This window comes from Podarcis melisellensis (genome assembly GCF_964234715.1).
Source record: "Podarcis melisellensis genome assembly, chromosome: 10".
Taxonomy (NCBI): domain Eukaryota; kingdom Metazoa; phylum Chordata; class Lepidosauria; order Squamata; family Lacertidae; genus Podarcis; species Podarcis melisellensis.
The window spans coordinates 15,664,389-15,736,477 of record NC_138542.1 but is presented as its reverse complement, the minus strand read 5'-3'; positions in this window follow the sequence as shown (position 1 = coordinate 15,736,477).

Sequence of the window (72,089 nt, the reverse complement as noted above, 5' to 3'; positions counted from 1 at the left end):
CAAGTGCAGATATGTAGAATATCAGGCTGTGGGAGAAAATGCAAAATACTGTTCCTTTGAAAAGGGCAAAGACTGGATTTTAACAAGCCTCATATCCACTGGGAAAGGATTGAAATTGGAGGTGATTTTCGTTCTTTGGACAAAGGCAGTAGATGAAAAAGTACTGTCTCTAAAGCAGAGGGCTTGGTGAATTATCTCTAGTTTGACGGAGTGAGTCAGTGAATAGTGATGGCTCTCTGCACTCACACATAGGGGGGGGTTATACTTTAGTGTGCATGAATGAAAGCTCATGAGAGCTTTGAACTAGATTCACCACCTCCGAAACACCCCCGTTCTCCTGGCATAATGAGCTTATATACCTAAAATCACAAAATATGGCAATGCCAAGCTGACTTAAGTTTTTGTTTCTATTTGTTTGTTTTGTTTTTTACTGCTACCTATTAATAAATTTCCAGTAGTGATGTATGGAAGTGAGAGCTGGACGATAAAGAAGGCTGATCGCCGAAGAATTGACGCTTTTGAATTATGGCGCTGGAGGAGACTCTTGAGAGTCCCGTGGACTGCAAGAAGATCAAACCGATCCATTCTGAAGGAAATCAGCCCTGAGTGCTCACTGGAAGGACAGATCCTGAAGCTGAGGCTCCAATACTTTGGCCACCTCATGAGAAGAGAAGACTCCCTGGAAAAGACCCTGATGTTGGGAAAGATGGAGGGCACAAGGAGAAGGGGACGACAGAGGACGAGATGGTTAGACAGTGTTCTCGAAGCTACCAGCATGAGTTTGACCAAACTGCGGGAGGCAGTGGAAGACAGGAGTGCCTGGCGTGCTCTGGTCCATGCGGTCACGAAGAGTCGGACACGACTAAACGACTAAACAACAACAACATTAATAATTTTATTGTTTATTTAACATAATTGTTGCAAAATATAAGCAAAATATTGCACATACATACATATATATATTTCAAATAAGCACATATATATGAAAAAAGGAACAAAAGAGAGAAAAATAAGAAAAGAAAAAAGAAGAAAAAAATAGAGAAAAAAAGAAGAAAAGTTGGAAGAATTTCTCCCAAGTTTATTCTACAAATATCTCAATATGAAAATAATAATAAAATTTCATTGATTGACTTCCATCGCTTACACTGCACTTCCTATATACATTTTAAGCAAGATTGTATCTGTTATTCCGTATTTCCGCCATACAATCTCACACAATATTCTAATCAATAAGTTTTCTAAATCTCTCATAAATCTATTCTAAATGCAAATAATACCTTACATTTAATCCTTGTCTACATAAATACTCATTTAAGCATTTCCATTGTTTCTGGATTATTTTTGGGGGGTTTTATCTTATCAAATCAGTCAACTTTGCTAATTCCAAGTATTCACATAATTTATTCAACCATTCTTCTTTGGTTGGAATATAATTTCCTTTCCAACTATTGGCTATCAACATTCCCGCTGCTGTTGTCGCGTATAAGAAAATATTAATTTTGTCATTTAGGATGTTTCCATTCAACATTTTTCTTTCTAGAATCCTCCCATCCAAACAATGTAGCGTCACCCTTTTTATATATAGTTCAGGAGGGACGAGCTACTTTTTGTTTTGTTTTTAAGAAGGAAAATAAAGATCTAAGAACAGATCGGATGACTTTGTTATACGCCACACTGGGAACAATTCTTAGCTCACTTCTGGGTGGCGGTTAATAATTTTCTCTGATGTCTCATTGGGGGAGATCGGCACCTGAAAAACTAAACGAGCTCCTTCTTCCATTTATCTGAGCAAGCCTGGGAGGCTGAAAGCATTTGTTCTTGCTACCCCTCTGCTAGTAATGAAAAAATATAGACGTGAATTTCACAGAGAGCTCCAGAAATGATCACCGGCGCACACAGCTGCTTAATTGCCTAGCTATTAATGTGAAATATTAGTCTAATAGCTCTTCTTGTGATAGAGAATCTTGACATAAGCTGAAATGAACTCTTTTAAAATGAGCAACAATTGCTTGGAAATAGCTCCCCTAAATGGAATGGATAAATAAGCCAGTACAGTGGTACCTTGGTTCTCAAACGCTTTGGTTCCCAAACGCTGAAAACCAGGAAGTAAGCGTTCCAGTTTTTGAACGTTTTTCGGAAGCTGAACATCTGATGCGGTTGTCAGCTATTGTTTCCTGGGCGCCTGCACCAATCAGAAGCCACACCTTGGTTTTTGAACATTTTGGAAGTCAAACACAGATTAAGTTTGGCGCCTTTGTCTGCTTCTGGAGAGGGGTTTGGGTAAGTTGGCCTTCAGGTCAACTTCCAGATCTGTGATGTTACAGGACTTAATGTTGCAACCAGTAATTACAGTCATACCTCGAGTTGAATGTGCTTCGGGTTGAGCGCATTCAAGTTGTGCTCTGCGGCAACGTGGAAGAAACGGAGCACATTACTTCCGGGTTTCGCCACTCGTGCATGCGCAGATGCTCAAAATGACATCACGCGCATGCGCGGTAGCGACGAAACACGACCCGCACATGCGCAGACGCGCCGTCGTGTCTTGCATTCCATTCAGGATGCGAACGGGGCTCCGGAACGGATCCCGTTCACATTCCGAGTTACCACTGTATCTGACTATAGGTCAACTTAACATCTTAACGCTATTGTGATAGTGATGTTAAGTATTGCTACCATAAAAATTTAAGATTGATGTGTGTGCTTGCGTTGGAATCTGCGAATATTACCTGAGTTATTTATTTTCTCTGCAGGAGAGGCAGTAACACTTGCCAGCTTTTCCCTCCACTACAATTCAGCCAAGAAGTTTACATTTTCAAAAAACATCCACTACAGTACTATGAACTTCTGAAACCACACACCTTTAAAACGGGATTTGATGCTGTACTGTATGTTTTTATGTGAAATTTATTTTATTTTAATGTCACGATGTCCGCTGGAGGCTTGGTACTGATTTGCTACTGCTGGAAGACAACGAGTCTCCGAGTGAGAATTCTGCACTGTTCATTCCTATTCTTTGGTTTAATGCCTAAGGCAATTGGGTGTGGTTTGTTGCTGAGCAAGAGACTTGAGGGTTCATTGGTGCCAATATGTGATTATCACAGCTTGCAGCTTGTCAAATTCCCATCGAATCTCAATGTTTTTATGTTTTTAAGCTTTGGTAGGAACAAGATCCAAGTGGCAAGCAACCAGGCTGCTAGATACATGAACTGCTCAGCTATCCTGTAAAACCAGCAGTGCAACGGGATAAAATATTCTATGTGATGTTCAAGCGCTTTACGTCTCTCAAGAAAGCAATGAGACAATTCTCCACTCAACGCTTCTAAAAAACGTTTCCACTGCAGTATTGAGCGACGTATAATCAGCTGGTCTTATGCTGGGTGTTTCCAGCGACATCACTGATGATAAGATACACAAATCCTCTTCCTGCATTTTCTTGCAGTTGGGTGAAATTTTGTACTCTACAAAATTGTATTTTTCTCTCACATTTCTGAAAGGGTTTCCCTCCGCGGCAGCCGTCCAGTGCAAAAGTGCTCCTGTGGCCTTTAGAACAAACAGTAGAAAAAAGGCAACAAGTGTGCCAATGTTCTTGTAATAATAATAATAATAATAATAATAATAATAATAATAATAATAATAATTTATTTATAGCCCACCCATCTGGCTGGGTTTCCTCAGCCACTCTGGGTGGCTCCCAATAGAATTAAAAGCACAATAAAACATCAGATATTAAAAACTTCACTAAACACGGCTGCCTATCCACGTAGCAATTTCATTTTTTGTCGTTTCTCTTCTTAAGTTTAGATGCCTGCGTGTGGTTTATTTTTTTGCTCTAAGCTCCACCTCTCCAGACCTGTGGGAAACACATCTCAGTGAAAACCAGGGGTAGCCAATATGGTTCTGTTCAGATATCATTGGACTGAAACTCCCACCATTTCTCCCCCCCCTCCATAATTTTTATTAAATTTTCTATTTTATATTTTAGAATATTCATTTAGACAACCTTAAAATATCAAGGACTTCCCTTCTTCTCTTTCCATTGTTCATTTTGCATAACATAAATCCCTGCATATTTTATACAAAACTGAATCATTCACTTTTCCATCATTACATAATTTATCTTGATGCTGCCTGTGTTTTCAAATATACACAATTTCCCTCCATATATTCAATAAACATTTCCCAATCCTCTTTAAACGTACGTTCTACTTGTTCTTTTATTCTATATGTTAGGTCCGCAAGCTGCACTTATTCCATCAGTTTAAATTGCCATTTCTTCTTTAGCTGGGACTTTGCTCATTTTCCATTTTGGGGCCTCCAAAACATGAGCCACAGTAGTGGCATACATAAATAACCTTTTTTGGCACCGGCAAATTTCCTATCCCTGAATTTCCCTTCTTCAGCAATGCTGCCCGTGGCAACCAGAGTAAGATCAGGAAATACATGAGTGATATGTAACAAAAACCAGTTGCATAGTCTGGATGAGTTTCAGTCTGGAAAAGCCTCTGGCCTCTGCAATATTGCAGCCAACCACTTGAGGGCAGTAAATGCACGAATAAACCAGCTTCGATTCTAAAATCTTAATGGACAAAGCAGAAATAACAGAAATTTCACCAGGGTTAGTAGAACCTGTAATATTAGGAATTAGAAGCAGCTGTAGTTTCCCATTATTCATTAGGATTTTTCTTTTCTTTTTAAAGAAACCACGAAGCAGCAGAACACAAACATACCTACTTAGGAGACACAACAAAGAAGTTATCCATCGCTGTTGTTCCAAGAGATGCTGAACCATCAGAGAGAAGCAAAAGCCCTTTGTTTGGAAGAAAATTGCGAAGGCCCGAACTGTAAATCTGTTTCCTTTGAAAACCTCGGCAATTTAATCAATTTCTTTTCAAATGAACTTGATGCTGTTTTGTACCATTGATTGCTTCTAATTTATATGCAGGCAAATAATCGTTTCAGCAAGGAAAGTCCCCCCCCCCCAATTTATTTCTTTCAGAACTTTTTGACACAGAGAGAAAATCCGAAGTTTTGTAATTGAGTTGCCTAAACAGAAAACTCTTGCCGTCCTGGAAAAAAAAAATGAACTGGACTCCAGTGCTAAGAGACGTTTCTCTGAGGTCATGTTGACACAGTGACTTCAATTTAACAAGCCATTAAAATGCTTTCATGTGTTCTGAGACCGGTGTTAAAAGCCTGGTTCTGACTGAAGTGGCAAACCTTTGTCTGGGATGTATCACTTTGTCTGGGAATGTTTTTCATCCAGAGATTCTCTCTATGTAGAAAACTAGATATCCGAGAGAAACGTTCTAGTAGAATACAATTCTTTTCTCCAGTATCTACTGGTATTTTTTGGTGGAGGGGAATGATTTGTGTGGAGAAGATTTTCATTATATGCTCTCATTTTATGCTCTGCTCTCAACCTGAAGTTCTTGTTAAAGGGTATTGGGAATTGTAGCTCAGTGTGTGTGAACCACAATTCTCAGGATTTGGGTGGGGGGAGAAAAGCTCTTTAAAGATCCTTAATGAATGATGTGACTTTGGGCCAAAAGTGAGATGGGAACTGTAAAGGATCTTTCTGGAATTTGAGCTGCAAGAGTTTCTCTGTTCATGGGTGTAGCCAGGAGCGGCAGCTGCCCCCCCAATCGAGTAAACCAATAAAAATGCTTAACTAAAAGTAGAAATAAACAGAATATTTGAAATGGAAATGTCCAAAGCTGAACTATGACACATCATGTGGAAGGAGAAAAAAACTCAGCAAAAAGCAGTTAAAAGAGCTGAACATAGAAGACTTGGTAAAAGAGGTGGGAATCTGTTACTCTGCCAAAAAAGATGACCTTGTACCATAGACCTGTCATTCAGTACCTTGTGGGGAGTAAAGACCTGGCTGAGGTCCACAATTAGAGGGGAGCATTTCAATGGGATATGCTTATTGAGGTGGAATCAACACGCTTTTTAAACAAACGTTTTGAAAAATACATTGAATTTGGCATAGCTCACTGTCGCCACCTAGTGTCACACTTGTACATTGCACATTGAAAACGTTTCATTTGCAGCTGTGTAGCGGTGTCCTGAGTGCACACAGGAAAGCTGCATTGGGGGGGAAAGGAGAAATTTGAGAAGGAAGTGCCGAAAAGGTTTTCAGCAAATCGAAGAAAACTTGTTTCAGTTTTGATTTTTTAAAAATAAGATGAAACTGGTGTGTTCTTTGGAATTTTGCAAGTTAACCACATGAAAGGTGCTCCCTGATGTTAATTTTTCATTTGACGTCCTAGTTTTCAAATGAGTGAAGATTTTGACGGATTTTTCCTGAGCACCTGGGGGCGGAAGAAAGTAATTTAAAACAACTGTGGTTGAGATATTTCATTCCAAATCTGCTAGACAGAACCAGGCAGAGGACGATGGCAGGTCTTGCCACCCCCAACATAAATCCTGGCTACGCCTATGTCTCTATTAATTCCATAGAGGGGAAGAGCAGACCTTCCAAGTGTCCCTGTTTTCTAGGGACAGTCCTGGATTTACAGAAGCTGACCCAATTTTTAATTTGATTCTGGAATGTCCTGCTTTCCCATAGGTCATTCCTATTTCCAACGGAGAAATGTTGGAGGGCATGGAATTATCCAACCCCCGAGCCATCTGAAGGCAGTTCTGTATAGGTAAGTTTTTAAATGTTTGATTATGTTTTTAAATGTTTGATTACGGTATGTTTTTATAATGTTGGAAGCTGCCCAGAGGGGCTGGAGCAACCCAGTCATATGGGTGGGATATGAATAGTGAAATTGTTATTATGGAATAGGACATCCCTATTTTCCTCGGCCATGATCTTCTTTTTTTGATGTTGAGCTGCAAACCATATTTTGTGCTCTCCTCTTTCACCCTCATTAAGATCATGGCCACTGGTCCCATCACTTCCTGGCAAATAGAAGGGGAAGAAATGGAGGCAGTGAGAGATTTTACTTTCTTGGGCTCCATGATCACTGCAGATGGTGACATCAGTCATGAAATTAAAAGACGCCTGCTTCTTGGGAGGAAAGCAATGACAAACCTAGACAGCATCTTAAAAAGCAAAGACATCACCTTTCCGACAAAGGTCTGTATAGTTAAAGCTATGGTTTTCCCAGTAGTGATATATGGAAGTGAGAGCTGGACCATAAAGAAGGCTGATCGCCAAAGAATTGACGCTTTTGGATTATGGTGCTGGAGGAGACTCTTGAGAGTCCCATGGACTGCAAGAAGATCAAACCAATCCATTCTGAAGGAAATCAGCCCTGAGTGCTCACTGGAAGGACAGATCGTGAAGCTGAGACTCCAATACTTTGGCCACCTCATGAGAAGAGAAGACTCCCTGGAAAAGACCCTGATGTTGGGAAAGATGGAGGGCACAAGGAGAAGGGGACGACAGAGGACGAGATGGTTGGATAGTGTTCTCGAAGCTACCAGCATGAGTTTGACTAAACTGTGGGAGGCAGTGGAAGACAGAAGTGCCTGGCGTGCTCTGGTCCATGGGGTCACGAAGAGTCGGACACGACTTAATGACTAAACAACAACAATTTTCCTCAGAGAAATGTTGAAGGGTGTGGAATAGCTTGGGGTTTTTTTTTATCTTCATGGAGAACTGCCTGCTCTGTGGAACGAATGTACACACCTATCTATGCAGGAGTTATGTGTGCACAGAGACAAACACGTGATTATTAGTCAAAATAATGGGCTTCCTTTGCCAAAATGGATGCCTTGCTTGCTTTTTTGTATTAGTAGTAGCATAAAGAAGACCAAATATATGCCAGTAAACAGCTCGTGGCGATTCAAGGAGGACACCTTCATTGTTTTCCAAATGTCTCGTTCAGTCTGTCAGATCTGATGACTGTTGACTGGACACTTCCAAGCCGTTTTGCTATGTTATTTATTTTTATTTGTTCCCCCGAGAGATCCTCAAACATTCTAAATTTGATTTAAGGAAGTTTCCAGGAGCAAATTGAACATGCTGCAGAGAGCAGTTTGGTTTCATGGTCAATACGCAGACAATAAAGTACAATAAAGGTAAAGTAATTCCATTTTGTGACACTATCCTTGTGTGTTTACGTTTCAGATGGATTTTAATACTCCTGTCACCACTTCAAAAGGGTTTTAGGTACCCTTTTTATGGTGGAGTCCATAAAATTGTTTGTTGCATCTAACTCTTCTCTAAAATAGGAATGTAAAATAGGCACACCTAAAATTTTACCCAGACGTGATTCTGCTGCATAATTGTGAGAGGCTGCCTTGTTGGACCAAAGTAAAGAATTGCATGCTGGAACCTATGACTTCAGATGTTTAAACCCAGTGCAATTTTTCTAGAAAAAGAGGTGCTGGAACTTTCCAGTTTGCTTATAATGACAATGGCACCTGTCTGAGAGGTGCCAGAACTGAGTTCTGGCTGGAAAAACCCCCTGGTTAAACCCAAATATTAGAAAGAGGAGCAGCAAGATTAGTTCTGAGTGCTCTGGAGCACAGCATGAGACTTCCTCAACGGTGACATTGCAAAACAAAACCTAACCAAATCACACTGGCCAAGATGCAAAGCCCAGCTAGTTCCCCTAGGCAACTCTTCAAAGAAAAGAGGAGTTTCCTCTCTCCTTTAGGTAGGCTTCTGGAATGAGGTGAGGGATTCTTCATGGACACAGCTAGTATAGTGGTCCCTTGGTTCTCAAACTTAATCCGTTCCGGAAGCCCGTTCCAAAACCAAAGTGTTCCAAAACCAAGGTGTGCTGTCTCATAGAAAGTAATGCAAAACGGATTAATCCGTTCCAGACTTTTAAAAACAACCCCTAAAACAGCAATTTAACATGAATTTTGCTCTCTAACGAGACAATTGATCCATAAAATGAAAGCAATAATCAATGCAGTGGTATCTCTGGTTACGTACTTAATTCATACTTAATTCTGGAGGTCTGTTCTTAACCTGAAACTGTTCTTAACCTGAAGCACCACTTTAGCTAATGGGGCCTCCTGCTGCTGCTGCACTGCCGCACGATTTCTGTTCTCATCCTGAAGCAAAGTTCTTAACCCAAGGTACTATTTCTGGGTTAGTGGAGTGTAACCTGAAGCGTATTTAACCTGAGGTACCACTGTACCGTACTATAAAATAAATAAGGCAGTATTGTAGATGATAAAAATTAAAATTAATTTTTTTCCTTACTTGCACTGATGATAGTCATTATTTGTATGGGGGGCTTTTATCCATTTCCGCAGTCACACAATCAATCAATCAATCAATCAATCAATCAGTAGTTGAACTGGGTTCCATACAGTCACAAAAACAAATGAACCGAAAAAAACAAAAACGCAAAATAAATAGCAAAACCAAAAGCAGCAAATGCAGTGGTTCCTTGGTTTTCAAACTTAAGTCCGTTTGTTCGAAAACCAAGGCACAGCTTCTGATTGGTGCAGGCACCCCGGAAACTAGCTGACAACCGCATCAGACGTTTGGCTTCTGAAAAACTTTCAAAAACCGGAACACTTACTTCCGGGTTTTTGGCGTTTGGGAACCAAGGCGTTTGGGAACCAAGGTACCACTGTAATTGCAATTCATTTCTTCTTAATTTCTCCCTTTCCTTTAAATCAAAGATGGGGAATGTATGACCCACTACACAGGGCGACTAAAGCAGTTTCTGTGGCAAAACCAGCCCAAACCCTGATTGAAATGGATCCCAGCTTGAATAGTACACTCTTTCAGTGTGATGGAGCAACAGTCCTTTGAGGACCCTGTTAAGAAGTTCTGCACTTCTATTTGAAACTGAATTCTGCCTTGTTTAACAGTATGAAATGTGTGTGGCTCTAAAGAAATCCCTGCTTAGTTCAACATTTGCAGTATACGGATTAGAAAAGAAAGGAAAATGGGGGGGAATTATTCCTTTTGTACAAAGAGCTGGTCTAGATTCTCAAATAGCTGCGAGAGGCACACCGCTGCCGTGTTAGTTATTCCGCGCCGAACACTCGGTATAAGGTGTGCTAATCAAAAGGAGCTTGAGAGCTTCTCAACCCTCAGCAGAGTTGAAGATGGAGGCAGATAAGTGCAGAGTCTGAGGCTGCAGGATGTGTCAGAAATAAAGATCTGCAGGAATGGGTTGCCGGGAGATGGGAAATCCTATGTACACCACGAGATTCCTGGACATTTCAGGGTAATGATCAACTGCACGGCAAACACTCCTTGAGTCCAAATGCTTGCAAAGCAATAAATGAGATTTGCTCAACAATCCCCTTGCCCACACAACACTGTGGAAGCGGACAAATGGGCTGTAATTCGAACAGCTTTGCCAATCTTTATCTTTCCTGTTGGACGTGAACATAAAACTTTGTGATTCGAGGACCCGATCCCCGCTTGGGGAATGAAGACACGTGGACACAGTATATTAGGTTAATGAGGAAGAAAAAGGCCACAACTTTATTGATTACAGCATGTGAGAAGGTATTGGCTTAGGCATTGGACCGCAGAAAATTGGACTCCACCCACTTGGAGAGGGGTGAGTCTGATGAGGGGTTAACCACCAGTAGGGGGAGCCTGTTGATGCTATAAGCTCTCCCCTGATGTCACCGAGGGTCGTGCCATGGCCCCCCACCACACAGGGCGTTGGACAGGATCCACGACCACCGGATTCCTTTAACGGAATACTCATAAGTGAAGGGGTAGGCAATGGCCCTTCCATACACCAACAACACATTCCAATGCCTAACTGCCAAATACCAAGAAAGTTGTGAGGATTGCTACGAGGTAGGTGAAAAAAACCAAGAGGCTGGTGCCAATTTGCCAATTGGAAAAAAACTCCTACCAGGCCCCCTGGGCAACCTGGGTGACCAACCATGGGTCCATAGCAAGGTCCAGCGAGAAGCTACGCCCTACAGGGAGTGGTGGGTGGGTGACTCATGGAAAATCAGGAGCGCAATGGCGGGGAGAGCTGGTGCGGCCGCATTTGAGCGGCTAGACCACGCCCCCGCGGTGTCACCCGATTGGGTGCCCAACTGGGAGGCGTGGCGCGTCAGCGATGATGACAGGGCAGGGGGCAGGACGCCCCCTGCGTGACGCGGAAATCGTCTCCCGCTCACAATCCCTCCCCTCCGGAAGGAGGAGAGGCTATCTCTAACCAGGTCTGTGATGGAAATCAACAGCTCTTTGGTTCCTCTTTTCCAGGGTGCAATCATTGAAATGCATGATGTCCACAAAGAGAGACCCCTGTCTCCAAAGGGTGTGTCTTCCCTTAGGAAGGACCATAGCTCAGTGGCGGATCAGTGTAAACCATACCGGACAAGAGGGTCCAATGGTCTGTCTCGGTTCAAGGCACCTTCCTGGGACTCAGCTATGCAGCTGCAAATATAATGTTTTAAGTGCATTAAACAAATGTGACACTAGATGGCGATGGTGAGTTAATGGCAAATTCAGTATGGAAGTGAGAGCTGGACCATAAAGAAGGCTGATCGCCGAAGAATTGATGCTTTTGAATTATGGTGCTGGAGGAGACTCTGGAGAGTCCCATGGACTGCAAGAAGATCAAACCTCTCCATTCTGAAGGAAATCAGACCTGAGTGCTCACTGGAAGGACAGATCCTGAAGCTGAGGCTCCAATACTTTGGCCACCGCATGAGAAGAGAAGACTCCCTGGAAAAGACCCTGATGTTGGGAAAGATGGAGGGCACAGGGAAAAGGGGACGACAGAGGACGAGATGGTTAGACAGTGTTCTCGAAGCTACCAGCATGAGTTTGACCAAACTGTGGGAGGCAGTGGAAGACAGAAGTGCCTGGTGTGCTCTGGTCCAGGGGGTCATGAAGAGTCAGACACGACTAAACGACTAAACAACAACAACATTTCAAAGCCTTTTTGAAAAGCATTTTCACAGTGTTTTATGTATGCATGTATATGTCTAGATTCAGCCCCAGATTCCTAAATCCTCCTCCTCCAATGAGAAACGGTTACAGCATTAGTCTAGAAAAGGGGATAAGACAGAGGTCTATTCAAATGATGTATGGCGTTAGGAAAGTGGATAAGGGGTATGTTTTTCTATTAGAACTTGGGGTCTAATGATGTGGGAGATTCGGGAAGGGCAGAATGAAATGCTTCTTTATAAGAATAATATAATAATTTATTATTTATACTCCACCCATCTGGCTGGATTTCCCCAGCCACTCTGGGCAGCTTCCAACAAGAGATTAAAAATACATTAAAACATCAGTCATTAAAAACATCCCTAAACAGGGCTGCCTTCAGATCTCTTCTAAACGTCAGATAGATGTTTTTATTTCTTTGACATCTGACGGGAGGGTGTTCCAAAGGGCGGGTGCCACTACCAAGAAGGCCCTCTGCCTGGTCCCCTGTAACTTCACTTCTTGCAGTGAGGGAACCTCCAGAAGGCCCTTGGCACTGGACCTCAGTGTCTGGGTTGAACGATGGGGGTGGAGATGCTCCTTCAGGTATACTGGGCCAAGGCCGTTGAGGGCTTTGAAGGTCAGCACCAAGACTTTGAATTGTGCTTGGAAACGTGTTGGGAACCAACATTGGTCTTTCGGGACTGGTGTCATATGGTCTCGGCGGCCACTCCCAGTCTAGCTGTCGCATTCTGGATTGTTGTAGTTTCCAGGTCACCTTCAAAGGTAGCCCCACACAGAGCTCATTGCAGTAGTCCAAGCGGGAGATAACCAGAGCATGGACCACTCTTGTGAGACAGTCCACAGGCAGGTAGGGTCTCAGCCTGAGTACCAGATGGAGCTGGTAGACAGAATTGACCTGCGCCTCCATGGACACAGCACCTAGATATCCTACAGGATTTGCTGACACAAGACGTGGGGACAACCACCAACCTGGATTGCTTTAAAAGGAGATGAGGCAATTTCAGGGTGCACAAGGGGCCACCAATGACTTATTGAGTCAGGGTTGGCTTAATGGATCGGAGGCGTTAGGCCTCTGAAGACCACTTGCTCGTAGACAACTATGGCACCCATACCCTGCATGCTGGCTTTCCCAGAGACATCTGCTTGGCCACAGCAGGAAGCAGGATGCAAGGCTAGGTAGAGATTGGGTCTGATCCATCAGGGCTCTTTTTATATGTGTGATGTTCTAGGTTCAATTTCTGCAGTTGCCTGGCCATGTACCTTGGGGGAAAAATATTGGTGCAAAACCAGGAGGAGGGGAGGGGGAAGAGAGAAATGGCCCCATAATATAGGCATGGAAGCATGGGAACGGTTGTGGAATATGGATATAAAATTTACAGCATGTCATGGTCTAAAAGAAAATTATATGAAAATGATATATCGATGGTACTTAACACCCAGTAAATTGGCAAAAAATGCATAAATCCAAATAAGTGTTGGAAATGTAAAGAGAAAGAAGGTTCTTTTTATCATTTGTGGTGGTCTTGTAGTAAGGTTAAAGCTTACTAGGAAATGAGGTACAATGAGTTGAAAAAGATGTTTAAAATAATGTTTGTAAAAAACAACAACAAAAATTAGAAGCTTTCCTTTTGGGAATTATAGGGACAGAACTACCCAAACTGTATAGAAATTGATTTATGTATTTGACTACAGCAGCAAGAATGTTACTTGCCCCAAAATGGAAAGAAGCAAAAATCCCAGCAAAAGAAGAATGGATGCAAAAATCTATGGAATATGCAGAAATGGCGGAACTTACCAGAAGAATAAGAAATCAAGACATCAATCTTTTTATAAAAGAATAGAAATGGTTTATGGAATATTTACAGATAAATTGTAAACAGATAAGAACATTGGCAGGATTATTGTAATAACCAGTAGTTTTATAAGAGTATATATTTTAAGTAGATGAACAAATGAGCAAATGAAGTTAATTTGGATATGCAGAAGATGTTAAAAATAAATTGAAGGAACCGCAGAAAGAGGGGGAAGGAAGTCACGTTTTGAAGTGTTAAAATGGTTGTAAAATGAATAAATATGAAAAGCATAACTTAAAAGAAAGGAAGAGAGAAATGGCCCTCCTCTTTTTCTTTTATTTTAAGCAGGAATTCTGTGTTTTTTATTTTTTTTTAAAAAAGATGTTTATTAAGATTTTATAAACAGGAAAAAGTTACAGAATAGAAAAGAGAAAAAAATAAAAATAGAAAAAATACAAAAATACAAATGAAAAATACAAAATACATAAAAAATAAGTGATAAGTAGAAAAACACAATTAAAAAACAAATCAATCTTTTCATGTCTTAAGGTTCATTTACTTATTTTCCTGACCTCCTCACACCTCCCTTTTTTGTATTCCAGTTTACATGGTAATTCAGCAAATCCTTACCCTCTTTGTTTTTATCTTAATTTTATATCATAACATGTTGAACTTCATATTTTCATCTAACTATCAATTCATTTTTACATATTCTTTTAACTTTGTTGCTAAGGCCATCTCATTTCAATCCTACATCATTTTAACATTCATTAATTTTACAGTGTTTCTGCAGATAGTCTTTGAATTTCTTCCAATCTTCTTCCACCAACTCTTCTCCCTGGTCTCTCTTCCAATAAATTTTATTAATTTTCATCCAGTTGTACATTTTAACCCGAATACAACAAATTGTGTCTGTTTTGAACTTCCTTCATCGTCTCTGACAGTCATCCATTTTTATATCTTTAATACGCATTCCCTTTTTTAATATTGCCATTATTCCTCCTTAGTCCCATTATTTTTAATAAACAATACTTATTTGATTTTTTACAGTGCCTCTTGAAATCCCACTAACATTGTGTTTATACCACATATGTTTTTCAGATAATCCACCAATTTTCCCCAGTCCTTGATGAACTTTCGGTCTTTAGTATATCTGATTTTCCCAGTTAATTTGTCCAATTCTGCGTAGTCTAACTCTTCTCCCTGGTCTCGGATTCTGCCAGTCATTTCCGCCAATTCCATGTAGTCTATCACTTTCAGAATTCTGTGTTTTTTCTTGCTGCCCTAGAAGTCTGAAATTCAGCGAAACCCACAAGACACTCTCCCTTCTTGTCCCTACATCAGGCAGAAGTTGCCTCCACTCCCCTACCCCTTTTGAACCTAAGTCCAAAAGTTTGTATTTGGGGGGGAATGGGAGGAAGGTTTTTGAATGACCTTCATAAACACATTGTCTGTCTCCACAACCTTGGCGCTGCCTTCGGGAAAGGAGTATGGCCTCTTCTCCATCCTTCTGCCAGCCAGCAGTCGTCCCCCCCACTTTTTGACAGATGTCAAACATGATACAAGAGATCAAGAGAAACAAATCAGCATGAAGCTGGCCTAACTAAGACTCTGTTCCTACTTGTCTCCTAATTGCATATGTAAATCAGTCTCTCTCGCTGAAATCAATAGCCAAACTCCCATTGGTTTCAAAGATCAGGAGCTCTGTGAAAAGAGGCGCATTCAGCTTGCAAAACAATGCAGCGGCGGAAATTATGATCTCCCTTTGTTGTGTCTTTCTCCGGCAACCAGATATTTCAGTCAAAGTGACCTTTATTTTCTATTGACTCCCAAAAAGCCGAGCAACAAAGCAAACACGCGCTGCCAGAAATAGGAGCCATAACTTAGCGCAAGTGCGAGCTGTAGGAAAGAAAAGGCCCAGATGTTTCTGTAGCTGTGCTTTCTGATCTTGAGCAGGTGGCAATCGGCAGGTCCTCATTGATCCCACAGCGGAAAAGGCCAACGGGAGGAGGCAGCTGGTAACCGGGTTGCAAGGCTGTGCTCGATATGCTTCTTCACAAGAGCGAAAATGTACAGCAGATGAGAGACTGCTCTGTGCCTTGTTCTTATCTCTGGAACGTCCATGCAGGCACCTCTGGGAAATCAATGGACAGATGCGGGGGACAGGTCAGGTGGTTGTTGTCACATGACTCTTTGGCACTCAGAACCACACAAAACTTGCTGCCTCCACAGCCAAGGTCCTACAGGCGTTTAGTTTTCTAGGCACCATCTTGATAGGTCTCCTCCATACTCATGCAAGGGACTTACCCCACAGATTTCTTTATATTCTGCCAAAAGGTACTTCCACCTGGCCTTATATGACCAACTCAGTTGCGGCAGCTCTCAGGTGGGCGCCATTGCCATTATAAGGGAACAAGAGAGTTCTGGCACCTGTTTTTCTAGAAAAATAGCACTGGATCATCTTCTCCAGGGTCAGTACCCATGTTTCAATTCAGTCTCCATTATTGGCATAAACAATCCATGAGACACGGGTGGCTCTGTGGTCTAAATCACTGAGCCCCTTGGGCTTGCTGATCAGAAGGTTGGCGGTTTGATTCACCATGATGGAGCTAGTGCAAGTAGACAAATAGGTAGCTGGAATGTAAAGGCCATTTCCGTGCACTCTGGTTTCCATCACAGAAGTGAGTGTTCCGGTTTTTGAACGATTTTCAGAAGCCGAACCGAAGGTTTTGGAAGTTCAACGGACTTCCAGAATGGATTCCGTTCAACTTCAAAGGTACGACTGTACTGGTCAACTGCTGATTGGAAGGTCAGTGGTTTGAATCCCCGTGACAGGGTGAGCTTCCTTTGCTCTATCCCAGTTCCTGCTAACCTAGCAGTTCGAAAGCATACCAGTGTGAGTAGATAAATAGGTACCACTCTGGCGGGAAGGCAAACAGCGTTTTCGTGCGCTCTGGTTTCTGTCAGGGTGTTCCATTGTGCCAGAAGCAGTTTAGTCCTGCTGGCCACATGTCCTGGAAAGCTGTCTGTGGACAAACACCAGTTCCCGCAGCATGAAAAGCGAGAGGAGCCCATAGTCGCCTTTGACTGGACTTAACTGACCAGGGGTCCTTTACCTACCCCCCATTCAATCTCCATTATTGGCATAAACAATCCAGTGCCCATGTAAGGATTTACATTGGTTATAGTTCTTTCTTTTGATATACTGGAATGTTGCTGAACTCAGGGAAGGCAGAGGGAAACATGTTAACTGTAATTCGTGGATTAAGGCTCCTGGAAGACATGGGAAAGTCTAATTCAGTCACGAGATAGTGAGCTCAGAGCTTGGTGGGGAGTTGCCAATTAAATTTTTTATTGAGTTTCATAATTTTTAACAAATCAGTATTGAATTGTTTCACTTTTAATGCAAATTTATAAAGCTGGCTCCTCACCCTTCTTCCAAGGTGTTTCCAATATTTCCCTGCATCATATTATAGATTTTAATATAATTTACACTTCAATCCTTTAAAATAATGTAATGATTTAATATTTCATCTTAAATCGTTTAACCTTTCTCAGTTTACTTCGGCTGCCCATAAAACAATTCCTGCTTGCATATTTATAAACTGGATTTGGGTTCAAATCCAACATATTTTCTATGAAAGCTGTAAGAAGACGATGGGCTGTGTACAACTCAGGTATGCTCAAAGCTGACCTATTAATGGACCTACATTAGCCATGCCCATTCCTTTCAATGGGTGTGCTCTGATTGAGACTACCACAGACTGCTCCACTGCTGCTACCACCATGAGTAATACTGTGACTTAGACTCCCACCCCTAGTACTAGAGCTACTTTTATACTTTTCAGTCTGAATTTCCAGGTTCCTCATCCTTGATGGTTTCCAGTAAAGGGCCGGTGGGCAGCGAGAAGCATTGATCTCCGTTTCAGATCAATAGGGAGTAAGCTTGCATCTTGTGAAATGTTTCAGCTATACCACTGTGATCAGAGCTCAGAAAGGAAGTTTTCAAACAGCTGCAGTCCTAATTACTTCTGAAGGCAGAGTTCGACATCTGATACATGCGCTTTCGGATGTATTAAGAGACGAAATTTTTAAAAACCAAATGATGTGATTGGACACTGACTTGAGAGATGAAGTTTAAGTTTTATGTCTCCACAGATCAAGGTGTTACTACTGGCGAAAGTCCCCCCCTCCCCCTAATTTAGACTTGTGTATGGACTGAATTTCAATGACTCCGTTGTGCTATGCATTCCAATCTCCCTATCAGCAGAAAACTGATGAACTTCCTGAGCGCTCACAGGTAGCGAAAAGGAGGAGGTGAGATGGAACAGTCGAGGGGGAGAGCAAAAACCTATTTGCTCCAATCCAGCGGGAAATGGCAGCCAGCTATCTTTTGCCAGTCCAAAGATTGTTTTAATACCCTCTCGGTCAGAGTAATAACCTTAAACAAATAGATCACTTGTATTTACTTTGTAATATCTGTGCTTTTACAAGATTGACTACCTGGTGGGACTGCCTGTACAAATTTCACAGTGGTCTCAGGGCGGCTCGGGGAAGAGGACCCTTCTCGCTCTGAACGGCGATGGAAGGCTCCGTCGCTGACACGCTATGAATTAATCATAGCCCTAAAGGGATGGGTGAGGATAATCATAGGGAAACCCCCCCGAAAATTCCGCCGTAGTGACTTGGAGAGTGCCAATAAGCTGTCACAGCACCAGGTCACTTTTGTACAATGAGGAACAGCGAGAGCAAATATAGGCTGCTGCCTGAGGGAGAAAAGATGCTCTCAAAGAAGAGTCGACCAGGGCACCCGGAGCTGGGAAAAATTCCTCATACTTGCATTCTCATGGACAGACATCAGGGAATGACACGCACACACACAGATTATTCTCTTACTACAGTGGTACCTTGGTTCTCAAACTTGATCCGTTCCGGAAGTCTGTTCCAAAACCAAAGCGTTCCAAAACCAAGGCATGCTTTCCCATAGAAAGTAATGCAAAACTGATTAATCCATTCCAGACTAATGAGACCATTGATCCATAAAATGAAAGCAACAATCAATGTACTGTACTATAAAATAAATGAGACAGTATTGTAGATGATAAAAAAGAAAAAAAAATACTTTTTCTTACCTGTACTGGTGATACAGTAGTCATTGTTTGGATGGGGGGGCTTTTATCCATTTCTGCAGTCACACAATCAATCAATCAATCAATCAATCAATCAATCAATCAATCAATCAGTAGCTGAACTGGGCTCCACACAGTCACAAAAACAAATGAACTGAAAGAGCCTCAAAAACAAAATGCAAAATAAAGAGCAAAAACAAATGCTCCAGACTTAATCCGTTATAGAAGTCCGTTTGACTTCTGAAATGTTCGAAAACCAAGGCACAGCTTCTGATTGGTGCAGGTGCCCTGGAAACAATAGCCAATGGCTGCATTGGACGTATGGCTTCCGAAAAATGTTCAAAAACCGGAACACATACTTCCGGGTTTTCGGCATTTTGGAACCAAGGCGTTTGAGTACCAAGGCGTTTGAGAACCAAGGTACCACTGTTTTCACTACTCTTCCTCTCTTAGAATTCTTTCCTGATTAGACATTTTACTCCACATCCTCAAAAGACATTTTGCTTTTTTCTTGCGATCCTAGAGATCTCACATCCGTAGCTGCTTTGTGAATCTCGGATCTAGGTTCCTTGCAATCGTGACTGTGTGGGATAGTTCAGCCAGTAGACCATGAGGCTCTTGCTCTCAGCGCTGCAAGTTCGAGTCTCACGTTGGGCAAAAGATTCTTGCGTTGGACTAGATGATTATTCCTTCCAGCTCTACTATTCTGGGATTTCATCAAGCCAAGCTTTCTTAAACCGCTTAACCCACATTTGTTGTTGTTTAGTCGTTTAGTCATATCCGACTCTTCGTGACCCCATGGACCAGAGCACGCCAGGCACTCCTGTCTTCCACTGCCTCCCTCAGTTTGGTCAAACTCATGCTGGTAGCTTCAAGCACACTGTCCAACCATCTCGTCCTGTGTCGTCCCCTTCTCCTTGTGCCCTCCATCTTTCCCAGCATCAGGGTCTTTTCCAGGGAGTCTTCTCTTCTCATGAGGTGGCCAAAGTATTGGAGCCTCAGCTTTTCAACTCAGGGTTGATTTCTTTAAGAATGGATAGGTTTGATCTTCTTGCAGTCCATGGGACTCTCAGGAGTCTCCTCCAGCACCATAATTCAAAAGCATCAATTATTTGGCGATCAGCCTTCTTGATGGTCCAGCTCTCACTTCCATACATCACTACTGGAAAAAACATTGCTTTCACTATACGGACCTTCTCTTTAACATAATGTTAAATAATTTCCAAATTAATTTTCCACCTAGACGACAGACATCTGGATTGCTGTCAATAGACTTCTGATATTATAATAATAATAATAATAATAATAATAATAATAATAATTTATTTATACCCTGTCCATCTGGCTGGGTTTCCCCAGCCACTCTGGGCGGCTTCCAACAAAGTATTAAAATACAATAGTCCACCAAACATTAAACGCTTCCCTAAAGAGGGCTGCCTTCAGATGTCTTCTAAAAGTCAGATAGTTGTTTATTTCCTTGACATCTGATGGGAGGGCCTTCCACAGGGCGGGTGCCACTACCGAGAAGGCCCTCTGCCTGGTTCCCTGTAACTTGGCTTCTCACAGTGAGGGAACTGCCAGAAGGTCCTCGGAGCTGGACCTCAGTGTCCAGACAGAACGATGGGGGTGGAGATGCTCCTTCCGGTCAACTGGATCAAGACCCATTTGTTTTATTCCGCCTGGTTGCCAATACTGATGTTGATATTTTAACATTCTAAGTTTTGGAAGCCTATTGTTTTATAGGAGCTTTTCCAGGGCTAGCAATTATAATAATTTTTGCTTCCTTCCAAGAGGCTGGAACTCTTCTTTGCTTCCACATACCTGCATTCCTCATTTCTGTTAAGGACAGTGAAAGTTTTGCCAATTATTTATATCCGTGTGATATATAAATCTCAGAGGTGAATCCATCCGTACTGGGGAACTTTATTATTTTTAAAAAATCATTTTATCCCTTTCCTTCCTTCTTCCTGTGTATTGATTGTTCTGTGGGGAAAATGTTGCAACTGATTGTTCATTGTCTGGTCTTTCACATTTATAGCCAATATCTGAGAGTGCTTCCTAAGGGGCAGCTTTCTCTGTAGCTGGTGTTGTGCTAAACAAGAAAGGGGGGGGCAGAGGGTACCATAAACAAACAGTGACAACTGGAATATTTGTGCCTGTTTTGGACTATGTGAGTGAGGGATGCATATCCTCCCATTCTCCGATGAAAATAGGCATGCCTATAATAATAATAATAATAATAATAATAATAATAATAATAATAATAATAATAATAATAATTTTATTTATACTTCACCCATCAGACTGGGATAACCAGCCACTTCAACATATAAAAAACATAATAACGCATTAAACATTAAAAAACTTCCCTATACAGGGCTGGCCTTCAGGTGTCTTCTAAAAGTCAGATAGTTGTTTATTTCCTTGGCATCTGAAGGGAGGGCATTCCACAGGGCGGGTGCCACTACCGAGAAGGCCTTCTGCCTGGTTCCCTGTAACCTCACTTCTCACAGTGAGGGAACCACCAGAAGGCCCTCAGAGCTCAGTGTCTGGGCTGAACGATGGGGGTGAAGATGCTCCTTCAGGCATACTGGGCCGAGGGCATTTAGGGCAGGGGTCAGCAAACTTTTTCAGCAGGGGGCCGGTCCACTGTCCTTCAGACCTTGTGCGGGGCCGGACTATATTTTGGAGGGAGAAAATGAATGAATTCCTATGCCCCACAAATAACCCAGAGATGCATTTTAAATAAAAGGACACGTTCTACTCATGTAAAAACACGCTGGTTCCCGGACCGTCCACGGGCCAGATTGAGAAAGTGATTGGGCCAGATGTGGCCCCCAGGCCTTAGTTTGCCTACCCATGATTTAGGGCTTTAAAGGTCAGTACCAACACTTTGAATTGTGCTCAGAAATGTACTGGGAGCCAATGTAGGTCTTTCAAGACTGGTGTTATATGGTCTCGGCGGCCGCTCCCAGTCACCAGTCTAGCTGCCGCATTCTGGATTAGTTGTAGTTTCCGGGTCACCTTCAAAGGTAGCCCCACGTAGAGCGCATTGCAGTAGTCCAAGCGGGAGATAAGGAAAAGCTGGACATTCCGGCATCAAATCAGAAACCGGAATGGCTTCTGTAAATCTTGGACTTGGAGGGCCACTTAGAGGGTCTGAGATTAAGGCTAGAACTTGGAGGTATGCTTGGAAAACTGCACAGATGCCCCAGTGTTTAATGGGAAGATAATTTATCTCCCGTAGGCGACCTTGTGATCTGTGTTGTTTGCTTCCTAAATGTGGAAGCTTTCATACTGTGAACCCAACAGACTTTCCCCTTTCTTATCAAGAACAATGGGTACATGTGCAATTTTGACTGGGCTGTTGCCGCCAGCACATCTGATTGCTGTCTTCCTCTTTGCATCTTTCTACTGTTTTTTCCTCCCTCGATTTAAGTATTTTTCTTTTCCCGCTCCGTTCCCTCGGTGCTCCGCCGCACATCATGGCAAAAGTGTTTGTAAACTGTCACATAAGAGCCTTCCCTGATCTATTTGAGGGATGAATGTGTGTGGGGAGAGAATCTCCTACAAAAGTGCAAAATGGAAAAGATGAAGCTCTCTTTCCTCCCCCTTTTAGTCCAGGGTATTTTGCTCACAAATCGTTTCCTTGAGAGGATATTGTTCTGTTAAGGAACCGAGCGCGGGGAGGAATCTGAGGGAGATGACATGAGACATGTGCACTTTAAATCAAATAAGCTTAGACTGCTGCTGGATTTCTTTTTAGAAGTCTCGACGGATAAGGAACTCTTGGGGGCTGCAAGAAGCAATATTTGAACAAATGGAAGGGAGATGAATTTGCCAGTAACTGCATTTGGCTAGGTAGGTTGGTGTGGGAACAGAGAGGAGGGCGGGATAGATTTAATTCCTTGATGGTTTATGCAAGAACGGTAGAAAAGAGAATAAACATTGGCAAACACAGCTCTCAAGGGCGGCTGCACTTTTACACAGAGTTGTCATGGCCAAATGGAAACAATGGGACTGAGGATGGCAGGCTACACACACGTTTACCTGGGAAGGAGTCCCATTAAACTCAAGGGTATAGCTGTCAACATTTCCCCCTTTTTAAGGGAAATTCCCTTATTCCAAATAGGACTCCTCCCAAGAAAAGGGAAAAGTTGACAGCTATGCTCAAGGGAGCTTCTTCTTCTTTGGTGATCACTCATAGCCGAGTAAGATTGTCTTCCATGAACATGGTCTTAACAGGGAGTCTGTAAGTGACTGTGGAGGCCAATTCTGGATCCACACGTCCTTCCACAGTGGGGACATAGGTTTCCGGGTGGGAACTGATGACGGTGTTGATTTGCCAAGCGTGCCTTCCTCCCTTGCGCACTGAGTTCGAGTGTCTTCCAAACCCATGATACCTTTGGTAAAGGCTGTTCTCCAACTGAAGCGCTCACAGGCCAGTGTTTCCCAGTTGCGTGTCGAGGTCCCCAATAACTCACACATCACACAGAATTTTTGTTTAAGGTTTTTGGCATAATTTTGGCCACAACTTTATTAAAATACAAATTTGTGAGTGGTTGCTTAGGCATTGGTTGCGACTATCTGCCCCCACCATGGGGGACAGACTGACATTCCGCACGATGCGAAAGTCAGAATGGGGGAATACACTTGGGGGTTACGCGGAGCAGGGAACCTGCCCTCACCCCAAATGCAACCAGGAGCTCATTGCTATGGCCCGAGCCCCCTTGACAGAGTGGACAAGCAATAGTTAGCCCCCGATTCCTTTAACGGAATCCCTTGCAGCAGCAGCATTAGAGGGGCAGGCACAGCCAATCCATGCCCCTCAACCAACCAAACCATAAACCAATGCCTAACCGCAACCTTACAAGTTGTGACGATTTGCTACACAGTAGGCAAAAACCAAATGGCCCCAGCCAATCAGCCAGATGGACAAAATTCCTACCAGGCCCCCGCTCCAAAGCAGACGACCCCATGACAGGCATAGCAAGGTCAAAGCGAACAACCCTATTCTAGGGAGGGAGGGACGGGCAATCCGATGCACGGGCGAAAAGAGGAAGACCTAGCCTCGTGCAAGGAGTTTTAGCATTTCTGGCTGTCAATCAATAAATGGCAACATTAATTTCTTCCCAACAACAAGGGAAGCCCCAATCGCATCAGTGGCCAACGATCAGTTAGCCCGCCCCCAACTTTGGAGTGTCCTGGTGGCCCCCACCGCAACACGTGCTCTCCATGAAGGAGAACACGCTTTGTCAGTGTTTATACTACTTTTTTTTTTTAGATTTGCCTTGAGAGAGTCTTTAAACCTATTTTGTTGACCACCAGCATTATGGTTTCCATTTTAAAGTTCAGAATAGAGTAGTTGCTTTGGAAGACGATCCTCAGGCATCTGCACAACATGACCAGTCCAACAAAGTTGATGTTGAAGAATCATCACTGGTGATCTTTGCTTCGTCCAGTATGCTGGCATTAGTTCACCTGTCTTCCCAGGTAATGTGTAAAACTTTTTGGAGACATGGAATCTTTCAAGGAATTGGAGATGGCGTTTATAAGTGGTCCACATTTCACAAGTGAGCAGGCATGTATAGGATCGTGCTGACAAACAAAAATATTAATGGTGGGCAGGAATTCAGCCTTCGTACCCAACTCCTAAGTACATTTACTCTAAAATAAAGCCACTGGTTTCAAATGGATTAATCCTATTGTTAGAGTACTGAGGGAAGCCTTACTGCACGGCACTTCCAAACTGTCGCTAATTTCGGGTGCAATTTGATCACGTTCCAGGAAATTCAGGTTGTATTATTAAAGCTGATTTGGACAGAATACGTGTGACAGAATACGATCTTCTAGGTGATCCCATTTTTAGCTTGTGCAGTAGCTGGAGTCTGCCATGTCATTTCCCCATCCGGTTTGATATAAACGCTCTCTCCTGGCTCTGTTTGCTGCTGTTTCCTTGCACTGAATTGTACCAGTTACAGAAATGTTCATAAGCTCTCTTACCTTGGTAATCTGAAGCGTCATCTTTTTCCAGGTCAGGACATTTTGGAATGAAATTCTATTTGAGGGTTGGAAGGGGTGTTCTGATTGATAGAAATCAAAAGACTCCAGAACAGTGTTGTACATGCTTCTGCCTGGGTGGTCTAAGGAATTTGCTGTAACTGTAACCCAAACTCCTGCCCAATTGCATCAAAATGCAAATACTACTTTGAAGAGTCTTGGATCCCGCCATGAATATTGGTATGCTGCTGCATAATATGACTCTATTCTTATTATTCTGTTCTAATGCAATATTCTCATACTTGCATTTCTGATTATTTCCACCTGTGTGCCAGATTTTTAACATCATGTAAAAGAGGTGTTCCTGCTGGAGACTGTCTGGCTATTGTGAAGTTCACTTCCCTTGATTTTCAACATTTTCTGAACACATTCGAAAACCTTTTTATCTGGGTTGAGATTTTGTAGCAAAACACAACTTTTGGGTCTCTGAGATTTAGCACATACTTCCCTTCTAAGGAAGCCCTATCACCGTATTTTTCGCTCTATAGGACGCACTTTTTCCCCTCCAAAAATTAAGGACCGACCCCTCTCGCTCTCCAGGCTTCAGGGATAGCTGGCTGAAACCTTTGGAGTGCAGCGGGATCTCGCGCTGCACTCCAAAGACTTCGGGTTCCTTTCGCTGAAGCAGGAACTCTCCTCTTCGCAAGACTCTCTTGGCTTCAGCGAAAGGAACCCCAAGCCTTTGGAGCACAGCACGAGGTCCCGCTGCTCTCCAAAGGCTTTGGGTTCCTTTCGCTGAAGCCTTTGGAGCACAGCAGGATCTCGCGCTCCGCTCCAAAGGCTTCGGGGTTAGCTGCGCAAAGCCTCCGCAGGGCAGCGGGGTGCCTTCACCCCACTGCCCTGCGGAGGCTTCAAAGGCTGTCCCCGAAGCCAGAACAGCAAGACGGAGTGCTGCGCAGCGCTCCGTCTCGCTGTTCTAGCTTGGGGGTGGCTGCGCAAAATGCTGCGCACGCGCTCCCTCTAGCTATTCTGGCTTTTGGATGGCCCCACGAAGCCTCCGCAGGGCACGGGGATGAAGGCTCCCTGTGCCCTGCGGAGGCTTAACCCAAAGCTAGACCAGCTATCCCAGCGGCTATCCCAGAAGCCAGAACAGCAAGAGGCTATCCCAGAAGCCAGATCCCTCTTGCTGTTCTGGCTTCTGGGATTCAGAATTTTTTTTCTTGTTTCCTCCCGCCCAAACTAGATGTGTCCTATTGTCTGGTGTGTCCTATAGAGTGAAAAATGTGGTAAATTAAATTAAATGAAACCCACTGGTTTTAATAGGGCTTCATTCCAAGTAGAAATGGGGATTTCAGTTTCTCTCAATTTCTAACTTTTCAGTCTTCAGTTCAGTTCTCCACATTTCCAAATCAGTTTCAGATAATTTTAAAATGTTCTCTTTTTCAACTTTTCATTCCTCCTAATATATATCCCATGGACTGCAAGAAGATCAAACCTATCCATTCTGAAGGAAATCAGCCCTGAGTGCTCACTGGAAGGACAGATCCTGAAGCTGAGGCTCCAATACTTTGGCCACTTCATGAGAAGAGAAGACTCCCTGGAAAAGACCCTGATGTTGGGAAAGATGGAGGGCACAAGGAGAAGGGGACGGCAGAGGACGAGATGGTTGGACAGTGTTCTCGAAGATACCAGCATGAGTTTGACCAAACTGCGGAAGGCAGTGGAAGACAGGAGTGCCTGGCGTGCTCTGGTCATGGGGTCACAAAGAGTTGGACACGACTAAATGACTAAACAACAACAACAACAAATATACACATTTTTGCAAAGCAATTTTCCCTAATGTAATGAACTTTGTGTAACATTTTCACTAATATATGCATTCAGTGCTTTTTTCGGGGGAGACGCAGGGGGATGGATATTCCTAAACATTTTGTGAATTTAACGGGAGAAGAAACTATTTTTTTAAAAAAAAACATTTTCGTTTCTTCTCTCGCACGGTGAATCGTCAGTTCTGTTGCTACCCCTGATGGCGACCTTTTGCCCATTAACTGTATCTATCTTCCCCTATTTGAAGTATAAAATGGTGATTTTCTTCAGTCAAAATGAGAATACCCCTAAACAATTTTTTAGAAAAAAACACTGTATGCATTTATATACACACTTTACACTAGCATATGCATTGCTTGACACATTACGTGGCTGGAGAACTTCATAGCAAAATTTGGATAAGTGCAAATTTTGAAGGCTGGCTGTGTTTTGGTTCGTATAATGTTTTGGAAATTTCTCCCTCCTCCTAGCAGGTGTGAAACAGCTGTAGCCCAGTCCTTACTGTACTGCTAAGTGTGTCTACTCAAAAGTAAGTCACATTGAGTTCAGTGGCACTTACTTCCAAGTAAGTGTGCCTAGGATTATAACCTTCATTTATGCAGCTGCCATTTTCCCCCAGTGCTTATTTCAAGCACCTAGGTTGTGGAACGGATTAGAAATTTAAATAAGTGAATATCTGATTCAGTTTGCTACAGGAAAATGACTTTGAGGAATCCTGTAAGATGGGTGAAATGAAAAAGTTGGCACGAGGGTAGGAAATTGCTTCTGACAGAGCTGACATTTAAGACAGGTTAACTGGCAAAGCAACACAAAGATGCTGCCGACTGAGTCTCTGGAGATTTCATCGGTGGATTACTCCAGCAATCCTTCCTTAAAAATTCATTTTTTAAAAGCTGAGAATGGCGTACAATACACATTATTTTGGGAACTACAGGGGGTGGGGAGATGGGAAGGCTTCAGAGCTGCAGGTGTGTAACAGCTGTTGTTGTTGTTTGGTCGTTTAGTCGTGTCCGACTCTTCGTGACCCCATAGACCAGAGCACACCAGGCACTCCTGTCTTCCACTGCCTCCTGCAGTTTGGTCAAACTCATGTTGGTAGCTTCAAGAACCGAGACAACCAGAAAGATATGGATGTCTCGTACACCCCAGGTAGTGGGGTTGCTGACCTTGAGCCAGACATCCTGGAGAGTGAAGTCAAATGGGCCTTAGAAAGCACTGCTAATAACAAGGCCAGTGGAAGTGATGATATTCCAGCTGAACTATTTAAAATTTTAAAAGATGGTGCTACGTTCAATATGCCAGCAAATTTGGAAAACCCAGCAGTGGCCAGAGGATTGGAGAAGATCAGTCTACATCCCAATTCCAAAGAAGGCCAATGCCAAAGAATACTCCAATTACCACACAACTGCACTCATTTCACACGCTAGCAAGGTTATGCTTAAAATTCTACAAGGCAGGCTTAAGCAGTATGTGGACCGAGAACTCCCAGAAGTGCAAGCTGGATTTCGAAGGGGCAGAGGAACCAGAGACCAAATTGCAAACATGCGCTGGATTATGGAGAAAGTAGAGAGTTCCAGAAAGACATCTACTTCTGCTTCATTGACTATGCAAAAGCCTTTGACTGTGTCGACCACAGCAAACTATGGCAAGTTCTTAAAGAAATGGGAGTGCCTGATCACTTCACCTGTCTCTTGAGAAATCTCTATGTGGGAAGAAGCTACAGTTAGAACTGGATATGGAACAACGTACCACAAAAGCAGGACAAACCGGAATGCTTCAATTTTGTACAGATTGGAGCACAGCCGTTGCAGACAAATATGTCAGCGTTTTGCGAAGGCAATTCTAAGTCAGGACAGAGGGAAAAGAGAGATCTTGTCACCTGCTCAGAAGCCTCAGGTGGTGAAGATTCTTGGCTTGTTAAGATGGGAGCAAGTGGGGAGATGGTGATTCTCCCTTCCCAGTTGGATAAAGGCTTGGAATCCCCATATAACCCATAAGGCTTTGTTGAACAAAATAGTTGGCCACAGAAGGATTAAAAAAAAAATGTACTGAGAACAAGCCGGGGTTGTATTACCTCTGCCCCACGAATGCAGGAAGAAGGCAGTTTGTGTTTTACGAAAACTGTTACAAATCACTTGGCCTCAGATATGAACAAAAATGCTTTTAAAAACTCCTCAGTGCAAGGTTTATTTTCAACTGGCCACAAGAAACCATTTCTTTGTTAACAGTTCTTTGGACTTCTAACCCTGTCCTGTCTGGGGATTTAGGATGGATGAGAACACAAAAACTGCAGTTCAATACAACCTAGCCATTAAAATATAAGCCATTATATAAAGCATTGTATGTTATCTTGAACTGAGATATAAAGTATTATGAATAATGCACAGCAACAAATCTTGGTACTGGACACTGAATTCATGATTCTCATCATCTTGGCTTCCGTTTAAAATGGCAAGTTGCTAGTCCTTATAGGTAAAGTTAAAGGGACCCCTGACCATTAGGTCCAGTCATGGCCGACTTTGGGGTTGTGGCTCTCATCTTGCTGTATTGGCCGAGGGAGCTGGCATACAGCTTCTGGGTCATGCGGCCAGCATGACTAAGCTGCTTCTGGTGAACCAGAGCAGCGCACAGAAACACCATTTACCTTCCCGCTGGAGTGGTACCTATTTATCTACTTGCACTTTGACGTTCTTTCAAACTGCTAGGTTGGCAGGAGCAGGGACTGAGCAACGGGAGCTCACCCTGTCGCGGGGATTCGAACTGCCGACCTTCTGATTGGCAAGTCCTAGGCTCTGTGGTTTAACCCACAGCGCCACCCGTGTCCCATGCTAGTCCTTATGCCTGATGGTAATTACAAACACCAGATAGTACTTATTGTGAATGATTTTTTAAAAATGTACCTATTGGCTGCATTCTTGTTCCAAGGTTCCCCAGAGGAACTCAGGGCAGCTGTATTTTGGCTTTCTGAATCTTCTCTACCCCAGTGACAAAGATCAGGTTGAGAGTGGCTGGCTGGCTCAATATCACCTGATGAACATCATAGCTGAGTGCTGATATGAATCTGCATCTTCCTGACTCTGATCAGACGCAATAACACTAGGCAGCAAACTTGGCCACTGATAACTACAGCCTGTGTTCCTATTTGGAGATGTCTGAAGTTATAGCAACTAGCCAATGTGAGACTCTTTGCTATGCTGCAATTTAATTCCATTCAATTGCGTTTTTGGAATATTTTTGGCATTTTTGGAATACAGTGGCACCTTGGTTCTCAAACTTAATCCATTCCAGAAGTCTGTTCCAAAACCAAAGCTTTCCAAAACCAAGGCGCACTTTCCCATAGAAAGTAATGCAGAACGGATTAATCCGTTCCAGACTTTAAAAACAACCCCTAAAACACCAATTTAATGTGAATTTTATTAACAAGACCGTTGATCCATAAAATGAAAGCAATAATCAGTGTACTCTACTATAAAATAAATAAGACAGTATTGTAGATGATAGATTTCTGTTCTCATCCTGAAGCAAAGTTCTTAACCCAGGTAATATTTCTGGGTTAGCGGAGTCTGTAACCTGAAGCATATGTAACCGAAGGTACCACTGTATTCCTATTATGTTTTCCTGTTACTCAACCAGTTTCTGATCCACAAGTGGACCTCTCCTCTTATCCCATGATTGATAAGTTTACATAGGAATCTTTAGTGTGCTACTTTGTTGAAATCTTTTTGAAAGTCTAAGTACATTGTATCATCTGGATCATCTCTATATGCTTCTTGATACTCTCAGAGAACAGGTTAGTGAGACAGGACTTGCCTTTGCAGAAGCCATGCTGGTCCTTCTTCAGTAAGGCTTGTTCTTCTATATGCTTGGTTATTTTATATTTGACCATACTTTACACCAGTTTTCCCAGCACAGATGTTAAGATAAACTAGCCCATAATTTCCAGGTTCCTCCCTGGATCCCTAAAGGAAGGAGAAAAAAGAATTGGCCCCTTTCCAGTCCTCAGCTATGGAGGCTGATTTTAGGGACAAATTACTTTTCTATCTTTCTTTTTTTAGAAGATCAGCAATGTTCATTGAGAATTCTTGGGTGGATGACATCTGGACCAAGGATGTAGTGAAAAGTCTGAACTCCCTTTCAGAAAGAAGCCCCATGCTGGAGGTTGAGGAGGACATCAAGAATGACATCTGAAGTAAAACAAAGAGTTGATGTGTCAGATGAAAAGGAGAAGACCCAGTGTATACAGAAAAGCACCTGTATGATTTGGGGCCAAGCCATTATTTTAAACTGAAAATTGGGGAAAGAGAGAAGAAGCTTGCTGGCTTGTTTTTAAAGGAGAGATGGTGCAAGAAATAAACAAGAGTCACACATGTGTGAGGAAAACATGACCAAGTGAACCAAAAATTAGAGGAGGAGAAAATGAAGTTGAGCAGTGGGAGGAAATCTTTTTTTTTTTAAGAACAAACTAGAAAGGAAAGTAAGAGCTTGTAGAAAAGAGACCAAAAGAGCACAAAAGAGATTATTATTATGTGTACTTTTCAGAATTTCCTTAAAAGCCCGTGACTCACTGTTTATTTGGACAGCACAGAGGGAGCACTAAACTAATAGTAAATAATGGGAGGAAATTGAACACACAGAGCTGTGTGGTACAGCATTAGCCATGATGGCTTTCCTTCGGCCTGTTCTGGAGAATTGGTTCCCATTATTCTATTTCAGAGTACTTTAAAACACAGCCTTAATAAGCCTCACCGAAGGAAAGCATCCAGTTCCGAACCCCAATTTATCTCTGTAATTAAGAAGATCACCTCGTGACAAGCAGGGCTTTTAATATCTTGGGGAAAGGGACTGCAGATCTTAAATCTTTCAGGGAGAGAACATGTGTGTAACATTGGCAGCTTTCAGCAAAAGTATATAACTGGAAAAGGGAGACACTTTGCATTCATGTTAATCTGTTTGTCATATTGTAATTCCCCCCTCCCCCAAATTTATTTATTTGATTTTTCAGATTGCAATTTTACTGTCACATATCCAGCATACAACATAAAAACAAGATTCCAATGGATCTCTTGGACTTCACTGCTCCCCTTTGTGGGTTCTGTTGTTAATCATTTCCTCCTGCATCTTTTATAATAATCCAAATCTTTTATCTCTCCATTGTATCCAAAATTCACCATTAATCTCCAAGTGATATTCCAAACCCACTAACGATTTTAACTGTTTACGATGGTCTTTAAGATAAGGTATAAATTTTCCCCATTTGTTATTAAAATTTTGGTCTTCCTGATTTTGATTCTTCCAGTCATTTTTGCCATTTCGGCATAATCCATCAAATTGATCTGCCCTTCTTCTCTGGTATCTTCTTTCCATCTCTGGGCCAATGACATCTGCACAGCGGTGGTCACATACATAAATAGCCTTTTCTGCTCCTTTGGGATTTCGGCACCTAGAATTCCTAAAAGGAAGACTTAAGTTTTTTTTTTTAAAAAAAGGTTATTTTAAACATTTTTTCAACTATATCATTACACTGGGGAACAATTTTTTTTTCATTTTCTGTTGCATGAGATTTTTCAACTTTACACATTTTTGTCTACTTGAAGAAGCCGTGGTCCGAACTGAAAAATACAAATATTTAGGTTACAAAACTGTAAAAATAAATAAAAATTAAGTTTGCAAAACAATAATTACCATGTGGTTAGGGTAGATCAACATATCAGTGTCCACTTATCCCCAGTGTAAATATGACATATCGGGGAAAGTGGGAAATTGAAAGATAATTATAGCATGTCCACGAAAATTGATTTCAGATTTGAAATCAGCATTGAAAGAACATATAAGAATAGTTGAAAAATCTCATGCAAAAGAAAATGAAGATTTTTTTGTTCCCCAGTATACTGTATATCCTAAGGGAATGACCGCTCCCCGCTTAAAACGGGGGGCGCCCTTTGCGTGGACGCGTGCAGCCCCTAGATCTGGAGCGGCTCCAACAGCATAGGCTTGGCTTTGCCTTCCCTCAGGTGGGATACCTGGAGGTCTCCGCCTACCTCAGTCAGTTGTCCAATCCCACCTGGGGGAAGCGTTGCCAAGGAGACCAGGCCAGGTAGGGGAGAGATTACCTGCCCACACATTAGAGGGAGGATCTTACCTGGGAATCCTCACTTGGCTCCAGAGCTTCTCCCACCCTACCCACCCTCAGTTAATGTCTTATTTTGCAGGTTAATTTTTCCTCACAGGTTTTGCAGGTTAACTTTTCTTCACAGGTATGCGGCCGCTGCTACGTTAAGGTCGCTGTTAAAGGGCCGGAAAGGAATTTCCCTGCATTGGCAGGTTTCGCCTTCCCCGTAGCAAAACGTCACAACTTTGGCGGTATCAGGCCTTGGGCGGAATCCTTTTGTCCATCTTCCTCTTTGCGGCGGCGATACCAGGTTCCCCGTTAAAGGGGTTTTCTGAAGGTAGGCTTTGACCGTACGCCGAAAGGTCGTCATTGCTCTCCCCTGCAGCGGCGGCTTTATGGGGGCGGCTATCTCTGCTTGAACATATGTTCTCCAGAGCCGGCCCATCCCCCCCCCCACTGGATAACCCTGATGCTCCCTAGGTCCCCGGCTGGGGACTGGGGAGGGAGAACGCCCAATGCCTGAGCCAAGGTCTACCCACATTTGAAATTTAATAAAGTTCTGGCCAATTTAATCCCATAGCACGTTGTCTTGAGTCGTTATTCCACATGACGGGGGGACCGCGCAGGATCTGGGGACTCTGCCTGTCCACGCAATACATATTTTTGCATACCTCCAACTGTACATAGATATACATGCCATTTTCAATGCTATACATGTCATGTTAATAATGACAACAACAACAATTATTATTTATTATTTATACCCCGCCCATCTGGCTGAGTTTCCCCACCCACTCTGGGCAGCTTCCAATCAAGTGTTAAAAACAATACAGCATTAAATATTAAAAACTTCCCTAAGTCATTACATTTATACTCATATTGTACTACTTTGGCTATGTGTTTAATAAAATATTGAATTCTTGCAATGTGAAAAATAAAGATTATGGTGAAAAGTGAAAAACATGAATTGCAAAAAACTAGAGCTTACAAAACCAACTTCAGATATGAAATCAGCATATCGAAATTAGGTTAGAACAACTGCAGGTGTCAACGAAACAAAAATTTTGTTCCCCGGTGTTATATATATACTAATGAGTGTCATACAGTGGTGCCCCGCAAGACGAACACCTCGCAAGACGAAAAACCCGCTAGACGAAAGGGTTTTCCGTTTTGGAGGCGCTTCGTAAAACGAATTCCCCTATGGGGTTGCTTCGCAAGACGAAAAAAATCTTGCATCCCCCCGCGGGGTTTTTCCGCTTTTTCCGCCCTTTTCTTAAGCCGCTAAGCCGCTTATCAACTGTTCCGCTGATAAGCCGCTTAACAGCTGATCGCTGGAAGCCGCTTGACAGCTGTAGCGCTAATCCGCTAAGCTGTCAATGGGCTTGCTTCGCAAGACAAAAAAACCGCTATACGAAGAGCCTCACGGAACGGATTAATTTCGTCTTGCAAGGCACCACTGTATTGTAATTCCGAGTTTTTAAGAATCGTTATGTGTTGTTGTCATCCCCCCGCAGCTGCTAGTTTAATTTGGAGTTGTGATGCTGCTGCAGTTCATTTATTCAGCTCCCTTGTGGTTTGAAATGATGCCCTGGTTCAGCTTGCTAGGTAAGTCCTCTGTGCATAGCTGTCAACCGTCCCTTATTTGGTGGGAAACTCCCTTATCCCAGTGCCATGTCCCGCTGCTGTCCCTTATTGATGATGTCCCTTAAATTTCCTGGGTTTCAAAGGAAGCAGCACCTCTCCCTCCCTCCCTGCCGGCCAGGGAGGAGGGAGGCTCCAACTGTGTTGCTTGGCTGCCCGCCCCGCCCCCCTCCGGCCTCCTCTCACCAGCCTCGGCCCCTGGGAGCCCCTCCCCACTTGGACTGGCGGGAGCCTTGGGCCCTTCCGCTGCCATTCTCCTCGTGGCCTCCAAACTGAGTGTCTCTGCCTGGGGCCTCCCCTTTGCCCGCCGCCACTGCTGCTGCTGCTCCCGCTAGGCTGTACTGTGGCTGCGCTGCTGAAGAACCCGGATGAGATGGGCAGCCTGGCACAGCCTATGAATTGCTGAGGAGCCTTGAGAGGAGAGCGAGGGCAACCATAGAGAAAGCAGTTCAGAGAAAGGAGGAGGCGGAGGTGCGGGCAGGTGTTCCAAGGGCTAACCATAGAGGGGGAAAGCGGAGGAAGGACTGCGAGTGCTTCTCCCATAGATTTGTAGTGGTAGACTAGCATAGATGGTCTGATCTGCAGGTTTACTTCGGGCGCTATTTCCCCCCCTTCCTCCCGCCCCACCTGATGGAACTGAGAGCTGCAGATGGAGCACAAGAGAAAAGATACAGAACTGCAGCAGCATCTTCAGAGCTTGGACTCTGTTTTGCACGAAAAGTGGATGCTGCTTGTAGTTATTGAATTGCAGTGTTTCATCAGCTGGTGTCTTGAGCAGCAACCTCTGGAAATGAAGGGCTAAAAACCGGCGCTGCTCTCCCAAATTATCTGGTCCCTTTTAACTTTGCATTTCAGCTGGTTGACTAAAATCCCTTATTTTGGCTGCTGATCCCTTATTTTTCGAGGCTGCTGGTCTCTTATTTTCAAATCTGTAAGTTGACAGCTATGCCTCTGTGTGGTTAAGGGGCACCCCTCCTTATTGGTGGTCCATGAGAAGGACATCATATAGGAGCAGGGCTGGAATAAGTGAAACCATTCTTCTCTCTCCTAAAGAGGTAGGAGAAGCATGGCTTCTGGGTGGATGACTAACATTCCTATCTACCTGACAGATTACACCATTTGTGTAGAGATGGTGGAGACGTGCATTTCTGATGGCCTGCTCCCCTCTGATGGCAGCCTGAATCATGTGTCAGACAAAGTAGGCTGTATTTATGCCATAATAAATGTCTTAATCTTCAAGGTGCCACCAGACTCTCTGGTGCTGTTACCTGCAAAAGACTCACACAGCTACTCATTCGGAATACCTCCCAATACTATTATTCCTCGGTCAACATCAGTCACATGAAACCAAAGAACAAAAACGTTGCGATGAGATCGTGGGCGCCAGACTTCTGATCCCTATAATCTCAACAAGTGTTAACATATAAATCAGGCCAAACTCTCCTGCCTCCCTTTGAAGGTTAGGATGGCAAAGCCTGAGCTTTTAGGGCAGGATTTTGTGTGATGTGGGGGAGACTGGAAAGGCAGAGAAGAGTGAAAGGCTTCTGGGAGAAGATTTATAATGAATTGAAAAAAATGTTGAAATATATATTCAGTAAGAAACCAGAGGCCTTTCTTCTTGGAATAACTGGTTTGGATTTGCCCACGAAAAATGTCAAATCATTTTTGTATGCCACAACTGCAGCAAGAATTTTGTTAGCGAAGAATTGGAAAACACAAGAAGTACCAACAGTGGAAGATTGGCAGATGAAGATGATGGATTTTTCGGAGCTGGCCGACCTGACTGGAAGAGTCCGCGACCAGAAGGAGGAGTAGTACCAGGAAGAATGGAAGAAATTTAAAGATTATTTAGTTAAATATGTCAAGCTAATTTAATTGGGAAAGCTTGCAAATATTAGATAGGCTTAGGATTGAAATATGTAAGGATAAGATTTAAGATGTTTAAAGCTAAATTAGAAAGAAGGAAAGATGTTAAGTGATTGTGAACTATCTTGAGAAAACTGATTTTGGGAAACTGTTAAAATGATATATAATGAAATTCAATCAAGGGGATTTGAGGAAGTCACTTAATAATGTTACCCAGATTTAAACAGAATGTATGTATGTTTGTATGTTGATTTGTTTTAATTATTTTTTTTTTGGAAAACAAAATTTTTTTTTTGGAAAACAAAATATTTTTTTGGGAAAAAAAAGGAAAGGCAGAGAAGCAGCCTTAAGTGACTTCTGCTTGAATCCAAGGCGGTGGCTATGGGAGATGCAAGAGCCACTTGGGGTGTTGATGCTGTTGTATATACGTGTAAATATATATTTTTTAATAATAATATTTATTAAAATTTTGTTTAAGCAATAAAAGACATACATAGTAACATAGTATTTTCCAATATCCACATTTCATTCTCATCATTGGACTTCCTCACAACTCTTGTTCCTGCATTCCAAACTCATAAATTTTGCCAGCAAATTATTAACTTGTTTCAATTCATGTAATGTAATTTTCCAATATTAAATCTCAAATTTTAGAATTTAGATCACTCTTTTGGAAACTTAGTTTTAACATACTATTTATCCAAAATTTGTCTTTTCTTTCAATTGCATTTAGATTCATATTCCTTATAACTAATTTGTTGGAACCATGTTATTACTAATCTTACATCTTTCTTAACATTCATACAATTTACAATGTTTTTGTAGATAATCCTTAAATTTCTTCCAGTCCTCCTCCACCAGTTCTTCTCCCAGGTCTCGGATTCTGCCAGTCATTTCCGCCAGTTCCATATAGTCCATCAATTGCATCTGCCATTCTTCCAGTGTGGGCAAATCTTGAGTTTTCCAGCATTTAGCGATGAGTATCCTTGCTGCTGTTGTAGCATACATAAAAAAGGTTCGGTCCTTCTTTTGCACATTCTGGCCGACAATGCCTAAAAGAAAGGCCTCTGGTTTCTTAGGGAAGGTATACTTAAATACCTTTTTCAGCTCATTATATATCATTTCCCAGAAAGCCTTCACTCTAGGGCAAGTCCACCAGAGGTGAAAGAGTGTTCCTTCAGCTTCTTTACACTTCCAGCATTTATTATCAGACAAATGGTATATCTTTGCAAGCTTGACTGGGGTTATGTACCTCCTGTATATCATTTTCATAATGTTTTCTTTCAAGGCATTACATGCTGTAAATCTCAGACTGGTGGTCCATAACTTTTCCCAGTCAGCAAACATGATGTTGTACCCTATGTCCTGTGCCCATTTTATCATAGCTGATTTGACCGTTTCATCCTGTGTATTCCATTTTAGCAGCAAGTTATACATTCTTGAAAGTATCTTAGAGCTGGGTTCTAACAGTTCTGTTTCTAACTTTGATTTTTCCACCTGGAATCCTATCTTTTTGTCCAACTTAAAGACTTCTTTAATCTGAGCATAATGTAACCAATCTCGCACTTTATCTTTTATTTTGTCCATACTCTGCAAGATCTCCATCTTTTTCTATTATTTCCCAATATTTCGGCCATTTGACCTCCATATTGAGTCTTTTCGGGGCCTTAGCCTCCAGTGGTGATAACCACCTTGGGGTCTTATTTTCCAGTAAGTCTTTATATTTTGTCCAGACATTGAACACTGCTTTTCTGACAACATGGTTCTTAAAAGCCTTATGTATTTTAACCTTGTCAGACCACAAGTATGCATGCCATCCAAAAGCGTTGTTAAATCCTTCCAAGTCCAAAACATCCGTGTTTTCAAGAAGCAGCCAGTCCTTCAACCAGCAAAAAGCTGCTGATTCATAGTACAACTTTAAGTCTGGCAGGGCAAAGCCCCCTCTTTCTTTAGCATCAGTTAATATTTTAAACTTAATTCTGGGCTTTTTGCCCTGCCAGACAAATTTAGAGATATCTCTCTGCCACTTCTCAAAACACCCCATTTTGTCCACAATCTGCAAAGTTTGAAACAAAAACAACATTTTTGGCAATACATTCATCTTAATAGCAGCAATACGTCCAGACAAGGAAAGTTTCAATCTTGACCAAACTTCTAGATCCCTTTTAATTTCAGACCAACATTTTTCATAATTATCTTTAAATAAATTCATGTTCTTCGCTGTTATGTTTACCCCCAGGTATTTTACTTTTTTAACCACGTTTAACTCTGTCTCTTTCTGAAACCTTTCTGATTCTAAAGAGGTCAATTTTCCCCCCAAAACCTTGGTTTTTTGCTTGTTTAATTTAAATCCCGCCACCCGACCAAACTCATAAATCAATTGCAATACCCTTTTGGTACTTGGCTCTGGCTCCTGTAAGGTCAATACTAGGTCATCTGCAAATGCTTTAAATTTATACTGTTTCGCTCCGACCTGAATACCTTCCACCAACCGGTCTCCTCTGATCATATTTAAGAGCACTTCCAGGACCGAAATGAATAACAAAGGGGAAATAGGGCAACCATGTCGTGTTCCTTTTTCAATTTTAAACTCTTCCATCACCACATTGTTCACTATCAATTTTGCCTTTTGCTCCGAATAGATTGCCTCTATCCCATTCTCAAACCCCCGCCCCACTCCCATTCCTTCCAAATTTTTCTTCATAAACTTCCATGAAATATTATCGAAGACCTTCTCCGCATCTATAAATATCAACACTGCTTTTGTATTAATATTTGTTTGCAAAAATTCCAAAATATCAATAATGTTCCTTGTATTGGCAAACAAATGTCTACCTGGGAGAAAGCCTGCTTGGTCCTTGTGAATAACCTCATTTAACACTTTTTTAAATCTACTTGCCAAAATATCTGCAAATATTTTATAATCCACATTTAGAAGGGAGATGGGGTGGTAGTTCTTAAGTTGTGTCTTTTCAGTTTCTAGTTTGGGTATCAATGTGATGAAAGCTTCTTTCCACGACTCCGGTGCCTTCTTCCCCCCCATAATTTCGTTGCAAACCTCCATTAATGGATGTATCAAATAATCTTTCAATATCTTATAGTATTTGGAGGTGAGTCCATCTGGCCCTGGAGATTTGCCCAGTTGCATGTTCTGAATGGCTTCTTGAATCTCTTGTTGTGTTATTTTATGGTTCAGGATTGTTCTATTTCGGAGAGACAACCTCCGAATGGTAAACCATTCTTCTTTAAAAATTGTTCTATCTCCGATTCATTTTGAGGCCCTTGTGTGTATAATTGTTTAAAGTATCTCTGGAAACATTTTCTGATCTCCGCTGGGTTCTGGATATTCCTTCCTTCGATCTCTAAGTTTGTGACCGTGTTCAGTTTTTGTCTCTTTTTCAGCTGCCATGCTAGCAGCTTTCCACATTTATTTGCCGATTCAAAGGTTCTTTGTTTCAATAGCTTAACTTTCCATTCTACTTCCTGATTTATCAATTTTGAATATTGTGCTTTGTAAAGTTTAATTTCTCTTAGGATTTCCTTTGACTTCGGTCTCGATCTTAGCTTTATCTCACCTTCTTTAATTTTCTCCAGAATTTTGTCTTTTTTCTCATTCTGTGCTTTTTTCTTTATGGTATTCTGTTGTATCAGAAACCCCCTCATAACCGCCTTACTTGCGTCCCAGACAATTCTTTTTTCCACCGTGGTGTTCAAGTTTATCTCAAAGTAGTTCTTCAAAGCTTTTTGGGCCTTTTTAACAATCTCCTGATCTCTAAACAGGTTGTCATTCATCCTCCATCTAAAAGAGCCGGTTGGGGTTAGCCTCATATCCATCTTTACAGCGTTATGGTCGGAGCAGGTCTTTGGGCAGATTTCCACTTTTTTGATCTTGGGTGCCAGGCCTCTGGTTGTCCATATTTGGTCGATTCTTGTCCATGTCAGTTGGGCTTCAGAAAAGAATGTTCCTTCTCTTCCTAGAGGGTTCTTTGTTCTCCAGTCCATGTTGTCAGTGTATATACGTGTAAATAAACCATCTATCCTAAAGACACTGCAATCTCTGCTGTGCCACATTTCCAAAAGGAATCGTGAACCTTGGGCAAGCACCGGGAACCCCTAGAATCTCGCATTGCTTGGAGATTGGTTGGGCATGCAACAATATATTTCTTTGTCTGTATGATGGCACATGAGATGCTAGGAATAAGGCATGAAATGTCCACCAGGTGGGCCTTTCCCCCAAAAAATATTTAGTTTAAAATACTGACCTGATGTTCAAAGATGACGTTCTTAGCAACTGTATTTAACTGGTTCAAATAGATCAGTGTTTCCCAAACTTGGGTCTCCAGCCGGTTTTGGACTACAATTCCCATCATCCCTGACCACTGGTCCTGCTAGCTAGGGATGATGGGCATTGTAGTCCAAAAACAGCTGGAGACCCAAGTTTGGGAAACACTGAAATGGGTTGTTGGCAGCCCTTTGGCTTCCTTGTTGGCATTCAATGATAAAATTTCCCCGTGGCATCTAGCATTTCTGTTTCAAAAGCTGTCATGAGGCTCAAGAAAATTGGGAGATTAAAAAAAAATTTTTTTTAATTGTAGCAAACATGCCATTGTTTGCACTGGGCTGAAGGGTAGCACCGCTTGTTATGATAGTTGTGGGAAACACAAATTGCCTCGTGGTGTTTCTCAGAAGCATGAACGCACGCATTTATTGATACACATACTTGCATATTCTGCTCTCACAGGTCCTGCATTTGCTGAAGCCACTTTAATTCCGGTGTTTCCTCTAGCAGCCTCGTTAATTAACAGCATCCTGGGTGTTACCTCTAGCCTGCAGTTCTTAAAACTGGTACATCATTAAGCATCCTAATTAATACCGTGGCGCAGTGAAACAAGAGAGGTGGTTTGGATTGTTAGCTAGTTACGCAGGAAAAAAACCCCTAAAGAGACCACGCTACAAACACTTCGGCCTCTTTCTTTGACAGAAATCAGCCTTGTTGTTTCTTCACCATATGCACCCAACTGCTCCTTTCCTGATGGATGTTGCCATGGAAGCAAACTAGGAGGGCGGGAGAGGGGAGGCCTGTATCAAAGAGCCAATATTGCTTCTGTAGACCACTGCAATGCTGAGGCTGAAAAGTGCAGATTAGAACAGTTAGTTAAGCAGTCGGTCTTTGGAGCCAGAACAGCATGTTTCACTGGCTAGCTTCCTGTCTTGAGTCTTTGTCAAGCTGAAGTTGATTTCAAAGGAGCTGGTTTCTGCTGAGGTGAATTCTGTAAATACCACAAGCTGAGTACATAGAAGAGGTACCAGGCTTCAGCCCTGCCAGCGCTTACCCCAAAGGGATCAGATGTGCAGGGCGGCCACAGGAAGGAGAGGGAAGCACCCCTCCAAAACATGCCCCTTCAAGGCTGCATCCCAAACACATGTACTAAGGTGTAACTGTCTTTGAACATGGCTGGACCCACATCTGAGGAAACAAGCACATAGAATTGGGCTGCACACGTGTAAGAAGAGCAGGAAAAGCACATTGATTATTGAGTGTGTTTTCGCCCAGGGAACCTGCTGTAGCATAAGGTCCTCATTCTCCCATAAGCAACCTTCGGGGCTCTTCGGTGGGTGCGACCGAAGGGGAAAAAGTGGTCAGCACAACAGATGTAACTATTGCCGTGGTACAGTAGGCTGTTACATTCAAGCATGAACTACTGAGAGTATTAATTTTGCATATGTAGAAGCCTCTGGATCAGGGGTCAGCAAACTTTTTCAGCAGGGGGCCGATCCACTGTCCCTCAGACCTTATGGGGGGGTCTGACTATATTTTGAAAAAAAAAATGAATGAACAAATTCCTATGCCCCACAAATAACCCAGAGATGCATTTTAAATAAAAGGACACATTCTACTCATATAAGAACATGCTGATTCCCAGACCGCCCACGGGCCGGATTTAGAAGGCAATTGGGCCAGATCTGGCCCCCGGGCCTTAGTTTGCCTACGCATGCTCTGGATGAACTAAACTGACTCTTGTATTGAAATAGAAATTCCCTAGTCCAAAATAGGGTTTGAAAAGCTTTACTCACAGAACTTAACTTCAAACAACTTAAAAACAAAAAAAAGCTGCATTCACTTAATTACACAATTCTTATACTATACGCAGTATGAGGCATAGTAATTTAGATTACACAAAATTTGCATTCTGAACTAGAATCAGAGCTCTATCTCAATCAATCAATCAATTTCTTTATTCGACCGATAGTCAGAAATAAAAACACAGAAATAAAACACAATACAGAATTATGAACTAAAACATCATAGGGGTACATGAATAAGGTAGGGCCACAGCACTAAACCTCTCACAGATAACCCACATCAAGGCATTCAATTGTACGTTTCCGACGCTTGAGTGCCAGGAAAAGGAATTTAGCCACTGACAAAGATGTTTTCCTAGAAGGCTTATTTAGCAGATATGCTGTCTGCTTTCCTCTTTGTCAGGGACTAAGCTGGGGTAAGTATGGGGTTATAAGATACTGTCTTAAATCATTGTAGAAGGGACAGCTCATTAAAATGTGCTCTGTGGATTCTACCTCACCCAACACACAATGGCATAACCTCTGGTCATATGGGACTCCTCCATATCTTCCCTTCAGAACCGCCGAGTCGAGAACATTCAGCCTTGCCGCGGTAAATAGTCTGCGGTATTCCACGTAGTGGATATCCGCCAGGTAGCGAGCCGGAGTAGCTTGGTACATCTGCTCCCCCAGAAACAGCCCAGGTTTTACACGGGCTATGTCCTCCTGTCTCGCAATATCCCTTAATCTTTGGGCAATCATCGCCTTTGCGTGGCTATACGTCATGGACTCTATATAAAGGGAGGACAACCCGCACTTCTGCACTTCCTCCACTATCTCCCCTTCCCATGGAGATTTAAAGTTATCCCTCAGAATCAAGGGGGCCAAACCCACCGGTCTGAAGCAAAGCTTAAGCCAAAGCCATAACTTCGCTTTCAGGGCCACATACCTAAAGGCTTGGCAACCGGTTTCCAGTCTCATGATCGCACCTGCCACGGAGGGGGGGATCCTGAGTATGGCCCTGAGGAATTGGGTTTGGATAGATTCCAATTTTTCAAAGTCCCTACGTGAGCCCAAGGCAATGCCCACCAGTAGAAGAGGGAGGACTTTCATTTTAAAGAGTCGCAGGGCAACTTTGACAGTTTGTGCCTGTTTCTTAGAGTACAGGGTTCTAATCACCAAGGCTGCTTTCGATGCGTTCGAGGCTATGTATTCTCTGTGCGCCAAGAAGGACCTATTTGATCTAACAACCTGACCCAGGTATTTGAAGCAGCCGACCTGCTCTAAAGGAATACCATTAATTGACCATAAATTAGGTTTCGGTCGAGCGGCAAAGACCATTATTTTGGTCTTGGCATAATTTAGTTGGAGCTCATGTTGGGTAGCATATTCATGAAGAGCTCGAAGCATCCTCCTTAATCCGATGGGGGACGTAGCTAATAGGGCGGCATCGTCCGCATACAGCAGGACATTCAAGGCTCGTCCTGCCAATTTTGGTGGATGGAAATCAGTATTTGCCATATGCACCACTAGCGAATTAATATAGAAATTAAACAGGGCAGGGGCAAGCAAACAGCCCTGTCTTACCCCCCTAGTGGTGGCAACCGGATTGGAGACTAGCCCCTTGCTATCTAGCCTAATCCTCAGGAAGGTATTTGTATGCAAATTAATAATCAGCAGGAGAAGGCGGCGGTCGATAGATGTCGCTGCCAATTTTGCCCATAGCTGGTTCCTGGGAATTAGATCAAAGGCCTGCTTAAAGTCTATAAAGGCGACGTGGAGGGCTTTTAGGCCATTGTCAGCATACTTGGTGGCCAAGTGATTTAGGATCAAGATTTGGTCTGTTGTTGATCTTCCAGGGCGGAAACCCGCCTGTTCCTCTGCGATGATGTTGTTGCTTTCCATCCAGGTCGTTAATTTGTTAAGTAAAAATCTTGAATAGATCTTCCCAATAACATTTAGCAGGCTAATTGGTCTAAAATTGGCCGGGTCTGTGCGTGGCCCTTTCTTGTGGATTAACACAATCAGTGCAGAGTTCCAGCTTGGAGGAAATTGTGCTGTTTTGTTTATATAAGTAAAAAGAGCTGCTAAGGGTGGGCACCACCAATCCTTATTGGCTTTAATAACATCTATGGAGATAAGATCGTCTCCGGGTGCCTTGCCCGCCTCAAATTGGCCTATAAGTGTTTCCACTTCAGAGCAGGTAACAGGATCCCACTCAGGCAAGGGGGCCAATTCTATCCTTTCTCCGCTGGCAGCGTGAGCTGCATATAAATCGGAGAAGAAGCTTTCCCAGGTGTCAGCTGAAATTTGGGGTTCTATCCTTGACCACGGTCTACCCAGGTATTGAGAAATTTGGTGCCAAAAGGAGAAGGGATTTCTATTTTCTGCAGCTTTTAGAAGGTTGTTCCAATCATTTCTTTCTGCCGCAAGCTTCTTTTCCTTTAATAGTGCTTTATACCTTCTCTTGAGCTCTATCTCTTGTCCACTGCAACCCCTTTTAGCCTCATGCTGTTCTGCTGGAGACAGAGAAAAGCACATCCATTCTCTTCAGTAGCTTAGAAAAAAGAGGCACCACACCCAACATGGATGCCTGCAGACCTGCATATGCATAGACCTGAAAGGCAACCCCTTTCACGTGACTGTGAGCTGTTGATCCTGTGACTAAGCCACAAAGATACATCCCCACTAATGATTAACCAGGTTTTCTCTCTAACTTCATGGAAATTTCCAGCAATGCTTCCCAGTGTATGATAGTTTTTCTATTTTTTTTAAATAAATATTTATTAAAAATTTTTAAATACAAATGCATAAGTAATAAACAACTTTACTTATATAACATAATTTCATCACTTCTTTGAACTCCCTCACATCTCCCGCTCCCACTTACATCGTTAAAAAGTTTTTTCATGTAAATTATCATCTTGTTTACAATCTTATATCCACTCATTTAAATACATCTAGCATTTCTCCAAAAGGTTTATATTTCCCTTAATCTCACTTATCGTCAAATTCAGATCTAATTTAGTGGTGGGCAATTATTTATGATCTAGCATCCTTCTTAACATTCAGCCAAATTACAGTATTTTTGTAAATAAGTCTTAAATTTCTTCCAGTCTTCTTCAACCCTCTCTTCTCCCAGGTCTCGGATTCTGCCAGTCACCTCGGCCAGTTGCATGTAGTCCATCAGCTGCATCTGCCACTCTTCCAGTGTGGGTAGATCTTGGGTTTTCCAGTTCTTAGCGATGAGTGTCCTTGCTGCCGTTGTTGCATAAGTGTATGATACTTTTTCTACCCACGTGTCTCCATCCAGGCAAAGGCATTCCATGAGAAGATGGAGCAGGACCAATGAGGGGTGGCTGTGGTCCGGGAAGAGGTGTGGCATGAGAAGAGTCCTGGGACCAGGTAGAGAGGCCTTGAGACCTGCATTTGGCCCCTGGTCCTGAGGTTCCCCACCTGTCTCCACCCTTTCCCCTGGTTCTTCAAGCTTTTGTGATGTTTGGCATTATGATGATGGGTGGTGTTTTTCTTGCAAAGCTGTATTGATTTTGGATTCCAGCCACCAGTGTTTGAGAATTAGATGCTTCCAGAGCAGCTTCAAAGAAGCTCTCAGATCTGTAGCAGCTGCTGAGGTTTGTGACGGCTCCTGGCTTGGCTTCCAGCATTACAATGATTACAAATTAATATATAGAGAGAGATTCTCTTCAGGCAAGGAGCTAAACGAATTCAGTCAAAATAAAGACCTTCCACTGTCTAACTAGGAATCGCCGTGATGAATTGATTAATTCATTAATTGCACATTCAAAATGTGAGGTTTAATAGGGTTTTAATTGGGCACCTGGCTCAGGAGTTTGATTGAGGTGACAGACTCAATTGAAACTGAGGGAAAAAGAGGGAGCGAGAGGGGTGAGGCAATGCTTCTCAGTGAAACGAATGTTCGGCATTATTTACTAAAGTGCAACAGTTGCTAAATAGTTTTGCTAAACCGCTAACTGGCATTTCAGATCACCTCTAACGTGCCAGTATTTTGTGGGATGGATTCAGCCGCATTCCAGTTCAACAAAAAGTATAGGTTTGTGCAATTAAAGTGCTCTGGTGCAACAAATTCTTAAAATTAAAATAGATAAGGCGTTTTGTGGTTCAGAAGTGAAATGTACTAAAAAGTATGGGATAAATGACTGGTTTACTGGGAGACATATAGCCCGTATGCAAAGCACATCAGGATGAATTAAGATGAATGCCCATTGTCGTATAACTGCCCAGTAAACAGATCAGAAAAATGCTCTGTAAAGACAGGGCATTGTCTAACCTCTTCATAAGCTTTGTGTATGCAACTCAGGATGAATGCTCAATAAACAGGTCATCCAGAAGAGGCTAACACTGCAATTGCCTTTCATTCCCTACACATCAGTTTCTGCATCCTGTTTCCCCTTCACTATCACTATGTGGAAAACCAGGCAACTGGCTCCTTCCACTGATTCCTGTAACTTTTGTAGTGTTTTGCATTACAAGGATTCGATGACTGTCAATCATCTGCCCCTGCAAATCTCTCATAGGCCAGAGGAGGGAGAGAGGGGAAGTCTCCTGTCAAAGCAGGGTACTTTTCAGAGAGCACTGCTTGTATTGTTGCAGGGTCCCTGTTGTTGTTCTTAACAACTTCTGGCCTGTGTAGATGTTATGTACTGAGTTGAATAGGATCCAAAATGCAGCAGTCTGATTGGTCCTAGAACAATGGGATTCAGAACGCAGCAGTCTGATTGGTCCACAGGAGCCACCCAATCCAGCTCCAGGTGGAAGTGAATCCGCAACCTGATTGGCCTACAGGAGAATCCCGGAATTAGCCAATTACGTGGGGCCTATTGTGTAAATAATGTATATAAAGCAGACATTCTGGGGGAACTTCCATTCCTCCTCACCACTATGAGCTGAATAAAGAGCATGAAATCCGCTCTCGACTCTGAGTATATTTCAGTAGACACCTCTTTAAGAAATGGGGATGCCAAAGGGAGATAAAGAAGTGGTAGTTGGGAACTGTGTTTTGTATACAATACATCTGAAAATGTTCTCCTGTACTAGAAGGTGTTTGGCTAAGGCTGCGATTAGAATGGTGTTGTGTTGGGGTTTTAGCATATACAACAAACTCTAATGGAGCCTTCATCAGGCCTGTAGGATCACAGCATCTTCCAATAATAAACTAGATGGTCAGTAGACATCTGGAAAAAGAGTAAGAATCTGGTAAATCCAAAATAAACTTGGATTGGAACTGCTAGGGCTAATTAAACTGTGAATTTTTCCCTAACAAGCAATCAGCATAGTAACTCTTGATTTGTTTTGTACATCTCCCAGGGACTTCCGCAGGCTTGCATTCCTTTCCCTCCCCACCTTTTATTTCGAGCAACACTTCTTACGACAATTTAAAACAAGTTTTTCCACTCACTGTTGCACTGTTGTTATATGTCCGGATCCCAAATCGATGGTTGTATTTCTATTCCGAAATGTGAAAAGGGTTTCACTCATCATGCTGTTTAAGCATTGCATAACCATGCAGGTCCTTTGGCAAGATCCAAAAAACCAAACACAAAATCCCAATTTTTGTCACTAGGCTTTTAAAATGCAAGTGCTTCCTTTTATACAGTTTAATTGTGGCACTGTGGTCTTAGGTTAGGGGACGAAGAAGACAATTCATCTGAGAACCTCGGGAGAGGAGGAGCGACGCAAAAATAAAAATGTGTGAGCAACTGTGGCGATCACACAGGGTCCCCGGACATTTGACAGTCTATTGACCCTGTGCCACCACTGGGATTGCTTTCTTCGCTGCCACCAACCCGTTTCTCACGGGTACACAAGGAGACCAGTCAGTTGTTAATATTAACAAATAATCAAGTTTATTTTATAGGCATGAACAAGCTTTATGGTTTCAGTTAATTTTTCTTGGCAGTTTCTTAATCTTAGTTCCTTAACTGTCCTATTTCTTCCTAACAACTTAAAACTGATTATCCCAACTATCTATCTATCTATCTATCTATCTATCTATCTATCTATCTATCTGACTCCACCTAACAGTTCCTCTCACTCTCTCACTCTCTCACCACACAACTCGACCAACCCACAGACTTATATCCTCCCTCTTCCTTCTCCAACTCCCAACTCTCAACTGACTTTCACACAACACCCACTCTCACCCTAACTCCTCCTATCAGTTTCCACTGGCCAATCAAATCACACTCATTTTAACCCTTTCCTTATGACCCACCTAGGAGGCAAATGCCACAGCAACCTACGGGCAACTGGAGATGTGTGTTTGAACATTTGATTTCTGGTTGTCGTGTGCTTATCCTTTGTCACATTCCATTCGGGGTTCCCAGAGTAGAGCATCTTACGGCAAAGCTGGCTATTATTTTCAAATGAATAGTTTGAAGTGTTTTGCGTAGCAGGCTAAGTTAAGACTACCTGCTTGGCCAACCGCAGTGGAGAACCAGCTCAGCGGCAAAGGGATAATTCCACACTTGCTTGATCATTTGCAGAGCTTAGAATGTGAAGTGGAGTTAGATCAGTGGCTGAAGGGCACTATTCTTATTATACTCCTGCTTGCAGTTGAAATTGTTCATTTAAATCACTATGGGAGATTCAATTTGGTGCATTTCATCTGCAATTTGCTAGTCTCTGTTATGACATGAATTACAGCTGCATGTAATACGAAAGCAAATATATATATATATATATATATATATATATATATATATATATATATATATATATGCTTTCGTAGATTTTCACGGGTACAGGAATGCAGGTTTTGGTGTCCTCGGGTGTCTTCCCGTGTAAAAGTTGGGGTGTCTAGGCGACGTTTCGACGAGGTCTCACTCGTCATCTTCAGGCTGGTGCTTTCGGCTTCTTGTTACTGGAACAGAGCAGGATCTCAGTGTTTGAGTTCCTATAAATACTGTTGAGGGGGTGTGGTGTATAGCCTCCAATGTTCTGGGCAGAGAGGAAGTTCCCAGGCTAGTGTGCCTTTTCTTCTTTTGTTCCTTAATTACTTGAGGGATATCTTGAGTGATTTCTTGAGTGATATCCTGAGTACCACTTAGGTGGGTCATTAGGTGTGGATTAGTTGCTAAAGTCTTTGTGTCTTGACCTCTTGAACTTTGTGAAGAGTTTTTCTGAGAAGATGGCTGTACTGCACTTAGTTGTGCTCTGGCTTGGCTTCGTGTATAGGGGCGAGCTGTGGTTTTGTGGCCTGTGTCAGCCAGATCTGTGTAGGGATTGCAGGGGGGTGCAGCATCCGGAGGTGCCACCATGGTTTGGCTACTGGATGGTGTCTGTAATTTATCTGTGGAGAGGGTCTGGGTTTGGGTCTGGTGTGGTTGATTGGTGATGGCGTTCTGTGTGCCTCTGGATCTGGTGTCAGTTTTTGTGGGGAGGGCTAATTTCCAGATGTCTGGCAAGCGGGATGTGTCGTCACGCTTGTTCATGTTGTGAGGGTGTTTCTCTATCTCGATGGCTTCCATGATTATTCTCTTGTGGTGATGTTCCATGTTAAAGAGCAATTTGGAATCTGCAAAATTAATTTCGTGTCCTGTTTCTTTCATGTGTTGGAAAAGAGAGGACGTTTTTTCTTCTTTTTTGACGGCATTCTTGTGTTCTGCGATACGTGCATTTATTCGTCTGTTTGTTTGTCCAATGTACGTGGCTGGGCAGACTTTGCAGGGTATTTCATAGACCCCTTGGTTTTCCAACTGGATTTTATCCTTGGGGTTTCTGAGGATATTGGCTATTTTTTGGTTGGTGCAAAAGGTGGGATCACCCCTCTCACCGGTCATCGCAAACCTGTACATGGAACACTTTGAAACCAATGCTTTAGACAAGTCAGAACACAAACCCAAACTTTGGCTCAGATATGTTGACGACACCTTTGTAATTTGGCCACACGGGAAGGAAAAACTGGATAGCTTCCTCACACATCTCAACAGCCTACACCCCAAAATACAATTCACTATGGAAATAGAAGCCAACAACCAACTTCCCTTCCTTGACGTCCTAATCTACAAAAAACCTGATGGCTCCCTAGGACACACTATCTACCGGAAAAAAACACACACCAACCACTACTTACATGCACAATCACACCACCACCCTGCACAAATAAACTCCGTAGCCAAGACTCTCATCTCCAGAACCAAACGCCTGGCTGACAAAGACCACTTGACAACTGAGTTACAGAATCTCTCAAATGTGTTAATTGCCAATGGATACCAGCAAAACAGGGTTACGAAGCTAATCCAAAAAGAAACACCCCCCAAAAACCAAGACACAGAAGAAAACAATGGCATGGCCCTCCTTCCTTATATCAAGGGCACTACAGATAAAATTAGCAAAATCCTCCATAAACACAATATCAAAACAGCCTTTTGCACCAACCAAAAAATAGCCAATATCCTCAGAAACCCCAAGGATAAAATCCAGTTGGAAAACCAAGGGGTCTATGAAATACCCTGCAAAGTCTGCCCAGCCATGTACATTGGACAAACAAACAGACGAATAAATGCACGTATCGCAGAACACAAGAATGCCGTCAAAAAAGAAGAAAAAACTTCCTCTCTTTTCCAACACATGAAAGAAACAGGACACGAAATTAATTTTGCAGATTCCAAATTGCTCTTTAACATGGAACATCACCACAAGAGAATAATCATGGAAGCCATCGAGATAGAGAAACACCCTCACAACATGAACAAGCGTGACGACACATCCCGCTTGCCAGACATCTGGAAATTAGCCCTCCCCACAAAAACTGACACCAGATCCAGAGGCACACAGAACGCCATCACCAATCAACCACACCAGACCCAAACCCAGACCCTCTCCACAGATAAATTACAGACACCATCCAGTAGCCAAACCATGGTGGCACCTCCGGATGCTGCACCCCCCTGCAATCCCTACACAGATCTGGCTGACACAGGCCACAAAACCACAGCTCGCCCCTATACACGAAGCCAAGCCAGAGCACAACTAAGTGCAGTACAGCCATCTTCTCAGAAAAACTCTTCACAAAGTTCAAGAGGTCAAGACACAAAGACTTTAGCAACTAATCCACACCTAATGACCCACCTAAGTGGTACTCAGGATATCACTCAAGAAATCACTCAAGATATCCCTCAAGTAATTAAGGAACAAAAGAAGAAAAGGCACACTAGCCTGGGAACTTCCTCTCTGCCCAGAACATTGGAGGCTATACACCACACCCCCTCAACAGTATTTATAGGAACTCAAACACTGAGATCCTGCTCTGTTCCAGTAACAAGAAGCCGAAAGCACCAGCCTGAAGATGACGAGTGAGACCTCGTCGAAACGTCGCCTAGACACCCCAACTTTTACACGGGAAGACACCCGAGGACACCAAAACCTGCATATATATATATATATATATATATATATATATATATATATCACATTCCATTTCAACTGCCTACTTCAGGTACAATTTGTTACAACAGAGTTATTATACATAGTGGGATATGACCTCTACATTTCCTGAGTGCAATAATCCAGGCATAGGCAAACTCGGCCCTCCAGATGTTTTGGGACTACAACTCCCATCATCCCTTGCTAACAGGACCGGTGGTCAGGGATGATGGGAGTTGTAGTCCCCAAACATCTGGTGGGCCAAGTTTGCCTCTGCCTGAATAATCTGATCTGGCAAAGACAAATCTACTTGTGAACGTACTTCTGCGTACTCAACGCACCTTTTTGGATAGGGCCAAAACACACAAATGACTACTGTGTGGACTAATAAATACACAGAGTTGTGTGTCTGGTGATTACTGCTGGGTCATGCCTTTCAACAAGACACTGTAACTCCAGTGTCTGTCCAATGGGAATTGCATCCAACGGAATTTACAGAAGTCGCCCTAGTTTCTGACTTCATCCTGAAATGTCCTGCTTTTCCTTAAAGGTAAAAGGTAAAGGGACCCCTGACCATTAGGTCCAGTCATGGTCGACTCTGGGGTTGCGGTGCTTATCTCGCTTTATTGGCCGAGGGAGCCGGCGTACAGCTTCTGGGTCATGTGGCCAGCATGACTAAGCCGCTTCTGGCGAACCAGAGCAGTGCACGGAAACGCCGTTTACCTTCCTGTCGAAGCGGTACCTATTTATCTACTTGCACTTTGAAGTGCTTTCGGACTGCTAGGTTGGCAGGAGCAGGGACCGAGCAACGGGAGCTTACCCCGTCGTGGGGATTCGAACTGCCGACCTTCTGATCGGCAAGTCTAGGCTCTGTGGTTTAACCCACAGTGCCATTTTCGTTGGAGAAATGTTGGCGGGTGTCAGGGAACTGCCATCGGAGAGAGAGGTGGGGAAAAGGCTCCAGGAGAATAGGAGAGACTCTACAGCAGAAGAAGGAACCAGCAGGGGGAGAGCAGGAGTTCCAGCGGAAGGGGAATCGGAGGGGAGGCTCTGGGATACTTCTAGTGAGAATAGTGCAGAGGTAACAAGACCCCCATTAGCAACTCCCACCCTTCGCCGGAAACTGTCACGCAGAGAGTCACGAAGGCGCATGTCCGTCAAACAGCTTTTATGTTGGAGTAAATTCCGTAGACGCCCACTGTCAGATTCTACCAGCGACTGACGGAGTCATGCTTTGGGGGCTCCGTTAGTGCCTGGGTTTGGTTGACCAGCCAAACCCCAGAGGGATCAAGCTTTTACGCACAAGCAGCTCATTATCCCATCACAGCGGGTATGGTAAAACATCCTTATTTTTCATTGGAGAAATGTTGTATGGCATAGAGTTATGTTTTTCATTATTATTTTATTTATGATTTTCAGTTTTATACATTTCGTTAATTTTACAGTCATTTTAGCATTTCAAAACCTGACTTCCTTCCCCCTCTTTCTGTGGTTCCTTCAATTTATTTTCTGCATATCCAAATTAAGTTAATTTGCTCATTTATTCATCTACTTTAAATATATACTCTCATAAAACTGCAGGTTATTACAAGAACCCTGGCAATGCTCTTATCTGTTTACAGTTTATATTTGTAAATATTCAAGAAACCATTTCTATTCTTTTATAAAAAGTTTGTTATCTTGATTTTTTACTCTTCCGGCAAGTTTTGCCTTTCTGCATACAGTGGTACCTCGGGTTACATACGCTTCAGGTTACATATGCTTCAGGTTACACACTCTGCTAACCTAGAAATAGTGCTTCAGGTTAAGAACTTTGCTTCAGGATAAGAACAGAAATCGGGCTCCGGCGGTGCGGCAGCAGCAGGAGGCCCCATTAGCTAAAGTGGTGCTTCAGGTTAAGAACAGTTTCAGGTTAAGTACGGACCTCTGGAACAAATTAAGTACTTAACCCGAGGTACCACTGTATTCCATAAGTTTTTATATTCATTCTTCTTTTGCTGGGATTTCTGCTTCTTTCCATTTTTAGGCAAGTAACATTCTTGCCGCTGTAGTCACATACATGAATAAATTTCTATACAGTTCTGTCCCTATAATTCTGGTTATTTTTACATTCTTTTAAACATCCTTTTCACTTTATTATATATCATTTCCCAGTAAGCTTTAACCTTACTACAAGACCACCACATATGATAAAAAGAACCGTCTTTCTCTTTACATTTCCAACACTTATTTGATTTGGATTTATACATTTTTGCCAATTTACTTGGTATTAGGTACCATCGATATATCATTTTCATATAATTTTCTCTTAGACCATGACGTGCTGTAAATTCTATATCCATATTCCACAATCATCCCCATGCTTCAATGTTTAGATAGGGTGCTTTTATCCATTTCCACAGCCACACAATCAATCACTCCGTAGCTGAACTGGGTTCTACACAGCCACAAAACCAAATGACCCAAAAAAGCCTCAAAAATAAAAATGCAAAATAACGAGCAAAAACAAAAGCGCCAAACTTCATCCGTTCTGGAAGTCCGTTTGACTTCCAAAATGTTCGAAAACCAAGGCGCAGCTTCTGATTGGTGTAGGCGCCCCGGAACCAATAGCCGACAGCCGTATTGGATTTTCGGCTTCCAAAAAACCTTCGAAAGCCAGAACACTAGCAGTTTTTTGGTGTTTGAGAACCAAGGCATTTGAGAACCAAGGCACCACTGTACCTTGAATATGGGTGCATTCATTGACTTATCTTCTTTAGAAAGATGCCTGGGATCTTCACATTTTGCATCAATAAATGATGCATTTGAAAAGCACTAGAGGATTTGTGCTGTGCTTCAGAAACTAGAGAAGGAAGGATGGCTTGTCATACAGAAGGGTTAGCATGTCAAGAGAGAAGGGGAGCTTGAGCATGGTTTTCCTCCCCAAAGATCTACTGGGATTTATTTCCTCATATTCGACGGTCCATCCAAGAGTTCGGCTTATGTATGCTCTGGTGCTAATGATCTGTCTCTGCACATATTTAGGACCTGGCTTGTTCAGCCTCTGCCTGGCGTTGTAGATCAGTATGCACATTTTTGGACCTGGTGCTATTTGCCCGGAATGTGTGTGTGTGTGTGTGTGTTGCAGAACAACCAGACAGATGCCATCAGTTGTGAGGTGAACAGAACAGAATGGTCAGTTCCAAGCAGCCAGCCAAGTTGATGAGTCCATCTGAAAACAGCATCCATTGACCTGTCTCAAATGTATGCTATTTCTGAATAATTTCTTTGGACACAGCTGACCCTCCCCCTGCAAACAAAGAAAAGAAAAAGAAAAAAGCTCTGCAAGGAAGTAGGAACGATTTGTGTTTGCATTATTCACAAGACTTTGTCGGAAGCAGGCAAAGTGCTGCTCGCATGTTCGGCAGAAATATGCACGCACGCCTGATTCAGGGACAGAAAGAGAATGTAAAGAGAAAACAAATTAAATAATATTACAGGTCTTTTTTATTATTTAAAAGTAACCATTGGGCTCTCTAAAGAAGCTGCAGCGAACTGGAGTTCTCTCATTATAACATAGCTCATTTTTTTTAAATTTCAAAAAAGCCTTCTGCCTTTATTTCCAGCTTTCTGTGTTTGCGAGAAGGGTCTGTGGGATTACCGGAATTCAATTACAGGCTGTCACTACTGTTTATATTGATTTATACATCATGCACGGTGACGGGCTTATTGTGCAGCCTTAATTTGCCTTAATAGCTTTATTGTTTATTAATAGCAACGCACCAGCCTCTCATTGTGAGCTGGGCACGCTTTAAAATGTCAGCTCTTTCTTCCCGCGAAAAAAGCGTGTCGCGGAGCAAAGGAAGGTGAGGAGCTGGAAATCCTGTCAGCGTTCTTCTGCAGGCCTGCCCTTTATGCTTGGCAAACTGCAAACCTGACAGGAAAAAACCCTCCTGCCTCTGCCCTTTCCCGTTTCCCAAATTAATGAACCGCCTCAGGTCCATGTTCATGCAAAGCGGCAATTAAGGCCTTTATTTATTTGCTAAAAGTTTGAACTACTCAAACATTTGTCACCGAACTAATAGGTCTGCTAGAGTTCTCAGTGTGCTAATATCTTCCTGGCTTTTGCGGGCTCAAGCCCCATACAGTGGTACCTTGGTTCTCAAACTTAATCCGTTCCAGAAGTCTGTTCCAAAACCAAGGCATGCTTTCCCATAGAAAGTAATGCAAAACGGATTAATCCATTCCAGGCTTTTAAAAACAACCTCTAAAACAGCAATTCAACATGACTTTTACTATCTAACGTGACCATTGATCCAAAAAATGAAAGCAATAATCAATGTACTGTACTATAAAATAAATAAGACAGTATTGTAGATGATAAAAATTAAGTAAAAAAAATACTTACCTGCACTGATGATAGTCATTGTTTGGATGGGGGGCTTTTATCCATTTTCACAGTCACACCATCAGTCAATCTAGTAGCTGAACTGGGTTCCACACCGTCACAAAAACAAATAAACCAAAAGAGCCTAAAAAAAAAGGAAAACAAATAGCAAAAACAAAAGTACCAAACTTAATATGTTCTGGAAGTCCACCAAGGCGCAGCTTCTGATTGGTGGAGGCACCCTGGAAACAATAGCCGACAGCCACGTTGGACATTCGGCTTCTGAAAAATGTTCAAAAACTGGAACACATACTTCGGGGTTTTGGTATTTGGGAACCAAGGCATTTGAGAACCAAGTTACCACTGTATTTGTTTTTCACAACTAACACAGGTGGCGGCAGTGCAAATCTCCTCAGCGGTCGACCCCATTGAGTTCAATGGGACTTATTCCTGCTTAAGTGTGTATAGCACTGCAGCCTTACTGTACAATCCTATGCTGTGCTATTTTTCCAGAAAAAGAGTTCCCTGAAATGAGTTCCAGTTGAAAAAAGCCCTGATCCTGTGCATATCTATCCAGCAATAAGCGCCACTGAATTTAATGGAGCTACCTTCCCCTCACCCAGTGTATAAGATTGCGGCCTTAAGCTGATCTTCACATTTTCTGTGTCTGCATTTGTTATACAGCACTTCCATACCTTCCAACATTTCTCCAATGAAAATAGGGATAACAACAACAACAACAATCTATAGCCCGCTCATCTGGCTGGGTTTCCCCAGCCACTCTGGGCAGCTCCCAATAGAACATTAAAAACATGGTAAAAGATCAAACATTAAAAACTTCCATAAACAGGGCTGCTTTCAGATGTCAAGTAGTTGTTAATTTCCTTGACATCTTAAGGAAGGGCGTTCCACAGGGCGGGTGCCACCACTAAGAAGGCCCTCTGCCTGGTTCCCTGTAACCTCACTTCTCACAGTGAGGGAACAGCCAGAATGCCCTCAGAGCTGGACCTCAGTGTCCGGGCTGGATGATGGGGGTGGAGATGCTCCTTCAGGTATACTGGGCTGACGCCGTTTGGGTTTGTAAAGGTTGCTCCTTGCTCTAAACCTTTGTGAGTAGAACCCTCCCTCCATGGCTTCCATTTCTAAAGATTTATTCCCCCCCCCCCCCGCATCTTCTTACCGTTATCCATCTGTTATGTAATCAGAGTAACCAAAGCTCATTTCACTTTACAAGTGTCATTGTATTCCTGCCAATGATTTCAACTGTTTACAGTGGCCTTTTAAATACAGTGGTACCTTGGGTTACATACACTTCAAGTTACAGACTCCGCTAACCCAGAAATAGTGCTTCAGGTTAAGAACTTTACTTCAGAATGAGAACAGAAATCGTGCTCCGGCGGTGTGGCAGCAGCAGGAGGCCCTATTAGCTAACGTGGTGCTTAAGGTTAATAACAGTTTCAGGTTAAGTACGGACCTCTGGAACAAATTAAGTGCTTAACCCAAGGTACCACTGTAGATTAAAAAGTCATTCCCATCTTTTAAAGATATTTTGTCTTCCTGGTTTCTGATCTTTCCTGTCAGTCTTGCCATTTCTGCGTGTTCCATCAGTTTGGTATGTCATTCTCCTCTGGTAGGTACTTCTCCTCCTTTCCATTTTAATTTCCCGTTGATTTCAATAGGGCTTTGGTGCCCATATGCCCTGGAAAATGGCCTTTGTCTCCAGTCTCCCTCCGCTGCTTTGCCTTGCAATGACTCAAGTCATTCGCTAGAGAGCACCACAGCACACAGAATCTTCCAGAGCTCTTATTATTTTTCTGCCACTTAATGTCTTTTGACAAACAATAAAAAGTATGGAGATTAATATTCCAAATGGTTAGCATATCAGAATGGAATAATAAAACCACCAATATTACAGGGAATATGGAGGTGAAAAATAATGTGCTATTATTGCAGGTCTCTTTCTTTCTCTCCCTCTCTCTCTTTCTCTCTCTTTCCTTCTTTCTTTTTCTTCACGACAGGCTATGCCCAGTTTTATAATGAGGGCAGAGATCACTGCCGATTATTGCCGGGGAAAGTTTCCATGGAAGGCTGTTTTTCTTTTATCTTTGCAATCTGCTGCATTAAGCAGTCATATTCCCAACGGGAGAAGATGTTGTCTTTCTGCTTGGTAGCACATAACCCAGATGCATCTCGGGACTGCGGTGTTTCAGAGCAAGTAGCGCAAAGCTGTGGAAGAAATGAACACCCGGAATTTATGAGGCGTCAAGAGTAGTGTTTTGTGTGGTAAACACTGCAGGCAACGGAAGAATATGAAAGGAGTACATGTTGGCATCATCTGGTCAAAAGTCATGCACATGTTATCCTGCGTTAGCCTCCTCTCCTCCTCTCTCTCCTCTCTCTCTCTCTCTCTCTCTCTCTCTCTCTCTCTCTCTCTCTCTCTCTCTCTCTCATTCTCTCTCTTTCTCTCTCTTTCTCTTTCACAGTCCCTGTGCACTGAACATTCAAAGCAGCATCATACAGCTTTATGCAATCATGGATTCCCTCCAAGAGTTCTGGGAACTGTAGTTTGTAAACGGCGCTGACAGTTGTTTGTTGTGGTTTAGGCGTTTAGTCGTGTCCGACTCTTCGTGACCCCATGGACCAGAGCATGCCAGGCACTCCTGTCTTCCACTGCCTCCCGCAGTTTGGTCAAACTCATGCAGGTAGCTTCGAGAACACTATCCAACCATCTCATCCTCTGTTGTCCTCTTCTCCTTGTGCCCTCAATATTTCCCAGCATCAGGGTCTTTTCCAGGGAGTCTTCTCTTCTCATGAGGTGGCCAAAGTATTGGAGCCTCAGCTTCAGGATATGTCCTTCCAGTGAGCACTGAGGGCTGATTTCCTTCAGAATGGATAGGTTGGATCTTTTTGCAGTCCTCCAGCACCATAATTCAAAAGCATCAATTCTTTGGCGATCAGCCTTCTTTATGGTCCAGCTCTCACTTCCATACATCACTACTGGGAAACCCATAGCTTTTACTATACGGACCTTTGTTGGTAAGGTGATGTCTCTGCTTTTTAAGATGCTGTCTAGGTTTGCCATTGCTTTTCTCCCAAGAAGCAGGAGTCTTTTAATTTCGTGACAGCTGTCACCATCTGCAGTGATCATGGAGCCCAAGAAAGTAAATCTCTCACTGCCTCCATTTCTTCCCCTTCTATTTGCCAGGAGGTGATGGGACCATTTGTTAGGAGACCCCTATTCCCCTCACAAAACTATAGTTTCCAGAGTGGTTTAACAGTTGATGCTTCTTCCCAGGGAACTTGGGGAATTGTTGCTCTGTGAGGGGACCAGGAGTCTCCTAAGGGGTCAACAGATCTTGGAGACTTTGAATATCTCATCCTGTCCAACCATGTGGCTAGGCAAGCTCCAACACAGGGCTAACAATTCGCCATGCCACTCTAAATTCTCTTCCCCCTAGCATTTCCTAGTTATTGTTGCTCCGGGTATTTCCGGCTTCCTTCGTTTATTCCATGCTTCATCCAAGGCTCACTCTGCTTCTCATATATTCAAGTCTTATATCCAGGAAAAAGAACTGCCTTGTTGATCCCACTCATTTAGCCATCATAATAGTTGTGCTCCAAAGATCCTTTCCCAAAGATATCCAAGTCAAATGGCCATTACCACATCATTATTATTATTTATTAAATTTATATATCGCCCTCTACCCATAGGCCTCAGGGCAGTTCACATCTTGTGAAAGCACATTTGTTGTGAACGGAGAGTTGCTTTTACAATAATTATTTTGCATTTGCCTTCCTAGTTTTTCAAAGCATTAAAATAGATAGGCTATTTAGAATAACTTAAAAGTATGCAGTATATAGGGACGTGGGTGGCACTGTGGGTTAAACCACAGAGCCTAGGACTTCCTGATCAGAAGGTCGGCAGTTCGAATCCCTGCGACGGGGTGAACTCCCGTTGCTCAGTCCCTGCTCCTGCCAACCTAGCAGTTCGAAAACATGTCAAAGTGCAAGTAGATAAATAGGTATCGCTCCGGCGGGAAGGTAAATGGCGTTTCCATGCACTGCTCTGGTTCACCAGAAGTGGCTTAGTCATGCTGGCCACATGACCCGGAAGCTGTACGCCGGCTCCCTTGGCCAATAAAGCGAGATGAGCGCCGCAACCCCAGAGTTGGTCATGACTGGACCTAATGGTCAGGGGTCCCTTTACCTTTATGCATTATATGAAGAATTGTTTCCTTTTGGCCAGGTTCCTTTTCCATTCCCTTGTTCGATTCCTGGCACTTCCTGGAACACCAGCAACTCACTTTTCACACATTACAGCCAAAGCAAGTGACTCGCATTTCACAAGTTACATTATCGCTCCCTTTCCCTCCCATTGTGTGTGATGTATGAACTGGCGCTGGTGCTTGCCTGCTCAGCATTTAGAAGGCTGAGCATTTGGTACAATGTGCACGCTGATAATTCTGGAAGATGCTTTATTATTATTATTATTATTTATTTATTAAATTTGTATACAGCACTTCATCCAAAGATTTCAGGGTGGTTCAAGATGAAAACATAAAATACATAATAAAAAGAAGAGCAAAAACCCTACAAAACAATAACCCCCCTCCCACATGCCACTTACGAAGACTTACAGAACTGAAGGTCATGAGATGATGATGATGATGATGATGATGATGATGATGATGATATTTGTACCCCACCCATCTGACTGGGTTGCCCCAGCCACTCTTGAAGGCTTCCAACAAATATAAAAGCAAAATAAAAAATAAAACATCAGATAGAGAACTGCCTTCAGATGTCCTCTAAAAGTTGTGTTGTTATTTATCTCCTTGACATCTGATGGGAGGGCGTTCCACACGGAGGGTGCCACTACCGAGAAGGCCCTCTGTCTGGTTCCCTGTAACTTCACTTCTCACAGTCTCACCCCAAAATACAGATACCCATGACTCATCAACATCAGGGTAGTTCTCATTCAGAAGCCTTTTACTACAACAGTGAAGCATCATTTAGAAATGTGTTCAGCAGCATTGCAAACCTCCAGAGGAATACAGCTGTGTTAATGCCATTGTCCATACTGTGTTTCTACGGTATTCCTTGTGTTGTGTGTACAAATATGTGTGTGTACGTATACACACATGCAGCACTACATTTTCAAGAAAGAGAGAGAGAGAGAGATGCAAATTCAACTGGCTATTCCCATGAAAGGCAATTAAGGCCGTTGTTTTTCTTCTCTTTGGAATCGGTTTTCTAAAGTGAATTCAGCAGGAGTTTCCACTTTCCATGATGAGCAGTGACCTCTTTTAATCACCGCTGTCCACCACTGGGCCTGTCAGGCAATTTAGCTTCAGGTGCATAATAGCAAGTTATTACAGAGATAGAATCACTTTAAGTTTCTAGACAGTGGAAGCGTTCCCAGAATCCATTACTGCCTGATTGAATTACTCAGATTTCGGCGTGTGAAGGTTTTGTACGGCAGCATGTAATCCATGAGAGTAACTAATCATATCATATTGATTTAGATGCTGCTGGAATGGGAAATCTAATTGTGAGACGGTGAAAGCTTCTCGGGGAATCTGGACTAATGACTGTGTTTGTAATCCCATTTGCAGGTGAAGGTTCTAAGACACAGCCAGGGAGCGAATGCCAAAGGACAGCGTTCCTCGCAGAGGGCTCTGGGAGCCCAGATGGAAAAGGCGATGTTCCTGCAAAGGGAGAGGAGGGGCGCTATCTTAATCAGAGTGTTGCGGCACCCATTTTGCCAGCTTTATCTTTCCCTAATGGCAGGGCCGGCCCTGTTGTTGTTTAGTCGTTTAGTCGTGTCCGACTCTTCGAGACCCCATGGACCAGAGCATGCCAGGCACTCCTGTTTTCCACTGCCTCCTGCAGTTTGGTCAAACTCAGTCTGATAGCTTCGAGAACACTATCCAAGCATCTCGTCCTCTGTCGTCCCCTTCTCCTTGTGCCCTCCATCTTTCCCAACATCAGGGTCTTTTCCAGGGAGTCTTCTCTTCTCATGAGGTGGCCAAAGTATTGGCGCCTCAGCTTCACGATCTGTCCTTCCAGTGAGCACTCAGGGCTGATTTCCTTCAGAATGGATAGGTTTGATCTTCTTGCAGTCCATGGGACTCTCAAGAGTCTCCTCCAGCACCATAATTCAAAAGCATCAATTCTTCGGCGATCAGCCTTCTTTATGGTCCAGCTCTCACTTCCATACATCACTACTGGGAAAACTATACGGCAAAGCAAAGGCAAGCAGGCTCCTTCAGGCGGCAGGATGTAGGGAATAGAGAAGAGCAGGAACCGATTTCCACATGGTGCAATTGAAAGTATTGGCCCTATTGTTGGGGGTGGCAGTGCCATTTGTTACTGCTTCAGGTAACAAAACATACGAGGAAGGGCTTAGAAATTGACCATCAACGTGAGCCATTGAAAGCAACTCGTCCTTCCAACTTGCTCATCCATTAGGCCAGTGGTGGTGAACCTATGGCATACATGCCAGAGAGGGCACTCAAAGTAAGTCACCTTGAGTTCAGCATGGCTTAACTCCCAGGTCAGTAAGCCTATAAAGATGGCAACCTCAGAAGGAGCTGCTGGGCTTACATGTTCACTGGGCTTTCCTGTGGAAGCCAACAGAGAAATTCAATCCATGGAGGCTGCGATCAAACAGCCGCTGAAGAAATGGCAAAATATAATAACAATGATAATATATTATTTATATCCTGCCCATCTGCCTGGGTTTTATTTATTTATTTATATTTATTTGTAAGTGGGCACGCAGACAATCATTATTATCTCATATTAAAAATTGGGAGAGGGTGGCTCTTAGTACAGCCCTCCAGTGCACACTAGTGGCCAAAATTGTAGAACCTTCTGGAAAAAATGTATTTCCAAGTTTTGATGCCTCATAATACCACTTTGTTTTGGAGCAATACCAGTGCTTTTTTTCTGTGGGGACGCATACCCCTCAACATTTTGTGAATTTAACGGGAGAAGAAATTCACTGTATTTATTTTCCCCGATTTGAACTGTATTTATTTTCCCTCGGTGGTGATTTTCTTGAGTCAAAATGAGAGTACCCCTAAACATTTTTTAAAGAAAAAAAAGCACTGAGTTATACCATAAAATTATATCTCAATGGAAAGATAATTTAACGAAGAATTCAATGCAGGCTTCCTCAACCTTGGCCCTCCAGATGTTTTTGGCCTATAACTCCCATGATCCCTAGCTAGCAGGACCAGTGATCAGGGATGCTGGGAATTGTAGTCTCAAAACATCTGGAGGGCCAAAGTTGAGGAAGCCTGATGTAATGCAATAACTTTTATGAAGAATTATGTATTACAACAGCAGTCATAAAGAAGAAATGTGAAATACACAGAAAAAATGAGATATATAGGTTGAATTGCCGTGTTGGCACTTTGTGATAAATACCATATTTTTCGCTCTATAGGACGCACTTTCCCCCCTCCAAAAATTAAGGGGAAATGTGTGTGCGTCCTATGGAGTGAATGCAGGCTCCTTGGCTTCAGTGATAGCAATGCGAAGCCTCCAAAGCGCAGAGGGAGTGCTCCCTCCACGCTTCGGAGGCTACGTGTTGCTTTCGCTGAAGCCTGGAGAGCAAGACTCTCCTGGATTCAGCGAAAGGAACTGGAAGCTTTTGGAACGCAACGCAAGATCCCGCTGCGCTCCAAAGGCTTCAGGCGGCTATCCCTAAAGCCTTTGGAGCGCAGCAGGAACTCGTGCTGTGCTCCAAAGGCTTCGCAACCTTGCCACCGCTCCCGGACCTGTTCTGGGGGCTGGGGTTGGGGGAAGTTTGGGCTTCCCTGGCCCCAGCCCCGCGGCTAAAAAGAAAGCCGTGCACTTCTGCCCAGCTGGAGAGGTTGCACGCGGCTAAAGAGGAAGTCAAGATAGCCAGCGGGATGGATCCCGCTCGCTGTCTTGGCTTCTTTGCTCTTTGGTGCTGGGGGGGAAATAAAGATTTTTTTTCTTGATTTCCCACCCTAAAAACTAGGTGTGCCTTATGGTCCAGTGCACCTTATGGAGCGAAAAATACAGTAAGTGGGTTTTGGGTTGCGGTTTGGGCACTCGGTCTCTCAAAGGTTCGCCATCACTGCATTAGGCTGTTGTTCTATATGATCTTCTTTTGCCTTCACTTTTAAATGAGGAGCAGCATCCTTGATCTCCCCGCTCCCGCTAGGTGGGAATAAACAGCACAGGAAAACATTTATCATTCAGGAAGGCAATGGCACTTTTCATCTGGCATGCTTTGTTGCTGTTGAGTTCTCCCTTAAACAACAACAACAACATTCCTCGGTGCTCTTTTCGCATTGCCATTTTCAGCAACTTGACCTTGAGTCAGAACTTGCTTGGAACAAGATCAGATTTTGATCTTGTTGTGTGTCTCCGGTGCTCACGTGACGCTCTTCAAGCTGTTTTGCATTTAATGAAAATGTATGGTCCATTTATTGTGTGGCAATTAGGCTTAATGCTTTTTCATCTATTTTCTTTGTAATGTTCCAGTGGGGTGGCCTGCGGGCGATGGAAATATACATCTACGATACCGTGACTCATTTAGCCAGTGTGTTGACATGGTGATATTTCCCTAATAAAGCATGATTAAGAGACTTTGCTCTGCCGAGATGCTATGTGTCTTGCGTTGTGAAAATTGTGGATACCCATTCAGCTTGCCAACACAGTTGCAGGGCTAAACTGACTTACAGCTCTGTTTGTATCTTCTGTCTAGGTTCGTATCGGGGGGCTAGGTCAGTTGCTATGCACCAGAAGGAATGTGGGTGGCGGGTGGCGCTGTGGTCTAAACCACTGAGACTCTTGGGCTTGCCGATCAGAAGGTTGGCAGTTCCACATGACAGGGTGAGCTCCCATTGCTCTGTCCCAGCTCCTGCCAACACAGCAGTTTGAAAGCACGCCAGTGCAAGTAGATAAATAGGCACTGCTGCGGCAGGAAGGTAAACACCATTTCTGTGTGCTCTGGCTTCAGTCACGGTGTCCTGTTGCGCCAGAAGTGGTTTAGTCATGCTGGCCGCATGACCCAGAAAGCTGTCTGTGGACAGATGCCAACTCCCTCGGCCTAAAAGCAAGATGAGCGCCACACCCCATGGTCTAATTTGACTGGACTTAACCATCCAGGGGTCCTTTACCTTTTACTATGCACCAGGACATTGTGGTTATTTACACCATCCAGCTAGCACAGCAAGTTAGTCCCTGAAGGGCACCAGTGCAGGATATGATCTAAGCAGCTGTGCCTTCTGGTGGTTCCCTCACTGTGAGAAGCCAAGTTACAGGGAACCAGGTAGAGGGCCTTCTTGGTAGTGGCACCCACCCTGTGGAGTACCCACCCAGCAGATGTCAAAGAGATAAACAACTATCTGACGTTTAGAAGACAGTTTTTAATGACTGATGGGTGGGGTACAAATAAATAATAATAATAATAATAATAATAATAATAATAATAATAATAATAATAATTTGGAAGGCTTTGCATTCCCTTGGGGGAGGAATATAATGGCAGTGGGTGAAGCCAATGCATGCACACACTTTATGTGCTCACTCTCTCTCTGCCCCCTCAAATATTTTATTTGGGTTGGGGACGATGGGACCTTGGCCCCTAGGAGTTGATTCCAAGCTTCAGAACATAGATAAAAATGGAGAACTGAACCCCAAAACAATGGAGATGAAATCCATGGCTAAGTAACACAGGGGCAGCATAGATGAAGAAGGCGCACTGATTATAAACTAAGCACCACTGTTGAAGGACTAGATTTTGTCTAGCTCCCTGTATAGGTGTAAGCATACACCTGAATAACATTTACAGTGGTACCTCAGGTTACAGATGCTTCAGGTTACAGACTCCGCTAACCCAGAAATATTACCTCGGGTTAAGAAATTTGCTTCAGGATGAGAACAGAAATTGTGCGGCGGTGGTGTGGTGGCAGCAGGAGGCCCCATTAGCTAAAGTGGTGCTTCAGGTTAAGAACAGTTTCAGGTTAAAAATGGACCTCCAGAACGAATTAAGTTCTAAACCCGAAGTACCACTGTAGTTCTCTTCTATAGACAGACAGGCATCCTGCTAGAGGCAAAATGGACCTATTTCCAATGCCATGCAGCCATAGAACCATAGAATCACAGCTGGAAGGGACCATGGAAGGCATCTAGACCAACCCTCTGTGATGCAGGAATCTTTTTGCACAATATGAGGTTCAAAGCTGTGACGCTGAGATTAACAGTCTCATGGTCTACCGACTGAGCTTTCCCAGGTCCTGCCCCACATCTCTGTGGCATTTTGCTTATCATAACAGCACACTGGAAGGCTAGCTGCACCAGAGGCTTAAGGATGGGCCATTTTGCATGGCTTTAATGCCTTATTCTCGGAAGACCCAACTGGGTTGGAAGACAAAGGGATAAATCTAGAAATTAAGAACTGGTTGGCAGGGAAGATTTTTGGGTAGGGGAAAAACACCCCTTACTGCTGAATGGCGTTCCCCACTCAAAATCTAATAGTTCTGCTGTTATTAGCACGTTCCTTGCCAGGTGGAGTTGGGTCGGCAGCTAGCGGCAGAGGGATTTATATGGCAGGACTTCAGTCCGATGGATAATCCTTCACTTAAGCAACTTCGTCGTGCAGGGAGATTACCTTGAGCCCCACATTTTAGGAGAGCAAGAGATGAATGCCAATCTCTTACGGAAGAAAAGTCTGCGCCGAAATCCTCGCCAGCTCCCCTTTTATATAGGGATCGGTGATTGTGCTGAGGTTTTCTGTGGGCAGAGATTACCAGGAAGGAAAAAAAAGCATTTCTGTTCCTTTGATTGTACACTGTGGCTGAGATCTTATGACCAGGCTGAGTGTCTCCTGGGTAAAAAAAACCCCCAGAAGAACAGGGCAAAAGTAGCGCTAGCCTCTTTATTAACATCTCCCTCCCCCCCAACCTGCCTGCTGCTTTAAGGTGCGGTATCTGCAAATGCAGATACCATCAGCTGACAGTTAATAGAGCTCAGGGACTAGAAGGATGCAAAAATAGAAAGATGCAGCAGCTCTGCTTTATCAAGGATTCTTCTCCTGCCAGACATGCACTTTTTGGATTTGCTAGATCTAAGCATCCTAAGCGGCAAGGACAGAATTTCTCAAGAAGTACTACAGCTAATGTAATGGACGAGCTTCGGCTGGGGCAACTGATCACTTGCAGGGAATCTGATACTTTGCATTATTATTTTTAAATGTGCTTTTTAATAGAATGCTGATGACACCCAACTCTATCTGTTGATGGGTTGCCATCCTGACTCGGCCCCAGACACGCTGATCAGATGTTTGGAAGCTGTGGCTGGATGGTTACGTGGGAGCCGGTTGAAGTTAAATCCTTTGAAGACAGAGGTCCTTTGGCTGGGTTGGGACGATATGGGATTGGGGGGCAACTCCCATCTCTTGCGGGGGCACAATTAGTGCCAGCACCATCCATTAAGAGTTTGGGTGTAATCTTCGACACCTCCCTTTCCATGGAGGTGCAGATTGCAGCTATAACAAAGGCGGCATTTTTTTTATCTCTGCCAAGCTAAGCAGTTGGCTCCTTATCTCTCTCGCCCTGACCTAGCCACTGTGATCCACATGATGGTCACCTCCAGACTGGATTATTGTAACTTGCTCTACGTGGGGCTGCCCTTGAGACTGACCCAGAAACTCCAGCGGGTGCAGAATGCCGCGGCGAGACTCCTTACGGGGTCCTTGCTGTGGAATCACATTCACCCAGTGCTATACCAGCTGCACTGGCTCCCAGTGGAGTACAGGATCAGGTTTAAGGTGCTGGTTTTAACCTTTAAAGCCCTAGACGACCTAGGACTCTCGTACCTACGGGACCGCCTCTCCTGGTATGTCCCACGGAAGACCTTACAGTCTTCAAACAAAAACATCTTGGAGGTCCCGGGCCACAGAGAGGTTAGGCTGGCCTCAACCAGAGCCAGGGCTTTTTCGGCTGTGGCTCCAATCTGGTGAAATGCTCTCTCACAAGTGACTAGGGCCTGCAAGACAGAGCTGTTCCACCAGGCCTTTGGCCAGGGCACAGCCTGACACTCTCCTTTGGCAATCCTCACAGAACTCTAGCCCAATGGTTGCCATCAATTTGATTTTAATTAATTTTTATAATGAAACGTTTTTAGAATGTTGCATTATTTGATTGTTGTTAGCCACCCTGAGCCCGGCTTCGGCTGGGGAGGGCGGGATATAAATAAAATTTTATCATTATTTTTATTAAGTAATAAACACAGCACTTCCTTTCTAATGTTCTTCCTAATAATAATAGTAATAATAATAATAGTATTTTATTTGTACCTGCCCATCTGACTGGATTGCCTCTTTCTGTTCCAAAAGAAAAAGCCTTAGGATGGAGCAAATACTCCATTCACAAGAAGAGACGGAACGGAATGTTAGCTGATTATTGATAGTTATAAGAATTTTCTATAATGACATCAGATATTGATTTTAGTGTAGTGCCAATTTTTTTCAATCTTAATCTTAAACTTTTCTTATGAATGGCTAATATCCGTCCTTGTGAGTTGTGAACTGTTTTATACTACTTGTGGTTTGTACTAGTCCGCTGTTTTATTTGATTTGTTTTGTTGTGTTGTGTTTCATGTTGGGCGTAAAGCCGAATAAACATTTTGTTGTTGTTGTTCCTCATTCACAAGAAGCCTGTTCGATGGTTCCATGTGGCAAGCTGTTTTGCTTGCAGATCATGTGACTTCCCTTAAAGTTTGAGGAAGTATTGTAGCTCAGCAGTAAGCCATGTGCTTTTCCAGATTCAGTGCCCTAGTATCTCCTCTCTGAAACCCTGTTGCCAGCCAGTGTAGGTAATATTGAACTAGATGGACTAATAGTGGTATAAGGCACCTGGCTTACTATGTTTTTTGATCTGCATGTTAGGCTATTTCACAAGATGGTTTGGTGGGTGAAGAAAGAATGTTTGATGCTTAATTATTTTCATGTTTGTGTATCTTTTCTAGCCCTCCTCCAAGAATCTCAGGGTCACAGACATGCTTCCTTCCTTAACCCCACAACACCTCTGGTGAGAGAGGTTAGGCTAAGAGACAGTGATTTGCCAAGGCCTACCCACTAAACTTTCCCCAAAAGCGAACGTAGGTCCAATACCTTTATTAGACTAACCAAAATATGTGAGCGAGCTTTCAGGCTCTGCAGAACTCTTCGTCAAGTAGAAATCTGAAACCACTCAGGTCGCCTCAATCCACATTCAGCACTCTAAACATTGGCCACACTAGTTCTCATATTTTTAAAATAAATTTTGTTTTTGCATTTTCTATTTTACATAAACAAATGAATTAAATACATAAACATGTAATCCCTTTTGACCCCCCCATTGTGGATATAAATATAACGATTTCCCCCTCTGCATCTCTTTCATAACTTACAAATCCTTTGTCAATCGAGAGTTCAAATTTTTACTACAAGTTTTCTGTCAATCCTATCAATGTTTACAATAGTTTTTCAAATAAATTATAAACTTTACACATTCTTTGTTAAAGACCTCCTCTTCCTGGTTTCTAATCCTTCCTGTGAGATTTGCCATCTCAGCATAGTTCACCAATTTTGTCTGCCACTCTTCTTTGGTCGGAGTTGTACCATCTTTCCATTTCTGGGCTAACAGAGTCTGTGCAGCAGTGGTCGTGTACATAAATAGTTTCGTCTGGTCCTTCGGGATCTTTGTTCCTGTAATATCTAAAAGAAAATCTTCTGGTTTCTTAGGAAAAGTTATTTTCAACATTTTTTCCCAGTTCATTATATATCGTTTCCTAGAGGTTTCTCCTAAGTGCCTGGTTGAGAGATAAGTCATGGTTGACCCTCCATGAACACCAGAGTTTGGCACATTTAAACGCACTGATTTCAATGAGCACACTTTATTCCAGGGCCAGATCTTGATCTGTCCCTACTCTGTGGGCCAACTTTGCCATGTGGGCAGGGCCACCAACCAATCATGTGACATCATGATGACGTTGGGGACTGACAGGTGGGTGGTTCTGACCACCGGTCAAACTTGACTCATGGGGGTAGGAGAAGTGTCCTATTTCACCAGGGCATTCTCTCTGCAGGAAACATTCTGGCGAAGCAGCACCCAGCAAGAAGAACCTTCCGCTTGCCAGTTGATGAGTGGAGGGTCCAATCCTGCTCTTGGCAAGAGGTCTTCTTCGCCAGTGCACCCCCTTAGTGAACATGTTGGTGAAGCAGCTCCCAGCAGGGCTGAATTCAGTAGCGTCAACTAAGTGGGGGTGGTTTGGTGGAAATGTCTCAGTGGGCCCAATGGGACACTGATTTAGGACCCAGCTACATTGGCAAAGAAAAAGCACTTTATATGGCCAGTGGTCCCATCACCTCCTGGCAAATAGAAGGGGAAGAAATGGAGGCAGTGAGAGATTTTACTTTCTTGGGCTCCATGATCACTGCAGATGGTGACAGCAGCCACGAAATTAAAAGTCGCCTGCTTCTTGGGAGAAAAGCAATGACAAACCTAGACAGCATCTTAAAAAGCAGAGACATCACCTTGCCAACAAAGGTCCGTATAGTAAAAGCTATGGTTTTCCCAGTAGTGATGTATGGAAGTGAAAGCTGGACCATAAGGAAGGGTCATCGCCGAAGAATTGATGCTTTTGAATTATGGTGCTGGAGGAGACTCTGGAGAGTCCCATGGACTGCAAGAAGATCAAACCTATCCATTCTGAAGGAAATCAGCCCTGAGTGCTCACTGGAAGGACAGATCCTGAAGCTGAGACTCCAATACTTTGGCCACCTCATGAGAAGAGAAGACTCCCTGGAAAAGACCCTGATGTTGGGAAAGATGGCGGGCACAAGGAGGAGGGGAGGACAGAGGACGAGATGGTTGGACAGTCTTCTTGAAGCTACCAGCATGAGTTTGACCAAACTGTGGGAGGCAGTGGAAGACAGGAGTGCCTGGTGTGCTCTGGTCCATGGGGTCACGAAGAGTCGAGCACGACTAAACGACTAAACAACAACGACATACATTGTATATGCATTATGACACTTTGACACCAGATGGCGCTGTGGAGTCCCATTTTTGCTAACCCGATTTCTTAAACAAAGTTTACAATGTGTTTAACTGAAACGCTGCTTTGATGTGTCTAGATCCAGCCTTACTCTGTATTCCATAAATGAATTGATAGTTGTGCCTTGTAATACATAGATATCAGATATGGCCGACGGGAATTTTAAGAGTTCCACAGACATATTCATGTGCTGTAAGGGGGCAAGATGATATAAATGTATAGCACAAGCACACATTAGCTCTGTTGTATTAACTGGCCTCCTTCATTTGTCTTTCCTTGACTGGTACCTGAGCTGACTCTTGCCAAACAACCTTCCCTCCGCTCCCCTCACAACCCCCAGGCTTTCAGCTGTGGCTGACATGATTCAAAATACTTCATGGTCCATTTGAAGTCCGTGCATCTTCCGACCTTATCCCACCTTTCTCTGCTTCAGTGCTTACTGTGGACCCTCAGGCCAGAGGTCTGCGTCGTTTACATTCACCAGCGTGGGCAGCTATCCTGCCCAGATTACTTATGGTTTATTGCTTGCTGGTCTCCCATAATCTCTTGTATAAAAGTAACACAAATGCAGCAATATCTAGCATCCAAATCAAGAGCTGTGGAGCGTCCAGGGTCCCTGGAGTCAGTTGCTGAGGTCTTAATGACTTAATGACTTAATCTTTGGCCTAGAGAAAGGACAAACCTAGACAGCATCTTAAAAAGTAGAGACATCACCTTGCCAACAAAGGTCCGTATAGTAAAAGCTATGGTTTTCCCAGTAGTGATTATGCAAGTGAGAGCTGGACCATAACGAAGGCTGATCGCCAAAGAATTGATGCTTTTGAATTATGGTGCTGGAGGAGACTCTGGAGAGTCCCATGGTCTGCAAGAAGATCAAACCTCTCCATTCTGCATGAAATCAGCCCTGAGTGCTCACCGGAAGGACAGATCCTGAAGCTGAGGCTCCAATACTTTG